This window comes from Propithecus coquereli, unplaced genomic scaffold (assembly GCF_000956105.1).
Source record: "Propithecus coquereli isolate 6110/MARCELLA unplaced genomic scaffold, Pcoq_1.0 Scaffold3, whole genome shotgun sequence".
NCBI classification, from domain to species: domain Eukaryota; kingdom Metazoa; phylum Chordata; class Mammalia; order Primates; family Indriidae; genus Propithecus; species Propithecus coquereli.
In genome coordinates this window covers 867,017-938,128 of record NW_012148618.1, presented here as the reverse complement: position 1 = coordinate 938,128, position 71,112 = coordinate 867,017, and the positions used below count along the sequence as shown (strand labels likewise).

The window sequence follows — 71,112 nt, the reverse complement described above, 5'->3', positions numbered from 1 at the left end:
CCTAGACTGTCGTCTCTCCCCCAGGCATCCTTCACATTCCTCTAACCCTCTGTATCCCAAATTTAGCTGTGGAATCTTAGACAATCTGCGACACATACAGCCACAGAAATCTTTTATTACTGGGAATATCCACCTATTAAAACTGAAAGATCCTTGAGAACAGAGATTCTTTTATATCCTGCCAAGGGTTTAATAGGGTCCTTTATAAAAAGTTAGTGCTTGAGAAATGCTTTCTTAATTGAAATTAAACACCCAAAGAAATCAAGTTTCCAGGCCAAAGGGAAGAGAATAAAGTACATGACACAGTACATTCAAGCGTGTGGTGGGAAGGGAGAAACGTTGGCTTGAGAATCAAACAGATCCATGCTTTAGTCTCTGCTACCAACTAGCGATATAACTTAGAGCAGATCTCTCGCCTCCAAGCCTCGGTTTCCTCATCTGTAAACGGGGAAGTGGGTCCAGATGACCCCTCTGGCCCCTTAGCACCAACAGTTTATGAATTTATCCCATTTGGGGTGAGGGGTACTTTTTTCTTATATGAATAAGTCTAATAGCTATATTAAATCTTGAGTATTTTCTAACTCATTAGGGTAAATGAAGAAAAGGGGTAAAGTGGCAGAGGGGAGTTTATTGTGAGGCGTTAGACACTGTGGGGCTCCTGGGGAGGAGGAAACAAACTCGCCTTTGGGTCCGGCACCCAGCTAAAAGTGGGGCTGAGTAAGTATGACATTCTGTGGTAGCTGCAAAATGTATTCTGGTGACAGTAAACAGAAGAAAAGGAGTTTTGTGGGTTTTTTTTGTCATTTTTGTCATTACACTTTAATTTTAATTAATCTAGAACTGAAAGATTCAGAATTGTGATACTCAGATAAATGAGTGAAAGTATTCAGAGAATATATGAGCATATTTTCTTTGGGGTGGAATGTAGCTAACCATTAAGACTTTTTCCAAGATATGAGACTGACAGAAACTCTGTTCAACATTAGTGTTCTTAACACTGGAGTTGAGCTAAGTGGAGCCAGTTAGAGGAAAAAATCTGGACAAGTAGAAAATTGCATGGCCATGCTCTAATAGACCTTTCTGCTTCTACTGCCATAGATTTAGAGGAGAACTCAGGGGAGGATATTCCAGGTCATTTTATCTGTGCTCCAAACAAGCACTCCAGAGATTATGTCGCCTCACACTAGACATTGTTCAACAAGAGTCAGTGAAGTACAGAGCCCGGAGCTTCTGATTTCTATCCAGAGTCCTAGATTTGGTTTGGCCCCAACTGGCTGTGTGATATTGAACAAGTGTGTGCCTCAGACTCCCCCAGCAGATAAGGGGTCGAAGCACTCAAAATCTGTAGTTCTGGGATCTCACTCCTATACCACCCTAGAGTTTATAAGACTCAAGGGTACGGAGTCTTGTGACCTTTGATAAACAAATTCTATAACCCTAAGGAAATTATCATGTTAATCAATAATCTAACTTGACATAGAAGTAATAACCACCATCCCAGCACCTTTGATGTGTGGGTACAATGCTAGGTGCATGACATATAGAACTGCTTATCCTCAAACAACTCTATGAGGGAGGAAGCAGTGTCCCTATTTTACAGAAGAAGAAACCGAGGCTCAGAGACGTAATTGCCCAAGATCCCAAGGCTAATGAGTAGAAGGGCCTAAATTCAAACCTAGTTCTGCCTGCCTGGTCTCAATGCCCTGCTCTTTCTACTACATGATGTCCCAGACCCTGTGCCAGGGTTTGCTTAGAAATGAAGATGATAGCAATCACAGTGAGTAAAGAAATACTTGAAATTTATCTTTTCTGTCCTTGGATATTGCCATGAGTTAGAGATGGAGTTTCAGGACATGTTGACCTATATGCCCCAAATGTCTAAAGGATTCCCTTCTTCGCTTCCCCTTTCAATGATGAAACAAAATGTGCAGGGCTTCTGGGAGCATTTACCCTGATGGGGAGAGGACAGAGGGGAGCCAGCAGCAGCCACTCCCTTGTTGACGGTCCCTTTCTTGTATTGTCCCCAGGCAGATCAACCACCAGTGTAACTGCTCTGTAAGTGCCTGACTCGTTTGTGAATTATAGAAAATGCAGCATGAGGGCACTTTGGACATTGCCAGATCACAGAACTTGGGCTCTGAGAGGGAGCTTAGAAACCAGCTAGTTCAGACCTCTTTATTTTCCAATAAGGAAATTAAGAGCCAGAGAAGTTGGTTGAATTGCCCAATGTCATAAAGTCAGTGAGAACTAGGGCTGGACTAGAACCTTGGGGTCCTGGTCCTGGAGCCGTATTCTATGACTGTTTGGTGAACTAACTTTCCGATAGGTAGGAGGTGTAAGATACGTGCACGAACAGAGGAAAATGAAATGGGTTTTACTAGGGGAGTAGGAAAAAGTGCATCTTAATATTAATGCCTCACTATAGGCTCTCTGGACCTGCTTCCCAGTTGTGGTATAAAAATGGAAGGAGAAGGAAATGGCTCATTTTGTCACAGTACAAATCACTGTGGGAAATACTGGAGGCTTCAAAGTTGTCTTTGGGACAGGAACAAAACTGTTTGTTGACCCAAGTAAGTTCCATGAAATAACCTGATTTATGTTACAGTTTAGGTATATCTGTTTTCATTGATTCTTCTTCTTTTTGGGGGGCAAGGGGCATGGTTTTATCTGCTATTTAAATAAGAAGATAGTTGGCAGTAATGATGTTGCATTATATAAGGTCCATAGGCATCATTCTTACAAGAAACATGGAACAAACACTTAGTAAGTGCGTATGGATAAAACTTTCCCAAGTCCTGTCAGGAACGGAAACTATACTTACATAAATGACTTTTCAACCTGAGTATTAGTGACATCTGTTATATAATCCACTATGTACAAAGCAAAATCTTCTGTTGAGTTCTGCCTTATTTGTTGCCGTCTTCCAATGGTCTTAGGAAAATGAAAGTTAAATAGTAAAATCTTAGGCCTCCTACCACTTTGGTGCATGCAGACACAGTAGCATCCTTAGTAACTAACTTGTGTGTGACTGAAGAATCCCAGGCTATGGCCCAGTTACAAGGTGCCATTTTGTATAGAGTTATGTCAAAGTGTGAACACAGGCTTTCAGAAACTCGTATTTGGAACTGGCACCCAACTTCTGGTCAGCCCAAGTAAGTCAGATCTCCAGAAATGAGTAGCCCCACCCTTAACATTGAGTTTCCATTTATATATTTGTATTTATAGCATTTACTTTGGTCTATAATAGATTATTATTATTATTACTATTTTGTTATTATTCATCGTAATAAGACTGCTAGCTTGGAGTATACATTTTCTGCCATGTTATTCTTTTTACCCTTTAAGGAGAATCTCTGTCAAGATATAAGGAGAAAAATGTTTGTGTTTCCTTTGAGTCAAGTTTCTTGTTCGTTTAGTTCCCATCTCTCTTCTGAAGGTCAATATGAATCTCACAATGCTTTGGATTTTATACTGCATCCTTATTACCTCTCTTAGAAATGCTTCTTTGATTTTTCCTTGCCTAAGCACTTAGATTTTGCAGCTCACATTCACCCAGAGTATACTTAGCTTTTAACCTCTCCCAAAACTGGCCTCCTTGTCCAAATAATTATGCACAGTAAAAGTCAGTTCAACTCAGCAAATGAGAATTGAGTATCATCAACAAGCCAGGGATCATAGTTGGTTTAAAAAGAAAGAAATGAAGAAAAGAAGAAAAAGAAGACTAAGATATGGCCCCTGATCTCAAGAACTTCCAGTCTTATCAGAGCACAGCACTTATAATGAAAAGCCTAACAATTTATATGTGCATGTGCCAAGATGGGGTTGGGAGCAGGGGGGAGGACAGGGATCCCTGATGGCTGGAGACAGGACAGGGATGACAACAACAGATCCCATTCCCTGGCAGAGGACAAGCGCGATTCCACCCCATATGTTTCTGAAAAAGGATTTGAGTCTGTTCTGTGCTGAAATGTTTGACTTTCTTGAGGACAAAAAGCCCCCTTGGCAGTTAGCATCCTTAGTGAGGTGAGAACAGAAACAGAAATGAGTCAGGCGTGAGTCACCCAGGACTCTGGCTCAGCCCCCAGAGGACGCAGTGACTCTGAGTCATGCCAAGGCATGTTGGTAGCATGTGCCCCAGAACAGTGTGCTGGAAATGCTCTCGCTCCTACTCTTTCTGGCAAAGTGAGAAATACGTTTTTGCATATGTCCCTATATGCAAAATGGTGCTTCTTCTCAAGCATGGCAGATGAAGTGGGAAAATGCCCACCCGCTCCCTGGTATCTTTAGAAATACTCACACCCACCCAGCCTACGTAGGAGGCAGTGTTTTTCACAAAGTTTTGTAAAGATTCTGTATTTCCCAAAGGAGTATACCCAGAGGCTACGCTTGTTGGCAGCCGTGATAAGGAAAATGAAGGCTGGGGGCAGCACTGGGGGCTGGTGCTGTGTGCACCCACTAAGGCTACTCCCCCAAGTCCTCACACCACACTACAGGGAAAAGTTTAGGATCAGCCTTGCAGGGTTTCCAGATCCTAGAGCTACTGTGAAGGGTGTGTGTCCTCCATGAGATGGTGGACAAAACCAGGACGTTTTTGTAATACGCTAACCCAGAGTGTGACTATGAGAACAGCAGACTCACTTTTGGGAAGGGGACCCAAGTGGTGGTCATACCAAGTAAGTGAACTGAAATCCTCCTGCACTAATGGTCCCCTCCACCCGACCGGGCCCTGTCCCCACCCTGGTGCTGGACAATCTCTTATCATATTTCCCTGGGAGTGGGAGAGGATGTACCATTCATCAATGCCACACCTAAGGATCTTAGATGGTCACTGCCCCAAATCCTTGCCTGCTCCTCGTTTGTTCCCTCCCCTTCTCCCAGCATCTCCACCGACCACGCTCCCATTCTCAGTGTAAAGCTATCCCTACCCTTCCCTGAGGCTGGATTTCGAGTTGGACAGAGGATCACAGAAGTGACACATCTTGCTCATGTGACAGGGGAGCCAGAGGCGGAGGGTCTAACATCTGTCCAAGGCCGTGTTGATGGTCAGTGCAGAGCGGTGTCAGGGCCCCAGCCCCTCACTCCGACCCCGAGTTCAGTGGAGCCATGCAGCTCTTTGCTAAGTGACCCTCAAACCCAGGGTGAAATAAGCTGAGTGTCAGCAGCGCTTGTGGGGCCTGGGCACCCAGGGCTGAGTTTCCACCTCAGCCCAGGTCTGCGGCCCAAGCTGTGACTTCCCTGCGCCTTGGCTTTCTCGCCTCTGAAGTAGGCAGCCTGGTCTCTGATTTCCTCTCTCTTTCAAAAATTTTATGGAAATTATTGTGACTTTTTTCTCTGCAGTCCTAGAGTTTCACACAGGCAGCTCCCTGTCTGAGTGAAGGTCATTAGAAATAAAGGAATCAAAGGGATTTGGATGTGTTGGCCTAATTCCAGGGAGTAAAGAGGAAAGGACAAAAGTGCAAATCTCAGGAAGGGCCTGAATCCTACCTGCTCGCATCCCTGCCCCTGGGCGCCGGGCCTCGGGGGCTCTGCAGACAGTGGTGCCACCCCGGGAGCATTGGCCCGTGTTTCCCAGGATTGTCACCCCAACACCACTAGTGCCATCGGTAGAGGATGGTCACATGAGACAGGTTTTACCAAAGGCTGTGTGCATCAGGAGGAAACCACCAACTTACATTTGGAAGAGGGACCAGCCACATTGTTCATCCATGTGAGTGTTGTAGAAATGATCAGGGAAATGTTGTCGACACACTGTGTTATGAAGGATATCGTGATAGTGAGTCTGTGGTGTGGTCTGCTCGGTCGTTAAAGAAGTCCTCTGTTGCCAGGGAGTAACTATCAGCGTGTCAGCAATATTGAAATGATTGAGGCTGTGCTGGATGAGGGTTTTGCATAATGTTTTCAGAGGACAAATCCCTAAGTTTTGAGAAAAGACTTCGCTCTTGGTTAGGTTTCTGAGACAGAACTTTCTTCTTGGTAGCCAGGGGTCTACCCTGCCCCCTAACCCCTACGGCTGAGACTCTGTTACCACCTCCCCTCAGATCCATGAGATATCTTCCCCCAGATTACAGCACACCCGCCAGAGTGCCAGCTGAGGCCCTCAGGGGTGCTGGAGTGGGTGGGGCAGGGATGGGCCCCCTCTGGCTACAAGAAGCTTCGTCCTTTCCCCCACCATAGAGCAAGGCTGGGAATCATCCTGTCCTGAGCTACTGTTTACTCAGTGCCTGCCATGTGCCAGTGACCATACTCTGTTCTTCATACAAGTTCTCATTCAGTGCTCATGTCCATCCTAATTATAGGTGGCTGTTATTATGCCCATTTTACAGATAAGGAAACAGAGGGTTGGAGTAAGTAACTTGCCCAAGATCATATAGCTAGGAATAACAGAGCTAAAGTTCAACACAAATCTATTTAATGCTAGGGCATTATTGAATGCTACCACCATGCCTCCTGCGCTTGGTGAAGGAAGACCCCACACCTAAGAGGCCACCTGTTTGGTCCTTTGTTTGCCTATCCTGAGCCTTCTTACCATAGTGGCCATGGCATGGGGACTCAGCGTTTCTGAAAAAATCAGTAAAGTCATTAGATTGGGTTGGCAGGATGCAGGTATGGCAGGGAGAAAAGGAGGACTTAGGGGGACTGCGTATTGGGCCTAAAGTTACATGGAAGGAGAAATTTATCATCAGAATCACGGAACAGGTTTAGAAGCTTTGTTCCCTAAGAGAGAAGGCCGTGAGTGTGTGAGGCATCGGGGGCAGCTGCCCCAGGTGGCAGAGGGCAGGTATTTGTACTGCATTGTAGCAGTGTGGACACAAGCAGCAGATCACTTACTTTTGGGAGTGGGACAAGACTCCAAGTACAGCCAAGTAAGTGCCTGAACTTAGGCTCTGGCCAAAGACACAGAAAGTCCCTACTCTGCTTTCTTAGTTGATGAATCTGTACTTCCTGAACTGATTTTTCATATTTCTTTATGAGGCTTGAATGTCTTGAAATTTGAATTCCCAGCCACTAGCTTAATAGTAGTTTGTTTTCTAATGGTTGTTATTGCCAGTGGCAATTGGCCTTTTCATCATTACAGACTCTTTTGAGACTGTAGAGACAGACTCTTTTGCTGTTTTTAGATTCCCTTGAGACAAAAGATCTTTATCAGAAAAGAAATTGTGACTGATTGTGCCAAAAGATTTATTCTTGTTACCATTTGGTTTCCATGAAAGGTGATGAATTGCACTTCCCAAAGACTCTGGGCATTGGACACATTCGCAAAACTCCGTGTCCAATTGAGAGATACGGGAAAAACTTGAAGCCTAAATAATGCCAAAAAAATAATAAAATTTCGAAAACAGAAGCATACAGAAGTTAAAGGAGAAATGAAATAGTCCTAAGAAAAGAAGGTAGTAGGACTGCATTAAAAATGAATTAAAATATTTAAAGGGTTGATGCATTCGACAAATATTTTTTGATCAACTATTTTATTCCAAGCACTATGCTAGCTGTAAGGAAGGAAAGGAAGCTGAGGGAAGGAGGGAAGGAAAAGGAGGGAGGGAAGGAAGGAAAGGAAGGAGGGAGGGAGGGAGGAAAGAGAGTAAAATGTAGAGTCTCTGCCATCCGGGAGCTCAGGATGTAAACAGACCCTTACAGCCCAGTGACACCATGTTACAGTGGAGGTACACACAAGTTGCAATGTGAGCATAATGGAAGGCATGCTTAACCTCCTATCCTAATCGCCTGGTACTTGTATGCATCCTCCAGCACCTTAAGCTTGGTGAGTGAGGGCAGGACCCTCTCTCCTTCAACCTCACATCACTATAACTCAGCACAATACTTGGCACATAGATGTCACCAAACAAATGATTGTGAAAAAGATGTCTTCTGTCTAGGAGAGTCAGGAAAGGCTTGGGTGGGGGCGTAATTACTGTATAAAACATATTGGTTTAGACATTAACAGGTATTCTTCAACAGAGAGAGTTATTAGACTCAAAACTGGGAAATTACAGAATCCATCCAAATGCACATGGGTGGGAGGAAGCCCATCTCTCCGGGGAAGAGCGCCTCTGTATTTATCCGTTCTTTGTGTGCTTCACCAAAGCCTCTTCCCTGCCACGGGTTCAGGCTGGATTTAGAAAGCCTGAAATCTCTCATACTTCTGAAGAACCAGAGTTCAGAAGCAAAAGGATTATAATATCTGTGATAGGGAAGCAGCACAAATGAGTTTTAGCAGCAAAAAGGAAAGAGATCTGATGATAAATATATGAAGTCTATGTCTCTGTTTGAGAGACCACCCAGGAAATAGTTGTTCTAAGGAAATTTTCCTTCATTAGGACCAGAATCATCTTTGAAATGTATAGCTTCAAGGTGTGTTAGGAAATGTGCAGAAAGAAGACCAAAAATTCACATTCGGGAAAGGCTTTCAAGTTGCCCTTGTCCATAGCAGGTAACCCTGCAAAGTGTTCGGGCAGTGTGGACCCTGCACCTCGCCTGCATCCACGTCTGCCCTGGAGATGTTCCCAGCGTGGCGGGAGCATTTGCTGCACAGCTGCCTGGGTGTCCAGCAATTGCTAAAATAAAATGAAGCTATTTTGTGACGATTAGAAAGAAGTAATCAGCATCAGTGAGGCTCCTGATTGTGCCTGCAGGGGTGGATAGGAGAAATTAAGACCTGGTGGTAAGAATTTTCCCTTTTGTCAGAGAAAGGTTGACTTGGGGGAGCCCAGAAATCAGAGACAGGCAGTGGAGAGCCCCAGCCAGGCTGCTCAGGCCCAGGTTAGAGTTCTTGTAAAGCACCCTCCTATTGTGTGTCGTCTGGTGGCTTCAATAAGCTGCTTTTTGGAGCAGGGACCAGGCTGGCCGTGTACCCATGTGAGTATGACCACACAAATGACCACGGCAGGAACAACCAACAACTTGTCTATTAGAAAACAGGCAGTGATTTATAGCAGACTTGGGGATATAGGAAGCACTCATTTTCCCTTTCTACAAGCTCTCTTGGTGACTTAAAATGTTCCCATTTCTCATATGAAAGACAGAAGTGCCAAGAGCAATTGAGTAAATGAAAATCTGACCAGAATAATTTACAGAAACATACAAAGAGTTCCAGATACTCGGTGCTTTCAAGGGAAGCCAATAATATCAGCACCAGATAATCTGAACACTCAGGAAATTAGCTAAGTGCCCTTGGGGGAAAGAGATGAGTTAATGGCAAACACAAATTCTCTCTTAGCAGCAGGTAGCTAAATTCCCTGGATTGTCCAATGAGCATGGCACGGGGACACCTGCTCAAAGAATCTTCCTCCCTGGAGTCTAGTAGTTTTGAACCCTCTCCCAAGGGTAAAAGTGACCCAGACCCCTATCTGAATGGCAAGTAAACCACATGAAATAAGGTGTGGAGGCAGCAATGTATAGGGAGGCCCACAGACCTGGGGAAAATTCTGGCTCTGCTCTCATCAGTTGTATTCAATAAAGCCTCCACTTTCTCGGCAGCCAAATGACAATAACATCATAACATCATAATCATATGAGATAATGCCCAGAATATAAAAAGTATTCAATAAGTAGTAGCTTTTCTAAAATACTACTATAATTATTATTATCGAGACTTTGCTATACTAAAGTTTACATTATCATAAAAAGAAAGGGGAGTAGTTTCCTTGGGAAATAGGAGATCTAAGAAACAAAGACCCAGTGAGCATTTTAGATTGGTGCTCTGAGACCCAAGTGGGTTCCAGCAGATTGGCATCAGGAAGGTTATTGCAAAGACCTTACCCACAGTGGGGGTACGGCAGTGGTTCCAAGCTAATCTTTGGATCAGGGACCAGACTGAGCATCTGGCCAAGTAAGTAGAGTGGGACAAGGGTGGACATTGACAACTATTTTTTCTTTGTCCAAGATGCTGACTTGAGCCCAGGTATTTTCCTCTGTTGGATCCCAAATGGTTCTTTCTACTCATTCCCAGAAAATCCTCCATCCAGCATTCAGTGCTCTGGAGACATTATCCTTAGGCTGGGACTTTAGGAGTCACAAGACAGGTGATGTGCAAGTCATCCTGCACCTTCCACGAGAGTATCCAAGATACTGCTGCCCTGAACAGAAGTTTTTGTTTTACTGGATTCTTGGTTTATTGAAATCACATGAAATCACAACCTCAGCCCAGGGCACCACAGCAGAATGGGGCAGGAGGAAAAAGACTGTACGTACCAGAGACAAAATTTCAATACGAAAGAACAGGTCTAACTCTTAGGAATGTGATTCTCCTGTCCTTAAATAGGAGAGAAGTGCTTCTCTTCTATAAGTAGTAGGTGGTAGGTAGGTCCCAGGAGTTTCTGTAATGGTATCACCTGCGGTGTGAATACTGGAGGAATGACCAGTAAACTCATATTTGGGAAAGGGACCCAAGTGTCCATCGTAACTGGTGAGTCATCCCAGGCGGCACCGTTTGCAACCCCATGGGCCAGTGTCTTTAATTCCTTCCCGAGGGATATGAGTTACTACTATGGGGAGGCTAACTGTGGATGTTATAACTAATTGTTTTACAGAGGACTGGGAAGGGAAAATGCATCACTATCAGTCTTGAATATTTGTGTTTCTCTAAGTCAAATGCATTAAAATTTGACTTTAATCATTCAACAGGTATTTTTAAATGCCCCCTATGTGGCTATCACTGTATAAACGTTACATTGAGTATGAAGCCTAAGATAGAAGCCTGACCTATCCCCAAATAGCCAAAGGTACAGAGCCATTGCAAATTAAGCAAACTGAAAGCTATTTTAGTATGAACCAATTGACAATGTCGATGAGCCCAATAAAGATTCAGAGGGATAGGGTCCTGGCTGGAAAGCTGGCCTAGACTGAGAAATTTTTATGTGGTGCAAAGGATTCTTTGAGTCCTGAAGGATGGGTAAGATCTGTAGGAGCACAGAAAGGGAAAAAGGGGGAGTTCCAGGCATAAGAACAACGAGAAGGAAGGTGTGATCTTGGGAATGAACAAGGCACATGCATTTTGGCCTAAGTAAACACATCTGGTAATAAAGTTGGATGGAGAGCATGGGAAAGTAGGTGTCTTCTTAGATAATGGAGAAAAGGAATATTAGCGCATTCAGGAGAATACAGCCACTGGGAAGCTGAGAATCCAGTTGAGAAATGCAGACCAGATGTGAAGGTGAGAGGAGCCAGCTGTGATGTAGGGGCCTCCCCTCTCCTTCCTGAGTGGGCTCAAAGAGGGGTTACCCCAAGCCTCAGAGGAGGAGAAACCGAGGGGTTTCTGTAATGGAGACTTTGGGAGTGGGACGCAGGTGTCGCCTCCCAGCTGCAACTTGGCAAAGGAACCGGAGTTGCCATTACTCCCGGTGAGTCTGCCCATGCTTGCTGTTTCCAGCGCCCAGCAGAGCCTCAGTGGGACTCAGAGTCAGTGTCACTCACTCTCATTTCTGTGTTCCTAATGCTTAACTACAGAGCACAGATTTATTGGTAAAGGAGTTTTCAATCACTGCTGCGCCCTTGGGGATCTAAAGTACTAGAGCATTCTGACATGTGCTTCTGCAGTTAGTTTTGAATTAAAATGACAGGTTAGGGTCTAGAATAGCTGAACTTCCACACTGAAAAATCAATCAGTCTTGCTGAGGCTAGCTTCTGATACCATCCGTGGTAGGATGTGTTTTTCTTAGTTGGGTGAAATAGGATGTCTCTCCCCACAGGGCTCTGGCAGATGGACCCCTGAAGACCTCCAAATTAAAAGTGGCTCATTTCTTATTTTTAGACAAGATAAGGTTGTGCTAAAGGTACACGGGGACGAAAGTAACAGGGGACTAAAAAATATTAAGTGTCTCTAACTCAGCTCCTGTTGCCATTCCTCAAAATCTCACGTTGTATGTATGGCACCGTGTTTTCTGGACCAACGCTGCCCAACAGAACTCTCTGTGACAATGGGATGTTCTGTCAACAGGCACTGTCCAATACAGTAGCCCCCAGCTGCATGTGGCTACTGAAATGAAGTTTTCATTTTTAATTGAATTCTAAGTTGCATTTAGTCTTGGTTAATTTTCAGTTAAATAGCCACGTGTAGCTAGAGACTATCATGTTGGGCAGGGTGATCTAGACCCACTGGCCCCAAGGCTTGAGTGGATGTATACCCAGGACTCAAAGCTGGGCTTCTGGCCCCCACAGCAACCCCTTTTCCCCTCCAAAGCCAAACTCCATCCTGCAGCACCTGATCCATGCCTTACCCTCAAGGCCACATTCTCTCAGCACTTCCACACTCTTTCATGTCCCCTCCGCAGTCCCACCCAAGACCCCCACCGATGACTGACAACCCACTGGGATGTGTCAGTGGAGCTAACCCTGTCTCTCCCCTCCCAGTAAAGAAATTATGCCTCAGGCCCTTAACCCACAGTGACGTCAGGCTGCACAGGTATGTGGAGACTGGAGGGGAGTAGGCAGAATCCTTCCCCGCCAGAGCTCTGGTGTCTCCCCCACCTGACCATGGAGCCTACCTCCTGCTCTGCAGCGCTGGGTCCAGCCCACACTGCAGGCAGCTCTACCTTCATCGGCATCCCAAGGACATGCCGATGCTGAGTTCTTTCGTTTTCATCCAGCTGGATGTCTGCATTGCCAAGGCCACCCTGGCTGGCTCAGCAAGTGGGGTGCACCGCCAGGGTCTGAGAAACCTTGTGCGTGTTAGGAGGAGCTCTGGGAGTAGAGAACCACAGGGGCAGGAAGTTCTAATCCCAACCCTGCTGGAAACTCTCTGGGTGGCCCCCCGATGTGCTAATCCTCTGCCAAACCTCTGCTTCCTCCTCTAGAGGCAGGAGGGTGGAAAGAATAAACAATGAGAGTCACATTAAAAACACAGAATCCTACGGAAATACTAAAGAATGAATCTCAGCACTAAGGAAATGCTTCCAGCAGCTCCTGCTTCCTGGGGCTGAAGAGTAGAAACTGTGACTCCGTGTTACTCAGCAGCACTTTTTCATGGCAACACCCTGGCAGCGTCAGGAGCTCTAACTACTGACCTTTGTTCAGTACTTTACAGATTATTAAATATATGTTTACATGAAGAAACCCTCATTTGTTCCTCAAGAGTAGCCTGGTTAGGAGGGTGGATGAGGCAACATCTTCATTTTACACATGAAGTTCCTGAGACTTCACAAGCTGATATATATCCAGTATTTACTAGATTACTATTTGGTAGAGCCGAGGCTTGCACACAGGTGTTCTGATTTGTAATCCAAAACTTATAACAATGAGAGAGAAATCGCCTGGCGATGTGATAGGTGTTCCACCTTAATGCCAGCATGTTATAAACCTCCAATTCCTGCCAATGCCCAGCCCAAGTAGAGGAGGCCACCCCAGGTTCTAAGACATGTGGTTGGCGTTGCTGGGCCTTTTTTCTACGCTTGCCTTTGCCCTACCAGAGCTATGTTGTTTACTAGGCTTGCTGAGGTTTTGAAGATGTTCCTATTAAGTATTATAGAAGAATAAGCAATATCGTTCCATAGCCCTGCATTTCTGGTTTCCTTGACTGGCAGGCAGGGCCTGGCAGAGAATGTTCACTGTGAGCCTGGCCTCTTGGCCGGGATCGATGGCTGGTGCCTGTCCCTGAGTCCCAGTCTGTCGTGAACAGCTGGTTTCTAAAATGTTATTTCCCACATAAAGCCTGAGCCCGTGACTTGCCAGCCCCACAGGGCCCCACTCTGTTCATCACTGGCAACTGGACTCTGGCCTGGGTTGGGGCAAAGAGGGAAACAAGAGCATCTCCTGACCTTGGTCCTCTTGGCCCACAGATATCCAGGACCCTGACCCCGCCGTGTACCAGCTGAAAGACTCTAAATTCGGGAACACCTCCCTCTGCCTATTCACTGATTTTGCTTCTGAAGCAAATATGTCCCAAGTCAAGGAATCTGAAGTGTTCGTCTCAGAAAAAACTGTGCTGGACATGAGGTCCATGGATTCCAAGAGCAATGGTGCCTTAGCCTGGAGCAACAAACCCGATTTTGCATGTGCAGACACCTTCAAGGAGGACAAAGTCTACTCCAACTCAGGTGAGTGCAGCCTTGATGCCTTTGCAAGCTATTTCTTTGCTGCAGGAGAGGCCTGGTTCTGCCCAGAGCTCAGGTCAATGGTGTTAAAAGCTGCTCTGATTGGCGGTTTCAGCCTCATCAGTTGTCAGCAAAGCCCCCACACTCTGTTTACTAAGGAGCAATGAGCCCTGCCCTGGAAGTTCACAGAATGTCCTGGGCAAAAAGCAGATGGATAGGTAATAGGAGAGGGCACTGGCCCAGCCTCAGTCTCCCTGCTCTGAGCTCTCACACTTCCCTTTCTTGTCTTGGGCTCTTTGCCCCTTCCTGCTCCACCAGGCCCTGTTCTAATGCCCTTCTCCAAGATGCCTCCCCTCATTTCTCTCTGTCTGCCAAAATATCTTCCCCTGCTCCTAACCTCACTCGGTCACTCATTCAGTCAACAACCATTGACTGTGCAGGTACGTGAATGTACCAGGTGCTGGAGTGGAGGAGTAAAACACCAGATGAGCTTCTGCAGGCAGACCTCTCTATTCTAGTTGGGGGAGCCCATCCATCCACAGGGGAAAATCAAAGAAACTTCAAATTGTAATGTTTGCATTAACTTGAGGTTGAGGAAACAGCCACGTTCAGGACAGAAGTCAGGAAAGGGCTCTCTGAGGAAAAGCTATATGAAGGTACCAGCCAAGCCAAGGACTGAGAGAAAACCCTGTGGAAGCCTGAGACAGGGGTGCAATGAGAATGGGGAGGAGCAGTAGGAATGAGCTGGGTGAAGTCAGCAGGGCAGGTCCCAGGGCCATGAAGGCCATGAGCGCAGATACTATTCTAAGTATACTGGGAAGCTGTTGATTGGCTTCAAGCAGAGGAGGGACACCTAATTTCCTTTTCTAAAGATCAGCCTGACTGCTGTGTGGAGAATGTGTTGTAGGCCAAGAGTGGAGGCGGAAAGGGAGTGATCGCAATAGAGATGATGGAGGCCCGGGCCAGGTGCTGGCAGGGAGCTGGCCAACACCATCAGGTTTCAAAGATAGAACCCCACAGGGATGAGAAGAAAAAGAGGGGATCGGAGACGGTGACTGGGTTTTATGCCTGAGTGGCTGAGTCAATGGTAGCACCATTTACTGAAATGGAACAAACTTGGGATGGAACAAAGGAACAAATTTGGGATGCAGGGATAAAAGCTTTTTGGAACACATGAAAATGTCTACACTTTTATGGCCCTTGTCACTGTGTGTATTTCACTGCCCCTATTGGACTCCAGACTGAAACTGCCCAAGAGCAGGGTCTATGTGTGATAGTTCCCCGTGGCCTGTGTCATGTAACATGTACTTTGCACAACCAGCCTGTGTTGAGTAAACAAAATGGTGCCCAGAAGCCAGAGGGCTGGTCCTGCCAAGGGCAGGGGCTCTACCCAGCAGGTGCCCACACGCTGTACGTTCCCACCAGATCTCTCCATGGGAAGCATGGAAAGGCTGTTCACCTGCCCAACAACGAGGAGGTCTGGGGTGGGAGAAGTGATGTGCTCTGGAAACTAAGAAAATTTCTTTTTTTCTCCTTTTAGAATTTCCCTGTGATGCCACGTTGGTACAGAAAAGCTTTGAAACAGGTAAGAGAGGGATCTAGCCTAGCTTTGAACAGAGCTGGGGAGGCAGTGAACCCACAATAACCCAAACAGGGTAGGGGAGGTGGGAGGAATTAGTGGATGTGGGAACAGAGTTAGGAGGAATAGGAACAGCAGGTGGAGATCTGCTCAGAACTGCTTGGGGTCTTGCTTGAATCCCTGTCAGCATCTCTAACCTTCTTTTCCATTCTAAGTACGTTGAGAATGAGTGTCAAGTTCTACTAGACCAGTGACTCACTGCTAGGCCTCTGTATTCCTGTCAATAGTTCCACAGTCAGGAGAGCAAGCGAGAGCTTCTGAGTGGCCCAGCTATGAAATTTCTGACTCCCTTAGGTGTAGCCCTAAACTAACCTCCTCCTGGGGACATATTCACTCCTTAGCGAAGAGGTTTTGCCTTCTTTTGAGAAAAGCAGAATTCACACAGGCTGTAGGCTGTGTCCTCTCAAGGACACCCCCCTCCCCTGACACCTACCCTGGGCCCACACTCATTTCCATTTGAGTTGTTCTTCCTGAGTCATCCCTCCTGTGGTTCAGCTGCTAGATGCTCATGGAAGGGGCCCAGACCCAAGGCATGATGGTGATAAGATCTGAGCACCTACCTCTATCCCATCCCCAGAAGAGCTCAGAAATAAAAGAAGGGGCAAGTCCAGTTGCTGTTTTTGTTTTGAAACACAATACCACTGAGCCTGGAGGAATGCACAAATGTGTTTGCAAGGAGATGTGCACCGAAGCTCAAAGGGAGAGGCAGGTCCAGGAGCTGAAGCCCACCCCACCCACCCCACTCTGCCTTGAGAAAGCCTCTGTTGCATCCTGCAGGGCTGTGCAGACCTCAGGCGTGCACACGCCTAACCACTGTGACCTCTTGCTTTTACAGATATGAACCTAAACTTTCAAAACCTGTCAGTGATTGGGCTCCGCATCCTCCTCCTGAAAGTGGCCGGATTTAATCTGCTCATGACGCTGCGGCTGTGGTCCAGCTGAGGTGAGAGGGCAGCAAAGCTGGCAGCGGGGGTTCGGGGTGCAGGTTTCGGGGTGGATCCCAAGATCTGAGGGCAAACCTCCCTGCAGGGTCTTGCTCTTAAGTCCTAAGCCTTCTACTTCTTCTGTTACAAGCTTCTCTTATTAATAACAGTGGCCTGAAACATTGTACGACAAAACACACTCATTTCAGCCACCTCGGCTGAGCCATGTCTCCCCTACGAGGAATGGAGAACAGCTATTACCCCTGTTTTAGAAATGAAGAAAGAGAGGCCAAGTAACATCGAGGGCCACACAGCTAATGCGGGGGAGAAAAGAGAAACTCGGGGCGCAGACTCGTTCACACCACATGCCCTTGCTCTCCCACAGTATAACCTAAAGGGTCCCCAAGTCCTTTCCTCAGGTCCTCTGTGCCACCATGGCTCTCTCAGAGCAGTAGAGAAATGCCATTATGCTCGTTCATATCACCCCTAATCCTGCTCGAGCCCCCGGGCCCCTTTCCCCCCATGAACCTGGTCATCTTGCTGGCAACTGCATCCCGTCCCACCGCCATCAAAAAGAACTCCAGGTCCGCTTGCTCCTGGAACTCTACGCCGCAGCCCCAAACAGAGCCGTCCCCTTCACGTCCCTATCAGTCCCACGTCCTCCTCCTCGGCATCCAGCCTGACTTCTGCTCTTCCTCCCCCCAGGTCTGCAAGACCATAGGAGCCCGTGCTCCCTCACTCCCTGCTCCGCATCGCCCTCCTCCCCCTCTTCCCGCAGAGGGAGTGCTCCCAGTCCAGGAGAAGAAGACTCCCACCTCCTCTCAGGGCCCCTGCAATGCCTCAGACAAGATCCTGCCTGAATTAGTGACGAAGGTTGCTGAGGAGCTGCCAAGCACTGCTGCCCTGTGCTCTGTCCCCTGTTGCTGCTTGTCACTGCCTGACACCCACGGCAGGGGCAGGGCTGCTGCAGCTCTCCCGGCTGTGCAGAAACCCCTCGCCCTCCCCAGGGACTGCCTCTGCTGTCCCACTGGAGGGGAGTTCTGGAGGGTTCTCTCAGACTCTAGCTCCTGGAGAGTTTGTGAAGAGTTTATTTTTTTAATAGTCTTCATAAAGAAATACATGTTGCTATTTTTCTCAAGATGTGGGGGAAATTATCTCATTATCGGGGCCCTGCTATGCTGTGTATCTGAGCCGCGCTGTATATATCCTGCTGCCCGAGGCTTCATTAAAAGTGATTGGAAGAGCAGAGACGGTGTTCCCATTTGACTGGGTTTGGTTGGGGTCATTTTCTGCTTGTTAGTGATTACTAGCTGAGCAGAGAGAGACCAAGGCATTTGTCCACGATGCTGTCCAGGGAGCCCAATTCAACAAGCTGCATAAGTCAACCTCTTCTTGGAATAACGTCTAAAAAACTCCACTTAGCAGGCTGTGCTGGGGGCCAGGAAAACCCACTTGAAAGCGTGGGCCCCCCCTCTTCTGTCCTCATGCCACACCACTGGACCACCCAAGCGGGGGGCCCACACATGGGTGGTACTGACCTGGAGTTGAAATCTGGAAGGCAGGGACCACACAGCAAGTGTCCCCAAAATGCCACCCACTGTCTCCTGCCCTCCAGGAATATTTCCTTTGCCTTTCCTCTCAGACTGGATCGACACTGAAACTGTGCATTGTCTCACAGATCCATGGCTGGGGACCACCCACCACTCTCCTGCCCTGCCCGGGTCCCAGCCCCATGCCCAGTGCCTTGAGGTACCCAGGCTAGGAGCAGGGTGGGGAGGAGGTTGTGAGCCCAGCAGGACCTCACACTTCCACCATCCTGGACGTGAGAATGAGGGAAGGGGAGATGAGCTCTCTCCTGTCAAGCCCAGAGACTTGGCCAAGGAGAGCAGATGTCTCAAGCTCTCACGTAGGAGATAAGGAGTGGGATTCCCTGGGGATCCACAGCACACTGCTCGCTCTCCTGGGACTCCTGCTGCCCAAGCACCTTTCCCCAGGGTCACAGACACTGATGGGAACATACCTCAGGGACCACGCAGCCACTTACCTAACAACAACTGCTACCAGGACCCAAAGCTGAGTGCCTACTAGTCCCAGGAGTGGAAGGGGGTTCAAGCCCCAGGTACCTTTATAGTTCACCTACAGGTTGAGAATCCCTTATCTGAAATGCCTGGGACCAGCAGTAGTTTGGATTTTGAATCTTTTCGTATTTTGGAATATTAGTGTAATACCAGCTCAGCATCCCTAATCTGAAAATCCGGAATCCAAAATGCCTCCAAGGAGCATTTCCTTTGAGTGTCATGTTGGCACTCAACAAATTTCAGATTTTGGAGCATTTGTAATTTCAGATTTTCCGATTAGGGATATTCAGCCTGTACCAGCTTTAATAGGTGACCTAGGGCATGTCCTCCCCTCTATGAGTTTAAGGGTCACCACCTATAAAATGTCAGGTCAGACTGGAAGCCACCCCAGCTCCGTGCGTCTCTGATTCCACGACCCCTGCAGAACCGAGAACCAGCGTCGCGTGTACCAAGGGTAGTCACAGAATCCCAGGTCCTTCTAAGCTGCCCCATCTCCAACCTAAACACAATCCCTTTAAAGGTCACCAAAGGGAAAGGTCTCAGAAGAACTCCCAGCACAAAAGGGTCCCCTCGCACACAGGAGGATGGGACTGGACTTGCCCGCTGCGGGGAACTCTGGGAGGCCTCCTGCCTCCAACTGCCTCCTCTCAGCCTGACACAACGCCAGAGATTCCTGCACTGCGGATTTCTGTTCATTAAAGCATTCTCTTCCCCTTTCTACATGAAAATGCCCCTGGGAGGGTTAATAGAACAAGACTTTAAAAACCGTTAAAAACTTAGGGCAAATTAGTTTGTCTTCTTTTTCCTAAAGTGGTAATTCACTTTGCTCTGTATAAAGAAGACCCAGGGAGGGAAGCGTGGGTGGCTGGGCGGGCGGGTTGAGTCAGCTGCAGTGAGGCTGAGACGGAAGGGACACCGGGCTTGGGGCAGGGGACAGGAGCCTGGAAGGCAGTGAAGACCCCTCCAAGAACCTCATAGGAGAGCCAGACTGAAGGAGGCCCCAGGAGTCTGTGGAGTCCTGCCAGCCCAGTGCCCTTGCATGGCAAGGCCCAGCAGTCACTGGTCCCCTAAGGCCACCTGAGGGAGATGCAGCAGGGGCTGGAGACCCACCCACACCCATGGAAGGAGTGAGGCCTCCTGCTTCCAGGCCCCACCTAAGCTGAGGTGCAGGTGACAAGGCCTGGGCAGGTAGGAGGCCATCTGCAGAGCAGGGTCAGCTTCGCCACCTGGGAAATTCCCATCTAAAACCAGGGGTGCCTCAATTCAGCAAGAACCATCCCTCATGAACGAGGCTGTGAAACTCAAAGGCAGTTAGGGCTGAGGTCAAGAGGGGACCAGGGGCAAGTGGGCTGAGGCTGAGCAAATGCTGGGGGTGGGGACAGAGACTCCATCCAACTTGACCGCCCTGTCCTCACATCTGGCTCTAGGCCCCGCCTGGGATGTCAGTGGGAATTAAAGTGGCCTTGCGGGGAGGCCCGGGGGAAGGGTTCCTCCCCACTAGGAAGGTCAGCACTGGGCCTAGGCTTGCCACAGTGGAGCCACCCAGTTCCCCCAGCCAAAACGAACTGGGCATTATTTAACCTGGAGGGAACAGGCGGCTGAGGACACCTGGAAACATGGTCATGAAGAGCCCAGCCCTGAAGCCCCCCAGCCCCAGTGGGCCAGGGCAGCGGCCAAGCTGCAGCTCTGCCAGCCTGGACCCAGCCTCACAGAAGGAAGGCCAGCGTCCCAGCAGCGAACGTGTCACCAAGGCCAGCTGTAGAATGGACTCTTCCGGACAGATGCCCTACTGTCCCAAAAGGCTTAAGTACAAGCCAGCCCTGGAGGTAGAAGAATGGACCAAATGACTTCTCATGACCCCAGGCCTAAGATTCTAGAGGATTCACTGCAACTTCACTCAGAGACCTGACCTCTGAGTGCAAGTGGAGTCGCAGTCTACTCAGGAGAAAGAGCAGGCTAAGCAGGAGCGCACTTCAGGGGTATCTGGAACGGGTCTTCAGCACCGACAGAGTGACCCCTCTGCCGTTACCCACCGCTGTAGGGGCAGCCATCTGAGTCTTAAAGGACTATTTATATTTTTTGTTCACCCATAAAATCCAACGCCCCTGGGGTCATATGTGAAGCCCTTATTATCAGGTAACATTTCAGCAAGGAAGTCCACTGGCCTGTGCACTGCTTGGGATGGGAATTGGACCCTGTTCATCTGTGTGTCCCCAACAGCTAGCACAGTGCCTGGCACACAGCAGATGCCATCGAATGAATGGATACAGGATTCCTGCAATTAGGCACTGGGGAGGGAGCTGAGCATGAGGGTGGGGAGTACAGGAGGAAGGAAAGTGTGGATTAATAGAGAAGGTAGCCAAATCAGCCACTATTTCACAGTTTTGCCAAGAGCTAAGAGTAACTTATCGAGAACTATGAGAAAAAGCAAAGCCAGAGCGGCAGCGCCTTGGCCAGGGCAGCCCCAGGCAGGCACTGCTCCGTCCAGTGAAGCCTGCAGAACATCCACTCCGTGAAAGCACGCAGGACACCCGGGAGTCCCATCACCACGTGACCCCATCAAGGTCCAGGGCCAAAGGTGACTTTCCAGTTCCATCCCAGTTTCTCCACGTGTCTCATCCTAAAACCCATCTCCAATCTACCTCCTCCAGCAATGTGTGGGAAGAAGAGCTTCTGACTGAGATGGGTGGGTCTGGGGAGCAAGCCACATGGAGACCCATTGCCGTCATTCTCACTAATAAAAACACTAAGTGCCGTGGAGGCTGCAGGACCACCAGTGCCTGCCTCTGTGTAAAGGCCACCCCAGCAGCAGGGGGGCCTCAGGCCTCCTTCCGCAGAGACACACATGCATGAGGTTGCCTCTGAGTGGCACACACAGAGCTACACTTTGAAATTAATAAACAGGTCAGACACTGAGTCAGTAGCCAGAAGTAGAACAGGAAGTGGAAAAAGTCGCCCACTTCCCTCCAGGTGTTCGGGGGCTGGGGCGGCCCCCTCCCATTTCCGTGACATCACGGCTGCCAAGAGGGGCAAATAGGCCACCCTTTGAAGCTCTCCCACAGAAGCCACATCCTCTGGAAAGAAGAGTTAAAAATACTGAGTTGGAGATAGCATCGCCCCAGGCCACGTGCCAAGGGGAGCAGGCCGGGCCGTTACACCACCTCCCAACCGCAGGTGTGACAAGAAGGCCAGGAAGCCAAGCTGGGAGGGGCTCTCCGTGACTAGCGCCCACACCCAGCAGCCGCTGGGGCGGCACCTCCGCTCCACTGCTGGGACGCCACCCCTCCAAACCAGGCCCCGAGGTCAAACCTTGATATCATCTGATGAAGCACTCCCTTAGCACAAGACAGACCCTCTAGGCTTGTGTCCAGCCCACCCGCCCCTGGGACGTAGCGATGGGGGAGCGGGGGCTACCTCTGCCCCACACACGGCTGGGGCTGGTTCTCGCGGAGGGAGCCTCCCAGGCAGCCCCACCCTCACCCTCACTCCAGGCAGAGGCCGAAGTGCTAGTGACGGCCCTGATGGACATCTGCCTCTCGGTGACCTGGAGCCCAGGATTCCGCAGGAGAGGAGCTGCAGAGCCTGAAACCCAAAAAAACGCCAGGCTTGATGTCCTGCCTGTGGTAGTGTCCCTGGACACCCACCGGGGGGCAGCAGCGCTCCACCAAAAAGGCTGCTTCTCCCTTGGTCTGTTTATTCTGGGAAAAGAAAGCTGCCATGCTTAGGAAAACCTCTTTTCAGAGGAAAATAAAAGGGCAGATGACTTTCATTGCACAAGTCTTTGCCCGTGCTGGTCACTGCGCTGGGCTCCCAGCCTGTGTGATCTTGTCACATCCCCACAGAGGCAGGTCTAGGGTCAGCCTGGCAGGCAGCAGGGGGCACCACCTGCCCAGGATCATCAGACTCCTGCCACTAGAGCACTAGAGGAAGCCCAGGGGGAGGTGCTGGGGGTGGGGACCTAGCCAGGGGCCAGGAGGGAGCTTTGGATTCGGAATCAAGGAGCCTGGGCTGGCGTCCAGGATCCACCGCTTCATAGCCCCGGGCAGGTCACTAACCACCCACAGCCTCGGTTTCCCCATGGGACCAACTTTCTCTCCTAGGTAAAGACTCAAGGCTTTCTTTCACATTGTGTACCCGCCGTGTGTCAGACGCTGTGCCAGGCTCCAGGGAGTCAGTCTCTGTACAAACTGTATGCCCCTGTGTAGATGAAGCTCCAGAACAGGCAAAGGACAAAGGGAATTACTGGTGCTAGAAATCAGAACACTGTTTGCTTACATAACTATTATGTGCCCATAATAGTTAAAAATTGTTTTAATTTTTTTAAAAAGAATACTTTTTTTCTGGGGTAGAAGGATTGATTGGAAAGGGGCATGAGAGAACCTTCAGGGGTGGCGAAAATGTTTTTATATCTTGATCTTGGGTGATGGCTACACGGGTGTAGCCCATGTCAAAATACATCAATCCGTACACCTAAGAGTAGTACATTTTAGTATCCGTAAATTATATCTCCGTAAAGTACTGATCCCATTAAATACACACACACCCCCTTTCTGTCTCCAAGAACAGTCCAGCGAGTATGTGGGTAAGAAAGAGATGTGTCAATGGCTGTAATTGCATGACAGAGGCTTTAGTTGTATTTTTGGGGTGAGTCCTCAAGCAGGAGCCAAGAGAACCAGTTGTTTCTCTGCCCCTCACTAGCCTTCTTCCTAGGGCTTTTAACTTTTCCGAGTCCCAATTTCTTATTATCATATGGAGATAAAATACCTGCCCACATACTTCTCAGTGTTGATGAAGGGACGGAAAGAGATAATGGGTGCGAAAATGCTTAGTAAACTGAGATCCCAATGCAAATGTAAAGTGGGGGTGCATGAGAATGCCCGGAAGGATGAACCATGATTGCAAGTGTGAGATTGGCTGGGCTGGGTCAGACTGGACCGCACGCTAAGAGAAAAGTGGGGCTGCTGCTTAACTAAGCCAGCACCCAGGACAGCTTAGGACTCCCCGGGCCGCAGGTGTGTCGGCCTCTCCCACAGTGGATGGCCACTTCTCTCATCACTGTGGCCCCAGGAGCTTCTTGTCATACCATCATGTACATTTTGTTGCTCCCTCCCAGCTTCCCGCCTCCTGCTTCCTGCTTCCGCTTCCCAGAGAGCTTGATGGAGGTGAAAGTACAGGACCAGGAGGCACGGGCAAGGCTGTGGCCGAGCCTCTGACAAAAGCCAACACTCCTGGCCCCACAGCACTCACAGCCTCCCTGACTCCCCTCGCTGCATCCCTCCTGAACAGTCCCATTTCTTATCTCCTCTCTTACCCTCTGGGGCTTCCCTGCTTTCCAAAGGACCGACCCCCTTCACCCCCTGGAGGACACAAAGCCTGAAAGCATGGAGCCAGACCTCTGCTGCACCCTTTAACAGGCAGGCCCTCTGGGCAGCTTTCTCCTCTCAGGCCAGAACACCCTAAATCATTCTAGGAGGGTTTCGCCACCTTTGAGAAGAGACGGGCCCAGTGTCTCTGCTTGCTCTGGGAATGTGGGCCTGTTCCCATTCCAGAGGCAATAGGATCTAGGGGAGAGATCCCTCCCATTTTCAAAGCCTTTCTAAGAGCCCACTGAGAAGCAGGGAAGAATGCCAGTCCACCCTTTCCCTGAACCACCCATATAAAATTTAGCAACCAAAAGTAAAAGGAAAATATTAGCAGAAGAGCATATAAATGTAAGAAGACAAGGCTGGCAGGACTTAAGAGAGTTTAAGTAGATGAAGGAATGTGATTTAGATAGTGGTGAGCACCTGGTCTGCATTTCATGCTTCCAGCCTTGATGGGAGAAAAGTAGGTTAGCCTTAAAAGGGACTTCTTTCCAGTGGAGACTGCAAGACACTATTTTTGTCAACCTCTAGGGTGTCCACCCTTCTCCTCGCTGACCCAAGTCATTCCAATAATTTACCAGCGGACATGGGTGGGATGACATCCTTATCCAGACTCTTTACTGACCATATCCTGCATCTATATGTAGACCAAAGCAAACATTACCTCCTTTGATCTCCACAATTAACCTACGCAGTAGGCAGAGTATTATCTCCCCTATTACCAATGAGAAAACAGGTGACATGGCTTGCGTAGGATCACCCTGAACTAGGCCCTGATCCACACCAGACTCAGACCCCCTGGCTTTCCACCAAGCACTGTGGACACAAAAGTCCCCGGTGGTTCTAGATTCAGCCACCGTAGAAGGAGCATGAACTGTCATTCTGAGGACCCCCTCCAAGACCAGTGTCATGTATTCAATGTCCCTCTTCTGTGACTGTTTGCACCTACTTAATCCCTCTTCAGGATTAGATAAGAATGACACAACAGAGCTCTGTAGAGTTAGGAGGTGCTCCCTCGGTAAATAATTGTTGATGGTGGTGGTCTCATGAGGCAATACTTTTCTCACATAGCAACTCCACTACTCAGTCCTATGGCAATGAGGATTGCTAAAGTGGTATCTAGGCACACTCCCCGAGGCTGGTCCCATGGCTGGCTTTCTCAGCTGTCAGATCTCAGCCTAAATGTCACCTGCTCAAAGAGGTCTTTCCTGACCTCTCTCCCCATCCCCATTCACCATCACATCATATGGCTTATTTCCTTCACCTCACTTACACGAAAGTATTCCATCTATGTGCTAATTTGGCTCTCTTCCTTTCCAGAATTTAAGGCTCAGAAAGGCAGGCACTTTGTCTGTTCTGATCTCTGCTGTATCTCTAGCACCTGGCACATGGTAGGCACTCAAATATTTATTAGCTAAAGGAAGGAGTAATAGCAGACAGAATGAGCTCTCCCCACCAGATGTCTCTTATCAATACCCTGCAACTAGATTGGGACAAAATGTTGATAATCATTGAAGCCAAGTGTTAGGTATATGGAAGTTTATTTTACTAGTCTCTTGGGGGGTGTGTGTGTGTGTGTGTGTGTGTGTGTGTGTGTGTGTGTGTGTGTCTGTCTGTCTGAAAATTTCAATAATAAAAAGAAAGTTAAAAACAAAGTTGTTCACTCCTGGGATTTAAAAAAGCAGAGTGGGCCTGAATAGCAAAACTTAACAGGTGCTCCTAGGGAAGTCTCTCTCCTTCTCCCAGGAGAGAGTGAGGCTTGCCATTGGCCACTACTGTCCTTTAGCTGAAAGTCAGTAAAACCGGATGTGCAGCTAAGGGAGAAGAGCAATATGTTCTAGGACAGTTCTCAGAGTTTCTGATGAGTGCTGCGAGTATTGATACATTTGTAGAGAACTTACATTAACAAGGTATTTTCACTGATGTTTTGTTGGGACACTAGGCAGTATTATCCCCATGTTTACTTTATTAATCTCATTCAAAGCCTAATCCAAATGCTTTGAGTTAGAAGATTCAAACCCTAACAGTGGCAAGATGAGTCTCCATTTCCTTATCTGGAAAATGAGAATACCACCCACCTACCTCATGGGATGATAGGGAAACAAATAACAGGAGGGCCATTAACAGCATGGCAAACATATGGCAAATGCTCAGTGTTGGCTTGCTCGCTCCTGGACAGCAAGGGCCGTGTCTTATCTTCTATAATCCCACACACTATCTAGCACAGAGCCCAGGTGACTAATTATTTGCTACATTTTAAAGACAAAAGGTCCACAAAAGGTCAACAGACAATACGTGCATGGCAGGACATGTCCTTGAATCAACACTTTCAGATCAAAATGTTTTCTGCAACAATAGGCTGCTTCTCTGGTGGTTTGAAAATACTTATTTTTTATCCCATTGACAAAAGTTTTGCGTGAGCTTGGACCCACCTATAAATTCGACGCAAGCTGATAAAATACTGTTTCGTTTAGTCCTTCACAAGCTCCCTCCCTCCCATTTTCTTCTGACTCCCTCATCTAAGATTCTTATTCTAGAAAGTGTTTTCTCCCACAGGAGAAACCCACTTTTTATATGTGTTAAAAATTTTTTTAATTAACTGTAGGTAAGTCATTTAGCACTCAAACTTTTAGTCTAGACTTCCAGAGCCCAGAGCCACAACCCACCAAGATAGGAGGGCGGCAGGGTCACGATGAGTTTGTAAGCTCCCCAGCCTCTGGTAACCAGCCAGTGCTAGCTTGCTGAGCCTCCAACACCAGGGAACAGGCCTCCGTGACTTCCCAAGTATTTTCCAGCCATCACAACAAAAGTGTTTTAAAGCCCAAGATGAAAAGATATGATCAAAGAGGCCAAAGGTATAGGCTGCTAAGAGAAGAAAACATGAGAGATGGTTTCCATGTGATAGGGGACAGGAAATGTGTGGGCAGGAGGTGCTCAGGGCTGGGCTTCCCACCACTGCAAAGAATGGCAGGGAACAGACTATGCACAGTGATTGTGGTAAATGGCTTCCGGCCCTACAAAAGAGCACAGGAAATAAAAATAAACTACCCCATAAAGGCGTAGAGCTAGAAGCAGCAGGAAATGCTAGGATATACTTCACTCTCCCATACAGTAGTACTCAAAATCAACTTGCTCAACACACTTCAACTAAAACAAAACACCTAAGAATCAGAAACCCAGCAGGGGGCAGAGGGAGGGTATCCATTTCTTTAAACTTGAAGGATTAGCTTCACAGCTAATTCATATTTTTTAGAGAGGCGGTCTTGTTATGTTGCCTAGGCTGGAGTATAGTGGCTATTCACAGGTCCAGCTAATTCTTGTGTACATATGAGTTGAGAACCATAAAGCAAGTCCACAGAAGCCTAAAAACAAATGAGTCATCTATAATGACTTTAACTAAATCTAAACCCAAGACATCAAAAGCAGTCTGTAGGTTTTACCCCTATTGCAAATGCTGAAAAGACACAGCAAAGATGAATGTTTCCTGTTGATGCTAACTGAGTTGGTAAATCACAACCTCTGAGACAATAGCTAATCTGATAAATAGGAATTTAATATCTGTCCCATGCATCTCAAGATCACTGTGAAAAATTAAACAAAACCTGTATATAGAGGGCTCTGAAATTGTAATGTCTTCCTTGATAAAATTATTGCTGTTAATCCCAGTTTTCAGCCCATTTGTCTTAAAGTTCAGATGCTTTTCTTATTCAAAATACCCATTTCTGGCCAGGCACAATGGCTCCCACCTGTAATCCTAGCAATTTAGAAGGCCAAGGTGGGCGGATTGCTCCCACCTGTAATCCTAGCAATTTAGAAGGCCAAGGCGGGTGGGTTGCTTGAGGCCAGTAGTTCTAGACCAGCCTAAGCAACATAGCAAGACCATCTCTACAAAATTAGCCAAACATGGTGGTATGTGCCTGTAGTCCCTGCTACTTGGGAGGCTAGGCAAAAGGATTGCTTGAGCCCAGGAGTTTGAGGTTGCAATAAGCTATGATGATGCCACTGAACTCTAGCCCAGGCAACTGAGTGAGATCCTGTATCTAAAAAAAAAAAAGCACCAAAATACCCATTTCTCCAATCTAGACTAAAAATCCAGAACCCTCCTGATAAAGCTCTATGACATCTGTATATTTTTTAAAGCAAATTAAACTGATCGGTCATAATCTTGATGAACTAGTACCCCTTAGGAGTGGCAAACCATGACCCATGTACCCACAACCAGTTTTTGTAAATAAAGTAATATTGGAACATAGCTATGCCCATTTGTTTAAGAAAAAGGTTACTGACTCCTGAGCTAAAACTGTCCTCAAATTTTAGTATCAGTTAGGCAGAGAGCTAATAAAGAACAAAGGCCCAAGCTTTTCACCAGGTGCCCAGGTAATTGTGAGCTACACCATAATTTGAGAACCCCTGCTCCAGCTCACAGCTTCTCAAACTTTAATGTGCACACAAATCACCTGGGGACCTTGTTAAAATATTCTGTTTCTGTAGGTTTGGGGTGGGGCCTGGAGTCTTCTTTTCAAATAGCTCCTTGGTGATGTCAATACCGCTAGTCAGTGACTACATTTTGAGTAGTAAGAATCCAGGGCCATGCTTCTTCAATTTGGCTGCACATTGAAATCATCCAGTAGCTTTAACACTACAGATGCCACCCTCAAGGATTTTTATTTAATTGGTGTGGGGTATGACCTGGCATTGGGAGTTTGTTTTAAAGTTCCCCAGGTGATGCTAATGTGCAGCCAAGTTGGAGAACCTCACAACTCATCATCTCAGTAGTCAGCTAAATTTAAATAGTGGAATTCTCAACAGACCTTGTTCCCAAATATGGCAACTCTATAGCACCCGAGATGGAAATAGGGCTGCTAGCATGGTACACATAAATATGCCTAACAGACCTATGTCCTACCCAAGCTTTGTCATGAGCTCTGATCTAAGGAAGTCACAAATCTGAGCTTCGATTTCCTCACCTATCTAATGAGAACTGGAATCCCTGAGATAATTGCCAAGAATAAGAGTATTTGTGAAGGTGCTTTGGAGAATACTGTATTTTATAAATCAACATATACATACAACCCCCTTTTTTTGCACTCCGCTTACATTGCCTAAGAGATACATATTTTACTTTTTACCATTAAAGCATGTTAAAACAGATATAAATGTGGAAGTACGCAGTTCAATTTCTAACAAAGTGCTTAATGATGCAGTTCCAGGAATGCATTGCGGCATAAGAGCGGAAGCACCTGTAACAATCAAAGGATTAGTAAAGGATTACCTGCTCCAGGGAAAAGACAAAGGACTGCCATTTCCCAGGATTGTCTGCACTGCCTTTTGTCATGGATTTCAAACACACTTAATGAAAACAAGAAGGTAGGTTCACAGTTGCAAGTTACCCACCCAAAAAGAGCTTAGCACAGAGGACTGAAGGGGTAAAAAGGATTTTGATACCGATAAATAATAAAAACAAAAAACAGAGCCAGAGGTATAGAGAGGAGTGGCATGGAGTTTTTTAATTTGGGAGGCAAAAGGTTACACTTAATAGAACGCAGAGGTCAGGTTAATAAACATTCATTACAAAGTAGTTCTGACACAGAGCAAGGGAACTTCTCTTGGCTTTCCACTTGCATACCAAAACAGAGTCGGTTGTAAGCACAAATCTGAAGAAAATCCACACGTCCAACGAGCTGCCATCTCAACAACTCTTATCCACGAAAATCAAAAGTGAACCTAAAAGAAAGAAGCAGAAAGGTAAAATGTCTTATGATACTACAGATGGGGCCTCAAATCCTTCGATCTAAATTCTAACCCACAAGACAGTTCAGGGGCTCCTAAACTCAGGACAGTATTTAAACCAGGCTAGTATAACCAGAATGAAGCAAATATATTTCACAGAACATTTTATGGGCATAGTATCCAGAAAAATTAATGTTCAAACATGAATTCCAAGCACACCAAGGCAAAACTGACCAGGAACTGGGAGACAAGGGTTTTAACTGCAGCTCTATCGTTCATTAGCTGCATGGCTTTTACATAAGTCACTCTGACCTCCCTAGACCACAAATTCTTCGAGGTGAGAAGGTTGCAGTTTACCATAAAGAGCTCTTCTGGATTTAAGATGCTTACAAAGCATGGATTTCCAGTTTAGGGGAAGAGGAGGCTAGGGGAAGGAAAGATTCAAGAAAGAAAGTAGCTTCATGACCAGCCTGGGCAATACAGTGAAACCCTGTCTCTACAAAAAATTTAAAAAAAAAAAAAAATCAGCTGGACATAGTGGCCCCAGCTACTCAGGGAGGCTGAGGCAGGAGGATCATTTGAGCCCAGGAGTTGGAGGTTATAGTGAGCTATGATTGCACCGCTGAACTCCAGCCTAGATGACAGAGTGAGATACTATGTCTTAAAAAAAAAAGTAGAGAAAAATTCCTAATCTCAGATTTCACAAAGGACCAAAATAAAAGAAAAAATTTAGTTTTTATTTAAAAATAAAGTTGGCCATGCTCACACTTATAATCCCAGCACTTTGGAAGACCAAGGTGGCAGAATTGCTTGAGATCAGGAGTTCAAGACCAGCCTGGGCAACATTGTGAGATCCCATCTCTACATAAAAATTTAAAAATTAGCCAGCCCAGTGGTGCAAGCCTGTAGTCCCAGCTACTCAGGAGGATTGCTTAAGCCCACAAATTCAAGTGTATAATGAGTTATGATTGCACCACTGCACTATAGCCTAGGCAACAAAGCAAGACTCACTCACTCTCTCTCTCTTGTCTATACATATATATACATATACACATACACACACACACACACACACACACACACACACACACACAAGAAAAGGTTATTTTTAGCAAGCAGAAAATGAAGAATAACTCCAAAAGAAGTGGGTACATTGCTGCTAGAGCCAGATGGAATTGGCTTCCCAAAAGATACAGGCTTCCTTTCTAGTCCCTCAGAGTGGAGCTTCCTACCTAGCAGACTCTAACATGGGTGTGGCCAGAAATTGACCTCTTGGCCCTAGGGGCTCCCAAGTCTCTAGCCATGAGCAGCCAATTTTCCCATAGGGTGCCTAAAAATACTGTAATCTTCTATGTGTGCCATGACTTCAAAAAGGTTGAGAAATACTACCTTTCAAAAGAACTAGACTACCCCAGTAGGTAAAAAGTTGGTTCAAATGACCTGGAGATTCTAGCATCCGAGCTTAAAAGCAAGGTTTTAGACTTTTAGCCAGAATGCTTTTATTTTACTAATGATGGTATTGAGAGAAATGCTACATAATTGCAGAACATTCCTCTATCAGTGGAATTGTACAAAATGTATAATATAAAAGAGCAATAACAGCAAAAAGTGCTCACAGTGCCAAACACGACCAGACCTATTAAAACTCACCTATTCGTTCCATCAACTTTCGTAAAGCAAACTGTCTAGTAATAGACTATGCATTGATATAACATATCAGTTCTAACGGCCAACATGAGAGAGGACTACAGCACAAGGCCATTTTCAGTGAACAAAGCCTTGACACTTACAGAATTATAAAAGAAATTCTAGTTTAGTACAAAAGTTAAGTTTTGAGATTTTATGATATAAAAACATTTAAATCTAAGATGTCGAGGCTAGTCCTTGTTGAAGGCAAAAATGACCCATGAGAGTTAAGACTCTTTGACAGTTGTTTTCAGAAAATCCTATTTACAAAGATCTACTCCCTTCTTCTAAGGCAGATATATTTACTAGACATTGTTATAAAAGCAGAGATTCTAAGATTCTTTGAAATATTTGCTCACAAAATTGGACTATTCAACAGCTCAGTAGAATGATTTTAACTGTTAACCAGGGCATAAAGGTTTCCGGAAACAGACTAATAAATCTCCTCCCCTGATATCAAGACATGCAAAATGGAAGACACCTACTGAGAAAAGTTAGCATGACTTCTTCAGTCTATTTTATCCATGCAGAAAAGATAGCTCCATTTGATCAGTCAGTTCTAATAATCTTAAAAGAAAACAAGGCACAACACAAAAAAACTGTTAAAAATAATTACTCTCTGCATAGATAGAAAAGATAATGCCAGACAGGGTCATTTCTATTTGGAATCTGTATTCTTCTCCAGCATCGTCTCTATTTAGATAGTAGCACTAGGCAGATATGCTCAAATACTGACTTTCCTTTGAATCCATCTCATCCTGGATCCTGGTTGCCCAATTAAAACTGAAATTAGAAATAATGTGAATCATAGTCCATTCTGCATAAATTCTAGATTCAGAGCTCAATTTGAATCACTATAATTTTAAAAGGCACAGATCATATAAAATTCTAAAAAAATGAATGGAACTTTAAAGATCAGCTAGTGTAATCCTCTCATTATAGAGATGAGAAAACTGTAACCTGATAGTTTTGACAAATTTGTCCAGAGCTGCGCTGTCCAACAACATAGGCACTAGCCACAGGTGACTATTTAAACTTAGTTAAAATCAAATAAAATTAAAAATTCAGTTCCTTGGTCACTTAGCCACATTTCAAATGTTCAATAACCACATGTGGCCAGTGGTTACCATAGTGGACAGTGCAGACCCAGAATATTTCCATTTTACGGAAAGTTCTACTGGACAGCACTGGTCCACGGTCACCCTCAATAAAGTCAGGTCTCCTAACCTGCATTCTCCATTTCTCCTGGACCACATTATGGATGGCCAACTTTGCAGAAACATTTGAGATAGCCTGTCTTCATCCTTTCTTATCAACCTCTCCTAAATTATTCCCATTTAAAAAAGAAAAGCAAGTTTAATATTTTTAATGAAAACCTTCTAACAGGAAGATGTATATTTCATCACCTGAAAGTCCTAAACATAATATAGAGGAAGAAATATAAAAGTTTGGAGTTCAAATGTCTGTTATCAAGTTCTCACCTGGTCACTTATTAGTTCCCAGGACTGGACAAGCCAACTTGGTAATTTCAGCAAGGTTTAATGACCTCAGGTGCAAAATGGGAATACTAATATTTGTCTATCTCCATCACAGGGTAGGTGGTAAGGATCACTTGAGTTAATGTATATACAAGTAAACGTGGAATGTATGTGAATCCTGTAAGCCTGGTAATGTGATAACTGTAAAACATTTTACAAATGTTGTTTAATTTTGTAATAGGCCTTATACAAATATTGTACATTTTGTTATAAATAGTCACATTTGTAACTTTCTACCTCCTGTGAATGGATAATGGGAATCTGAGAATATGCATAAAAAGGAACAACTGAAGAGAAAAAAAAAGGCCAAATGAGGATCCACAGAAACTCCAAGTGGGGGATGACTCCTACTTGGAGTAGGAGTCGCCTGAGCTGGAAGGATGGAGAAAATAAGGCAGGGAGTTAAGGCAGCAATGAAATTCATAAACATGAATCTACCTGACACTTTTTTTTTTTGATAGCCTTAAATGGACCAAATACAAAACAGAGTTCTGTCACCAATTGCACAGTCATCAATTAGTGGTTTTTTAGCAAAGAGAATAAGCACATTTAAGGTTTTAAGAATAATAGGTAAAGAATTAATCTTGCCTTCCAATTAGGGAGAAATGAGTTGAAAAAAGTTATGTTGTGCCTACCTCAGGAGATTTTCTACAAATTTAGGACAGTTCCCTTTTGAAGAACTTATTTGGTGACTGGACCTAATTCAATATAAGGTGGAAATGTAAAAGAGAAAATGAAATAAAACAAAATGGGCCCCCAACCAACAAAAAACTTAAAGATAATTGCTGGTGGAAGGTCAGTGTTAAGAGTAATAAAAGGTCTAGAACAAATCAAAAAGGGAGCTCTCGAACTGACAAGATAAACAAAAAGAAACAGAGGGGAAATCTGAGGGTCTACGAGTACACAGTTGATCTTCCCCTATGTAACAAAACCTTTGGCTTTAGGGTCCCATGCCCTTTTGTTCCTAACTCAACAATGCCCACTTCTGGCCAGAATGTAAAGCTCCCCCCAATCCAGCATCTAAACCCACTCGGACCTCTGCTGCCCTCCTATGACTGGAAAGAAACTAGGTTGTATCATAAAGATATCAGTGGTTTCTTCCCCCAAAACCAACTTCTCTGGTATGTTGTAGTACATTCTCCCAGCATATGAAATGTATTATACAATCCAATAGGTGGCAGCAGAGCCCAAAGAATAACATTTAGATCCCCTTCCAGAGGTAATTTTCTCTATATTTTAACTGATGAATTCAAGAAGCCAACCCAATAGCATGTTTGCAAACAGTATTGCTACTCAGAGTCTAAGATGTTCTTCCCAGCCCTCTAGCCCTCTTGCTTCAGCTAGGATTAAACACTATAAATTTTTAAAGATCTGTGGGAGAATGGTCCCCATTATAAAAACAACACAACACTAACAAGCCTTTAGCACAAGCATTGGGCAAATAATCTCCCTGGGAGCTGAGTACACTTCCAAGCTTGAGTTGGTCTCTTCGTGCCCAGTTCATCAGGAACTTTGATTCTCAAACTGTGACCCAGTGTAGCTCTGTCCCTCTTTTTCTCATTACCCTTCAGAACACCTGAGAGGATGATATTTTTTGTAAAGAATTTCACAAAGAAACATGGAAAAACAAAACAGGAAATAATTATAGAAAGTATATAAAATTTTAAATACTCAAATCCACTGAGCTTCTGTGTCATGCATGCATTTAAAATTTACTTCCAATAACCAAAAATTAATCATTTCAGGCATGCATAGATTCTTGGGGCTCAGAAGCTCACTAGGAGCATTTTTACTTTTATATTTTCATTTTTATAATATGAATATTGAGTCTTTCTTGATGACCTGGATAGCTACTCATAACTAGTATTGCCAACTGATAGAGCAGCTAACTTTTTCACAGGGTTTCTCAAACTGCCATCTTTGTTTGGACATGTTTGCTGGAGACCACAAAGTCTGAAGTTAGAAAAGGTTGTAATAATAGATCTAGGTCTTATATTAGTCTTGGCTGAACTAAATTGCCTTGAAAAAGTTCCAGCATTATAGGACAGGAAAGGAATTAGGACTAGAAAGGATTCAAAGCGAACTTCAACTGAACCTATAATGTTTAATCCTTTCAAAATCTATTAATTCCAGACGGTGGATACATGGGTGTTTGTTACATTATTAGTTGTACTTTCTTGTCATTTATTGTCATAATAAAAGCAAAGAAAGGAAAGCAGTAAGGTGAGGACAGTGGATAAAACACTTGTGGTATCTTTTTAAATTTGTTTGTTTAACTCTACAAATTGATAAATATTATATAATAAACACCTGTGAGCAAAAAGGGGTTATAAAAATAGTTGTTTTCTGAAATCAGACAAGATTATCAGATTTATTAGTTATAAGATTTCTAGCAAGGCTCTCACAACCGCAGTTCCTCATCTGTAAATGGGAATAGCAAGCCTATCCTCATGAAGTTTTGTTTGTTTTATGAGATGGGGTCTCACTCTGATGCCCAGGATGGAGCACAGCGGTTATTTACAGGCACCACCACAGTGCACTGCAGCCTCTAACTCCTGCCTCAAACTACCTTCCTACAGCTGGGATTACAGGCACACCACCACACCCAGCCCAACATGAAAGTTATTTTGAAAATAAAATGAGATACAGAATGAAAAGCACTTAAAGCATGGCACATAGTGAGCACCCAATATTTGTTAATTTCCTTACTTCCCTACGAATATATTGATTTTTTAATTCAATGCCATTTTCTTTTCATCTGCCTTTTTCAGAGTAGCTGCTGGTTTCAAATGTCACCCACAAATTCATGCAAGATCAGTTACATTATAAACGTTTATTTTTTTAATACCAAACTCTCAGTTGGAAAATATGAAAAATGTTCAATCTGTTTTGTTCCTCTTTCTGAGTTGGCATAAATACTGAGAACTCATTTGGAAGCATTTTTAAAGTGCTTTGGCACACGGTACATATAGCTGAGTTAGAAGCACATAAAAGGGGCAAATAAAATGTATTATTTTAAAAAAAAGAAAACCTGAGAGCAGGACAGTGTAGTATATGTCAAATGAAGGATTGCTCAGAAAAATGCTCTGGGCAATTCCACCAGAGAGAAGGATTTTTCTATAAACATATTCTCTATAGAATGATTTAACATTGCAATCTGGGATTGAAGATTTTGCTGTACCTGGTGCCCATAATTCCCAGCTTAACGGGTGGTCCTAGGTTATTAATATGGTCTACAGTACACAGTTTCTGCTGAGCCTGCTTTTTTCTCTCTGTTTTTGTCATAATTTTGAAATACTAAGCTCTCTGCAGCAGAGTCCTCCTCCAATCATGACAGCCCTAGGAAATAATTTTCCATGATTTGGTATCTCCCTGAGCCTAGAAAACATCCTTGAAATGTTTGCTCTGTTCCCTTCCTAAGTATACTCATGATTCATCTAGGAAAAAAGATCTTCAGAAATCTAGAGAAAGGCAATCAGAAGATTTATGACCTTTCCAGAAGTCTCTGTCAAAAAGTCCAAGAGTTACTCTTATTTGCAAGTGTAAGGTCAATGTTGATAGGTCAGTTTTCTCGCTGCACTCAAGAAGGGAGAGTCCAGTCCCTTCTCTGGACTCTCACAGTATTTGGTTCTGATCTTCAGTGACGCTCTAACTATACTGTATTTTTTTTTTTTTATTTCAGCATATTATGGGGGTACAGATGTTTAGGTTACATATGTTGCCTTTACCACCCTCCCCCCCCAAGTCAGAGCTTCAAGCATGTCCATCCCCCGGATGGTGTGTGTTGCACTCATTATGTATGTATACACCCATCTCCTCCTCCCTGCTCCCACCTGCCTGACACCCAGCAAATGTTATTCTTATATGTGCACTTAGGTGTTGATCAGTGAAACCAATTTGATGGTGAGTATATGTGGTGCTTGTTTTTCCATTCTTCGGATACTTTACTTAGTAGAATGGGTTCCGGCTCTATCCAGGAGAATACAAGAGGTGCTATATCACCATTGTTTCTTATAGCTGAATAGTACTCCATGGTATACATATACCACATTTTATTAATCCACTCATGTATTGATGGACACTTGGGTTGTTTCCACATCTTTGCAATTGTGAATTGTGCTGCTATGAACATTCAAGTGCAGATGTCTTTTTTATAGAGTGACTTTTGTTCTTTTGGGTAGATGCCCAGTAATGGGATTGCTGGATCAAATGGTAATTCTACTTGTATCTCTTTAAGGTATCTCCATATTGCTTTCCACAGAGGTTGCATTAGTTTGCAGTCCCATGTACTGTATTTTAACTGTTATGATTATATGTCATCTCCCCTACTAGATTGTTCACTTCTGTAAGGCAGGGGCCACATTTTACTTTTATTTATATTCCCAGTAACAAGACACTGACTGGCACATAGGGAAGACAACTCAAGTCTTAATCAGGTGATAAAGTGTATTAAAATACTAGAATAAAGTAGTTCCCAAACTTTTTTACTGAAAGAAACCACTCTGTCAACTTACCATTACCAAAAATGAAATCTTACCCAAACTAACAGAACTCTTTTTGAGGCAGTATCAAAGAAAAAGATTTATGTAACATATTACAAGTAAATGACTAATTCAGGTCAGAAAATGAAGTATAGTCATTGTCACACTGTCGCATGCACATTACACATACTGCTCCAACTTTTGTATTAGATCTCTACTGATTAGTACCCAAAATGATAGCTTTCCATGTGGTGACAGGAAGAGGTTGGTCCTAGGATATTCTTCCCCCAAGAAGGATAACATTTCCTAAGGTTCTCTTTTCTCTATGACCCAGTAACAGCAACATAAATTTTGTGAAGCAAAAGCAAACAAAAGAGCGCATGCATTCATCAGTAAGCTACATGGGGTATTAGAAAGAGTACTGGGCCAAGAGCACCACCAGACTAAGGCACTACCCTGCAAACACTTAACTATGTGGCCAGGGAAGGCCACTGGATTGTTCTGGGCCTCTGTTTTCTCATATATAAAGTAACAGTGTTGACACACAGTTTGGAAAACACCCATGTACTTATTAGAGCTTTAGCTGTACTCAAGAAAGTACAGCTAACTCAAGAAGGGAGAGTCTGCGGGGGAGGGACAGATGGAGGGGAGGGCATACCACACATGAAGGAGAGGCCAAGCTGAACGTGCTTTCTGACTTCTGTCAATCAAAACAACTCCAACTCTACTTCTGTTTTATATACCAAGATTCTATATAGGAGTTTGGGAAAAAAAGAGCTCTACCGCTAATAAAAGACAAAATGGCATTCCAAGTCACTACAAAGATCTAAATAATTTTTTAAAAAAGAAACAAACAAATGGCAAATGAATCAAACAGCATCTCATCTTATATTTTGAAGTCTTCTCCCAAGTTAATCTAATTCCCCCACTTACTTATACTCTAGGACACTTATTAGCAAATGGCCATCGTCATTCATTCAAAATACCCTGGATGCCTATCAGGTGTAAGTGTTCTATAGTGGGTACTATGAGGACAATGGCATTTAAAGTCACCTAAAATCAAAATCAGAAAAAAATTAAAGAACAAATCTAAAGGCAATATCTACAATTTATGTCTCTTCCAAAATCTGAGTTATTTTCATGGAGTTATTGGTGCAGAAATTATTGTACTAGCTACATGCAGTGGTTTTCTGTTACCTTAATGATTTGCAGAACAGCACGAAGAAAAGGCAACGACCATTAGCAGTAGCACTGATGAATCATGATGATATTAATGCACACTTTGCCGACCAACAGAAAAATTCTGCAAACGTCTTATCAGCAAGGGAGCCTTGCCAACCACGATCAAAACCAGCCCTAACCAATTTCTCTTCCTAAAATCAACATTATCGGACAAGGGCTATGATCATCACTTACATTCTTCCAGTCTCCCACTCCTCAAGTAAATGGAAATGATTCAGCCAACAAAGTTCATGACAACAAGGTGCAGGATGGTGTTGGCAAAGAGAAAATCAGCAAAGGCTCGCTCCGGGGAGATGCCTTGGAAATCTGCTTTGTTCTGTGGGTTGATCTGTATTCTCAGGCAAACTGTATAAGAAACAAAACACAAAAATGATTATCTAGAAGTATAAAACAAATGACTGCTAATGACTGTTAATGAATTACCCTATTACCCAACAATTCTACTCTAACAGAAATGAATGCACACACATTGAAAGGCATGTACAGGAATGATATCCACAATCTAAAAGTCTACCAAAAGTAAAATGGATAAATTATAGTATATGCAAATGATAGAATACTATACAGCTATGAAAAAGAACTCCTATACATAAAATGAATGAATTCCACAAATAAGTTGGGCGACACAACCAAGATATTAAAAGTACATGCTGGGCCGGGCGCGGTGGCTCACGCCTGTAATCCTAGCACTCTGGGAGGCCGAGGCGGGTAGATTGTTTGAGCTCAGGAGTTCGAGACCAGCCTGAGCAAGAGTGAGACCCCGTCTCTACTAAAAATAGAAAGAAATTAATTGGACAACTAAAAATATATAGAAAAAACTAGCCGGGCATGGTGGTGCATGCCTGTAGTCCCAGCTACTCGGGAGGCTGAGGCAGGAGGATAGCTTGAGCCCAGGAGTGTGAGGTTGCTGTGAGCTAGGCTGATGCCACGGCACTCACTCTAGCCCGGGCAAAAGAGTGAGACACTGTCTCAAAAAAAAAAAAAAAAAAAGTACATGCTGTATGATTCCATGTATGTAAAGCTTAAAACAAGGCAAAACAAAGCTATGGTAAATCAAGTCAGGATAATGGTTTTTATCCTTCATGGGGGGAGGGGTGACTGGTAAGATGCAACAAGGTTTCTATGGTACTGATAATGTTCTATATCTTTTTTTTTTTAAGAGACAAGGTCTCGCTTTGTCACCCAGGATGGAGTGCAGTGGTGCAATCATAGCTCACTATAACCTCAAACTCCTGGGCTCCAGCGATTCTACCACCTCGGCCTCCCAAAGTGCTGGAATCACAGGCGTGAGCCACTGTCTGGCGATGTTGTATATCTTGATCTGGGTGGTGATTAGATGAGTTAATTTAAAAATTCATCAAACTGTACACTTAAATTTTGTACTCTTAACTGTTTAGTTAAAGGAAAATTAAAGCAAAAATATGACTTCTCAGAGTTATGCTAAAAACTAGAAGCCTACTCAGACAAAAAATACATATAACCAAAAACCCACAAAGCTTTCATATCTCCTGAATTGGAGGTTTCTAATTATACCTAGATGGGGATGTAGCTGAGGCAGTAACAAAGGGACTAAGCTGAATGACAAGTTATAAAAATGTGAATTATTTTCTAATAGAATATATATAATGGATAACAGAGATTATAAACACAATATGTTCACCCACGAGGATCTCATAGCTGTAGATAAACTACCTTTGATCTCAAAGTTCTAGCAGCTGCTTATTTGTCACAAAAAAGGCAGGAGACCAAAACTGTAAAACTCTCGACAGAGAACTCTCCACCGCCACGTTCTATAGTCTTGAAGAGTCTACCAGGTGGGGAACCTGCAGCCTTCTGATTTCAAGATTGTTCTTTTTTAAGTACCAAAATCGGCAAGAAAAGCTTCATCTTTCTCTGCTGCACCCCTTTTAATAAAAGGATCTGCTCTGTAAAATTTGGATTCAGTCAAAAGGCCAGGATCCAGAAGGCCACACACTAACCTGGTATCTTAGCAACAGTCATCACTGACAAGAAATGGAAGATCCAGGAGCACACTCTTCCAAAATATCTCTATGTGTGTGATAAATTATTACACTACTTAAAAAACCTAAATTTGCTTCAGGCTAGTGTAATTCCATCACTAACCAAGAAAAATCAACGAACTGAGATCTAATCCAAAGGTCAGAAAACTAACAGACTATTTCTCCAACGCCCATCACCATGGCAACAGTTTTCATTATGCTTAAACATATAAACACTGTGGAAGCACCACTGATCTTTTTAGGCACCCAGATCCTTCGAAATATGAAGCACACTTACTGAAGCAAGGGCAACCAATTAAAATCCTGCTGTAGAAGGCAGAGTGGTTCATCTATGTCGAGAGCAACCGGCAATATCCATTAATATTTAAAATGTTTTTACCTTTGACAAAGGAATTTATCTTATAGAACAAAGACATTCTAACAGCATGTTTGTAAAGTTGAAAAAAATTAAAACAGTCCACACGTCATCAAGGGGATTAAACAACACTACTGACATACAAGGAAATCCCACACAATTATTCAAAAGAGTAAGGTAAATTCTGTACACACTGACAGTAAAGACATTCGAGCTATATTAACTGAAAAAAAGCCAAAAAATTATCCCATTCCATATTTCTCTTTAAAAATGTATGTATGTATATATGTATGTGTGTGTGTATGTATATATATATATAAAGATATATATAATTATTTTGTCATTTGTTTTACTTGGAATCTAGAAAAAAAATCTAGAGAAATAGATACCAAACTATTTCTGGTTACTGGGGTGGTAAACAAGTGGTAGTTTTTGGGAAATATGAAGGTACAAAAGAAAAACTCTCCATGACAGTGGATAAGATAATGAATTGATGTTATCGTTACCAAGTTATTTCAATGATAACACAAGAATCAGAGTCCCACACAGATGGAAAGGACCTCCAAGGTCCAGATCAACACTCCATTTGATGCATAAAATGCCCAAAGGGTGGTAGGGGGTGGGCAAGCTCAACAAGGCTGCATGAACCACCTGGGAAGCTTTCCAGAGTATCCTCACCACTTACAGAAACTGGTAAGCCACCCCAGATGGAGAATTACAAACTTTCCAGAGCATGTGTTACTGATAAGGGTGTCACATCTCTCAGATGCACTGGAACAAAAAAGGCAAAGAATGCCTGTTCAAAAAGCTCCTCCACAAATGGTCCCTAAGTCTCTCTCTGAGCACGTCCAAAGATGGAAATTCACTACCTCCTCAGGCAGCCTGTTCCATTTTAGCAATTCTAATTTAATCTATCCCCTTAAATGTTCATTCATTCAGCAAAATATTTACTGAGCACCTACTACATGAGACGCATTGTTCCAGGTGTTGGGAATATGGCACAGACCAAGACAGACAAGAGTGTGGCTCTCAAGGAACTTCCACTCCAATGGAGAGAAATATATAACAAACAAACAAGGAACTATCAGGTAGTACCATATGCTATGAAGAAAATAAAACAAAACAATAAAGAGTGACTGGGAAGCTTTTTTTTATTCAATCATCACAGAAGATGCTATTTAAGACCAGTATTTGAAAGATAAGGAACCGATCATGTAAAGATCTGTGGGCAAAGCATTCTACATAGAAAGAACAATCTTGACATGTTCTAGGTATAACAAGGTCAGACTAACAAGACTGTAGTGATTCTGAAGAAGGAGACAAGGGCCAAACCCTGTGGGGGCTTTGTAAACCTCAGGAAAAAGTTTGGATTTAGTTCTAAGTGCAATGGAACAGTATTTCAGAGTTCTGAGGTGAGTAAAATAATCTGATTTACATTTTTTTAGGCTGCTAGAACTGCAACGTGGGGAATGGTTTGCAGTGTTGAAGAAGAAGCAAAGGAATCACTTACGAGCCAAAGAGCTAGGGTAATGGTAGTAAAAATGGAGAGAAGTGAAGAGATACAGGCTCTATTTTGGAGAAAACAGAGCTTGCTGATGAAATGGATGTGGGAGATAAGAGAAATCAACGGACCAGGGAAACCTAAATTTTTGCGTTCAACAACTCAACCAACATTCACACCACGTACTGACTAGTTAAGAGGCAGATGGCTGTGCAAGAAGGGTCAATTTGGGACATGTTAAGTTCAAGGTATATATCAGACATCGAGTGAAGACATCAAGTTGGCAATTGGATTTACTAATTTAGAATTCAGAGGACAGGTCAAAACTAAAAATATAAATGTGGTAGTTATAAGTATACAGATGTTATTTAAATCCACCTATGGAAAGAAATACCAAAATGAAGAGATCTAGAAGCAAGCTCTCAGTGAGAGATGCACCCAGCACAAATAGTAGGAAGGAAAAGCCAGTCAGGCTAGAAGGAACAAGCAGGAGACTGTCATACTACAAAAAGCTTTGAGAAGAAAGCTTTTCTTTTACCCACAAGGAAGCAGCCAACTATGTTAAATGCTAATGATACAACATGGCAAGAGTAGTTTCAGTAAAGTGGTGAGGACAGACCACCACCACCAAGCATGGGTTAAATAAAGAATGGAAGGAGAAACAGTAACAGACAATTCTTTCAAGAAATTCTATGATGATGGAGAAGAAATGGAATGGTAGCTAGAGGAGTATCTGGGGTCAAAAGGAATTTTTTTAATTGGACAATATTACAGCATGTTTGTATGATGGGAATGACTCAGTAGAGAGAGAGAAATTAATGATGCAGAACGGAGGGATAATTGCAGAAGCTGAGCAGCCGAGGGAGCAAGAGAAGACTGGGTCCTCTGCACGAGTGAAGGAGCTCTGACAGGAAAGGGACACATCACCCACCACAATGACAAGTCAGTCAGAGAATACGGGTACAGAGGTAGGTGAGCTGCTATGAATCAGAGATGGGAAGATGAAGAGAATCCTATCTACCTCTTTTTTTTTTTAGTGAAAAAATAAAAGATCATCAACTGAGAATAAAGGAAAAGAAGAAAAGTATAAAGAAGAGAATGAGAAGTTAGTAAGCATATTTTGAAAAAGCAAACATATTAGGGAAGTATTATCACAGGACCACTGGGCAGGGTTGGGTGATCATTTTGTTTCTATTCTCACCAATAATTCTCCGATCAGCACTATATCTAAGTTTACTTGTATTTGTCTCCCACTAGATTATAAACCGTGAGAGTAGAAACCATGTCTGTGTGCTTCACAGTTGAATGCCCAGCACCTTGGCAGAGAACCGAACACATAATTGTTCAGTATTCCTTAAATTATTATATGCATGCTCACAATTTAATACATACAGTGGTAAGCACTGAGGATGCAAAGATGAAAAAGACAGCCCCTGCCCTCAATGGCTTACCTTCCAGAAAGAAGACTAACACACAAACAAACACAGAACAGTGCCACATCTCTGTATCTTTCTCTCTGTCTCTCTCCCTCCCTCTCTCTCTCTCTCTCTCTCTCTCTCTGTCACACACACACACACACACACACACGCACACGCACACACGTCATAATATAGGAGAGAGACCTAGATCTGCTGGGAGAGTCAGAGAAGAGTTCCAAAGGGAAATAGTACTTGAACTGAGAAGTCTAAGAAATGAAGGAATTTTGAAGCCAGTCAAGCAGAAGCAAAACAGCTTCAGACATTACAGAGTGTTCAAAGAATGACAACTAGCTCAATAATGCTAGAGCATAAAGTACAGAGGAGGCAGAGGCAAGAGAAACTGAAGATAGCAACAAAGCCAGACCTTAAAAGAGCCCATATGCCATGAAAAAAAATTTGAATTTTACTTTGGGAACCACAGACAAATTTTGTGTGGGAGTGACACAGTCAGATTTGCAAGTCAAATCAAGCCTGCATATACAGAAGATGACTGGAAGCAGACCCACAGGCTGGAAGGCCAGTAAGGAGGATTGCAGTAGTCTAGACAAGAGACATTAACACCCTGAGACATTGAGAATGAAGAGGCTGCAACGGACATGTGAAAGGTATTTAGAAACAGAACTATCAGACACAAGACTGGCAAACTTCCAATCTCTTGTATAGCAGTGCTGGGAGATAATATCAGGACCCACAAATCTGATGGAAACTTCCAAAAGAAATGCTGGATCCCAGTCTACACAGCCCAATAGTTTCCATGAGATAGAAAATACTCTGGATTAGGCCTCCTTGCCTTTCAAATTCAAACTGGTTTTAGATGTGTAAACTAGGGAGAACTATGGAGGAAAAAAAGCCAAAATTGTTTCGTATAAATTAGAAAACAGAATAGACCAAAGTTATACAATGACTTAAAATCTGATTTGAAGGACAAAGACTTACGTTAAGGACAGTTTTAATGTTTTCCACTTATCCCTCCTAAATAACATCTTAAATAAGCACAGATTTTAGTTGGGTGAAAAAAAGGAAGCTAAAAGGGTTGCCAACATCGAAATGTTACTCAAAAAAGGTACAGGTGTCCTCCTCTACAGATATCTAACCTCAAGATCAGCAGTCAGCTGCTGAGAATGTCGGAAATCTGAAAGAAGAAAAGTATTCTATCTCTGAGGTCCTTTTAAAGCCCATAAACTACTCTCTGTTAATTCAAAAAAAGATAGCTCAATGATGATTTTCTACCTCTGGCTCCTTGAATCTATGGGTAAGTCTCCCAGCTATGAGAGTATAGAAGAAAATACTTTCAAGAGCATATGCTAAGTTAATACATGCAGAAGGAATGAAAGAGAATAAACTGCCAAAAAGAAATTAGAGAAAATTAAAGAATTTTCCCCTCCAATTCATCCTACATACCAATACCAATTTTAAGTCTCTTCCTTTCTTTCTGGGTTTGTTTTTTTTTTTTTGAGACAGGGTCTCACTCTATCACCCAGGCTGGAGTGTAGCAACACTATCATAGCTCACTGTAACCTCAAACTCCTAGGCTCAAGCAATCCTCCTGCCTCAGTCTTCCAAGTAGCTAGAACTACAGGCACATGCCACCATGCCCAGCTAATTTTGTTTATGTTTATTTTTTAGAGACAGGTCTCACTATGTTGCCCACACTGGTCTGGAATTTCTAGTCTCAAGGGATCCTCCGACCTCAGCCTCCCAAAGGCTAGAATTATAAGAGTGAGCAACCATGCCCAGTCCTCTTCCTTTCTTAAAAAAAGAAGAAAAATTTAAGGAATGAAGAGTTGTTGAAAATTAAAAAATAATACAGAAAAACCCTCAGATGCTTTCCTATTACCTACAGAATAACGTCCAAATTCCTTGGCATTCAAAGCTCTAGCACCTAGCACCACCTAATCCTTCAACATTATCTCCTACAATTCCTCTTCTCCGGCCAAACTGGCCTCCTCCATCTCTTCCAACAGCAAACACACCACAGGGAAATCAGAAAGCCCAGCACCACAGGTACAAGGCTTCCTTTCCCAACAATCAAAACAAATGATAAGTATCCAAATTTCCCATTAAAACCAGTCTCCAGGCCTGCTGCAATGGCTCACGCCTGTAATCCTAGCACTCTGGGAGGCCAAGGAGAGAGGACTGCTTGAGGTCAGAAGTTCGAAACCAGCATGAGCAAGAGCAAGACCCCATCTCTACAAAAAACAGGAAAATTAGCCGGGTGTGGTGGCATACACCTGTAGTAGTCCCAGCTACTCAGGAGGCTGAGGCAGGAGAATCATTTGAGCCCAGGAGTTACAGGCTGCAGTGAGCTGTGATGACGCCACTGCACTCTAGCCGGAGTGACGGAGGTAGACCCTGTCTCAAAAAAAAACCAGTCTCTAGTTGATAACCTAAAACTAACAAGTGGCAGAGGAGGCAGGATTTAGTAAGGTCAATGCTGTCAAAAGAAATTCAAATCATACCCTTCTCTGACAACTATGAATTATCACGAATCCCCTCTGGTCCTGAAACCATTTCATTTCTCTAGCCCCATTATCTGTTATCTAATAGGTTTGGAAATCCCAATCCCCTATGTTGACCCCACTATTAATATGCCCTTGTAATAGGCATATTGAATGACAAGCCATCGAGTTCCCACTGGAGACGAGGGAAGGGAGTCTGCCAATTCAATTTTAGCCACAACAGGCTCAAAAACAGCACTTGGCATAAGCAAAAGTCATCTCCTCAAAAACCTTCTGGCTTTATCACACTAATTATCTATAACTCTAGTCCATGCCCACTCTTCAGCAAACCACAATCTTCCATGCCACCCTGAAGTCATTCTTAACCCTGAAAAGTCACAGTGACTTTGCCATGGAAAAGGCTTCTTTCTTTAAAATCAGTTTTCAGGGCCTGTCCTGTTCCTATTCTTCCATACTTAGAGACAAAAACATCAAACAAAATTAATCAGAAGTTCCTTCTGAACAGAGTTTCTTCTCTTGGCCAGTTAATAAAATTCTTAGCCATGTACTAGGGCATAGGATAAGGGGCTGGGAGGCTGGAGAGTATGTAGAGCAAAGAGTGTAGTGTATTTGGTCTGATGATGGTAACACATCCTGAAGGCCAGGATGCTGCTACAGAGAACAAGGTCTTGATCATCTCGGACAAAACTCAAAGATGATAATTAAATATCCAATCAACAGGCTAAATCTCTAACTCCAATTCAGAATCATACACAAATCATTAGGTCCTTAGGCCTATTTTAAATTCTGAGAAGTAGAAGTATCTCTAGTGTGTCTGAACTAGCAATGTGAATGTGTAAAAAGCAGTCTATAGATCTGTAACTTTAAGCAGAGCACCACTGTAAATGAAGCCTCCAGACAACTCTAATTCTGTTTTGTCTGTACTTCAACTAGACTGTAAACCTTTGAAGACAAGAAACAAACATATGCCTAATGTACTCCCAAAGTTTTTACCATAATACCTTGTATTCAACCCAAAATGCAATAGATGGCCTGACGATGATGATCACGCTGAGAAGAAAACATGAATCCTGGCATGTTTTCAAAGTCAAGCAGCAGGCAATAACAGAAATGGCCCATGTGGTGGCCACCTAAAAACCATATTAGCTAACATTCATGGGCCAAGGCTTTCTCCGTATTCATTGAATTCCCACTGGGCAAGAAAAGTCAGAATTTGGCAAAAATTTACAAAGAGAGTGCTCATTAAATATGACAGTCTATAAGGTTATCAAATCCTGGAATCAGAAGGAAAAATAGAGCTGAAACAGAATTATATGAATAAAAATTGAGTTCAGGATAGCGAAATAACAGCGTTATCCACAAGAAATAAGTAGGAGCAGCTAAAAACAAAAATCAAGTAAAGGAGGATTCAACAAGCAAAGCACTTACATTTAAATTCTTTACACTTTCATTGAAACACTTCACCGGAATTTGGTAGTGATTAGGCCAAGGTGAGAGAGATGATTCAAGGTTGGGTTTTTCATCTTAAAAGTCTACCAACTTTAAAGTTGTGTTAAAGCTAAGTGAAAGCTGGAATGGGGTTTTCCCGGGACCAGTATTAAGTGAAATGGCTCACCAGGTTGAGCAGCAGCAGAAGGTGGTTTCTTTAGACATTTAATTCCAGCTGCTAGACAACTGTTTGGTATTAGGCATATGACCTAACCTTTCTGAGCCTCAATTTCCCCATTTACAAAAAGCAGGCAATGCAGGCTCTTCTCATAACCTCACGGGGCGGTAGTCTGATACAAAAGAATACTACGGGAACAAAAGCAGCACACCCAAAACATTATTATTGCGATTACTTATAGAATCATTACCCGCTAGGATGAAACTCCCCACACAAGAGATGAAGCCCGAGAGAAAAGAGTTGAAGGGGAAGGTCCCCACCAGGAGACAGTAACCGAATTGCAGCGCCCCCGTCAGCAGTATATACAGGAGGTACGCATCCAGCAACTTCAGACGCTGCGGAGTGGAGCTCAAATACTCTTCTAAGAACCGGGAGATGACCGACACTACCGACGCCGACATGACTACACGCAGTCTACTCCAACCAGCGTTCTCCAAACTCCTGGAAGACCCGACCACCACACCGGATGTAGCGTTTGCGCATGCGCGCCGTCGCCCCTCTGCGCCGACTTCCCCGGTGTGCCAATTTGCGCAGGCGTATAAGCAGGCCAAGGCGCGTGGGACAACGAATGCGCAGGCGCAGACTGCCTCGCCTGAACAAACTTAACGCCAGAAAAACTTAATGCGTCTGCGCAATGGCTCAATCAATGAGCTGGACACGTGTACTCTTTTTGTTCTGTTTCCGTGGTCTGATTGGTGACGCTCACAGTTGCTCTGGCAACAAGATACGGCGCGAAGAAGAGGGGAAGAAGTTTTACGGCGGACAGCGCAGCTAACCAGAAGGTTCCGCCTCTCTTTGGTCCTTCCGTGTCCTCAAAGATCTAACTTTTTGGATCTGCTTTGAGGCAGCGGTTGGCGTTCCCAGGGTTTGGTACCAGCCCGTCCCTAAATCTGTTAACGGCGCTGTCTGCAGATGTCTGTCAGAAATCATTAGAGCAAGTCAAGTTCCTCCGCAGTGAGAATCACCGCGGCCAATCACTGCGCAGGCACCAGTTCAGACTTGGTTAGTCGGAGGAGTGGGTGTGATGTGGGGCTAGAGGGGAAGCTTGACCTCTCTACCGGGTCCTGACCTGGAACTCGAGATACGGCCCTGCGGTGCAAACATTTATGGGGAACTTACTCGTGCCCGATGATGTGCTAAGTTGTAGGGCCACTCAGGTGAATCAGATGCTGTCGCCGCCATTGAAGAGAATAACGGTCGAATATCATGCATAGAGTATATGATCAAGTTTAGCAGCTCTCTCCCCCAAAGCCGGCATCTTGAACCTAGTGTAATATCCCAGGATATCAGCGCTGAAAGGCCCGCAAGAGCATGCCTGATTCAACTCTATCCTCTCCAACTCATTTTGCAGAAGAAACTGAAATGAAGGTTTGAGCTTTTGTGTTTTAAAAATTGGAATTAGTTATTTATGTTTAGTGGTTTAACTTTTTTTTAAAGCTCTGCCTTCTAGCTTTAGTTGCCCTTTTAATTTCACATGAATCTGACCTAGACCTAGTTCACCTCACTTTCCAGCTGTCTTTACGCACATAACCAGGTACTTCATTTTCAGCTTCTTAATAACTTTGCATACTGTCCTAGCAAAATTCCTAAAATAGCAAGTGAACAACAATGTTCCTTCATTTTCTCTTTTTATTTCTGTCTAGACTGGAAACGCCTTCAGCATTAATAAATGTATCGATTATCAGTGGTGAGCAAAGCCTTCCTTAGGTTCTAGAAAGAAGAGAAATAACCAATGTCCTCAGAAAGCTTTACAGTCTATTTGAAGATATAGATTCACAGGCATACGCATGGAGATTTGTGCCTGTACATGAACTTAAATTCAGCTTAAACCCTCTTATGTTGCTGAGAAGGAAGGAAAAGAAAGAAAGGAAAGACAGTGAAACTTTCTCCCCGCCTCATCAACAAATAGGAGGGTAGCTTCCTCACAAATATTCAACTTCAAACTTTGCAAGCTAGGCTGATGCTTTTTAATCACTCAGAAGTGGATTCTGCATAGGGTTTCTATTCCATCAGCCAGTCTCCTTCCAGCAGTTTCTCCCTCATGTTTTGTCTGCCTTTGATCCGTGTCAACTATCATCATTAACATCTCCATAGGAACTCTCACAGGAGGGAAACAGAAGAGATGAAAAACATCAAATTCACTTATTGACTGCATCCCTTTCTGAGACCTGCAAAGTCACACCAATATAATGAACTAAAGCTTTTCTGAACTACTTAAAACAGCAAGAAAAGATCTTGTTCTGTGTTTGGCTTATGATTCTATAATCATTAACACGTTTTAAACTGATGTCAATAGGAAATTGCTAATACTAGTATTGATTTCAATTAGTTTAAATTACAGTATTAATATATGTAAAAAGTCATGTCCAGAATAGTGTCATGCTCTAGAGTCAGGCAAACCTGGGTTTGAACCTTGATTCTGCTGTTTACTATAATAGTTGTCTAATCTCGGATAAGTTATTCAATGTGACAGTCTCATTTTCTTTTTTTGTAAAATGAAAATAACAATAGTTATTGTTCATTGATCATTGGAATGTTGTAAGGATTCAATGAGATAATGTTAAGCATTAAGCACTGAGCATAGTGCTTGGCACACAATAAATGTTCAATAAATGTTTGCTTTTATTGACTACCATTAATCCTGATAGTCAACTATGCTTCCCCTATTTCTCTGAATAATTAAAAGTTGGCCGAACTACAGATCCCCAGTATTTGGAGCATGCAAATGATGGTGCTGGAAGGACTGCAACTAAGATGGCTCTCAAAAGGCAAATGTAATTTATATGTTGAAGCTGAAGTCAGAACATACCTTAGGAGTTTCATTACTAAAACACTCAACATCATAAAATAATGGGAGAGTAGAGGGGCAAGAAGGTTCCCTTAGGGGCAAAGTCCATGATTTTACACCATGTTTCTCTACAATAAGAAATCACATTCTTTACCAAAAGAAACAAATTCTCCAAAATTTGAATACAAAAGGGCTCTTCTAAAGAAAATCTCTGCATGGAAAAGAAGAGTAGTCTCTTTTCCAATTCTTTTCCCTCATATTTTCCCTTTTGCCTTAAGATTTCCCTCTTTTGCTTCTCTTTGCTGCTATTGCCTGTCGCAGCTCTACCTTTTAAACTTTGGCCCCAGTGTTACCAAAACCCCTTTTCCTTGTTTTCTAATAGAACAAATAAAATGGGTTATTATTTTCAAAGGGAAAATTTTAAGGGGAATCAAATTGCAAACAGCACAAAGTCAAATTTCTAAAGTATAAAATTTCTGATCCCAGTCCTAGTAAAGCAGCATATATCTTCAGGGAACCCATATCCCTTTATCCATCCAGTTCCTGATAAAGTGGAACAACTTTGCAGTCTCCTTTGGCTGATTTCCCTTCCTCCTAGCTCTTTGGGGAGTCCCATAAAAGCCTCAGTCTTGCCCCCTCCCTGGCACCCAAAAGAGAATCTACCATATTGTCCTTTCTGAGGGCACAACACTCCCCACAACATGTGGCTGAAATCATCAATGCCCGAGCAACTGTCCAATGGAATCTTCTGTGATAATGAAAATCTCTCTGCACTAGTAGCCACTAGACATATGTGGCTATTAAGCATTGAAAATATAGCTAGTGTGACTAAGGGAATTTTATTTGGTTTTTATTAATTTAAATCTTAAGTAGCCACTTGTGGTTGGTGACTATTATTGGACAGAGCAACTTTAGACCTCTTCCACTCAATTCCTGTGTTTAGTCTAAGCATCACACTTTGTTCATAGTTCATTCAAAAGGTAATGACAGGCCAGGTGTGGTGGCTCACACCTGTAATCCTAGTACTTTGGGAGGCCAAGAAGGGAGGATTGCTTGAAGCCAGTAGTTTGAGACCAGGCTGAGTAAGAGCTATACCCCATCTCTACAAAAAATAGAAAAATTAGCTGGGCATGGTGGCATGCACCTGTAGTCCCAGCTACTTGGGAAGCTGAGGCAGGAGGATCATTTGAGCCCAGGAGTTTGAGGTTGCAGTGAGCTATGATGATGCCACTGCACTCTAGCCAGGGCGAAACAATGAGACCCTGTCTCAAAAAAAAAAAAAAAAAAGTCTGTGACACCCATTTGAAACAAAAGAATGATCTATCTCTGCCACGCCTGAACTATCGGTTTATCAGCTTCACTTACTTTTGGAATATTTAGTGATGACTTACAGGCACAGGAAAAAGGGTTTGTCAAATTAGTTTCCTCCCATAAAGACCATATTAATACTTAAGTCATACATAAAATCACACATATTTGAGGTAAAGAAGGATGCATTCTTTCATACTTGCACTTAGTGTGTCTTGTCTTGAAGATAAGGGGAAAAAAGTACCTTACCTTTTCTCCCCAGAGGCCTGTGTAGAGTAGGCACTGAGACTCCTTTCCACTCTGTATAATTCTAGCAGATCCAGCTCAGTCCTGAGATAACCCAGTGTTGGGGACAACTTAAAGGCTTTATTAACTGTGGTTTAAAAGGCACTCTCCATACATTCAAGTTCCCTGCTTCCAAGCAATCTCTACTTTAAAGCTGGTTTGGCACATGAAAACAAAATATAAAAGCTTGTCTGTGCTTCCTTTTGAGAAAGAATCTAGAGAGATGTAAAACCAGTTCCAGCCCAGTCATTCTTGCCTCAAAAAGTTCTACATCTTACATTTTTCATCTTACATCTTACACATTTTTAGAGAAGTCAGAGATTCTGTTGTCCTGTCTTGGAGCACTGAATTTCCTATATGGTATAATTTAGAATATAGCTACCAAAGCCTTTGGCACTTAGCACACTGTTTTATGGGTAATTGTTTTTGCTTCTGCCTCCTCACTAGACTTTTCATCCTTTCATTTATCCAGCAAATACTGAGCACCTACTCTGTGCCACACCCTGTTCTAGATGTTGGGAACAAAGCAGAGAACAGGACAGACAAGGTCCCCCATGAAACTTAGTCTCTAGTAGGGGAGGCTGATAATAAACGTGTAAAAAATATGCAAGATAATTTCAGATAGTGATAAGTGTTACGAAGAAAATAAAAATAGGGTAATGTTACTTTGGGAGGCCAAGGCTGGAGGGTTGCTTGAGCCCAAGAGTTTGAGGTTGCAGTGAGCTATGATGATGCCGCTGCACTCTAGTCCAGGTGACAGAGCGAGACCCTGTCTCAAAAAAAAAAAAAAAAAATAGGGTAATATGATCAACTGATGAGGAATCTCTTTAGACCTTATGGTCAAGAAAGGCCTCAGAAGAAAAGTTTGAGCTGACTTCTGAATACAAAGTTGCCAGCTGGGCAAAGCCAAGAACAGCCTAGGGTGGCAGCAGATAGAAAGTCTCTGTTTACCACTAGAGCAGGTTCTTTCTTTCCTTTTGATAATGGTATTCTTAGTGCTTAACATAATACTTGGCTTTGAAGAATAATAACAACACTATCAACAAGTAACATTTTTTAGCACAAATAAATATACTAAACGTTTAGTTGAATTATCTTGGTTAATTCTCACAAGACACAAGCCAGAGGAAGAAATTAAGAGATACTAAATAACTTGCCCAAGGGCATACAATGTATAAGAGGCAAAGCAAAGACTGACCTTAACACAAATTTCTGACTCCAGAATGTATGCTTCTAATTAACCAGTGAGTCTCACTGAGCGCCAGCATCTGCATTGCTTCCTAAAAATGCAGCTTTCTAGCATCAAGCCAAACCAGCTGAATTAGCATCTCAGAGGGTAGGGATTGGAAATCTGATTTTTTTTTTTTTGGAGACAGAATCACGTTCTCTCACCCCAGCTAGAATGCAGTGGCAACATCATAGCTCACTGCAATCTCAAACTCCTGGGCTCAAGCAATCCTCCTGCCTCAGCCTCCTGAGTAGCTGGGACTATAGCTGCAAGCCATCACACCTGCCTAATTTTTTCTATTTTTAGTAGAGACGGGGTCTCACTCTTGCTTAGGCTGGTCTCAAACTCCTGAGCTCAAGTGATCCTCCCTCCGTGGCCTCCCAGAGTGCTAGAATTACAGGCATGAGCCACTGCACGCCCCCGCCGGGAAACTGAATTTTTAACAAGCCCTCCAGATGATTCTTATGCACACTGAAGTTTGGGACCACTGTGCTTTGTTGAAAGAATAAACGGAACAGACAAGTCCTCTGCTATTTGTACCACTTTGCCCCACATCTTGCAAATTCCTAAGCCCCTAAACTATAAATACCAGTTCTCTTAAACTAAGTCTTTATAATGACCAGCTTAATACTGTGTTACAAACAGGAAGAAATCTCAGAATATTTTGGGTCCAGCAGGAAGGCTAAAAAGATAAACCCCTCTGCACCGGCATTCTCCCATCCATCCTCCACCACCCCCTAGCCTGGTTTTAACTTAACCGAGGGGATGATCTAAAATCAGAGAGCTCCAGGGACATGAGGCACCATTTACCAGTTCAAGTAAATTCTACAGCCAGACTCAAGATTTGACTCCTCTGCAGAGCAAGCCTGAAGTGCACTCAGGAACTCTGAGCTCTGAGCCAGCCACTTTACCTCCTGTGTCCCCACACCCACCTATCTAAAGCAGACCCAGCCAGGTTCAGGTGCAATCCTCCACACTGAAGGAGATCTGGGGTTAAGCTACATTTTCCCTGGAAACTAGGTTGGGGCCAGACTCAACCTCAAAGTAGAGGAATGCCCTTTTTGGCATATGTTGCATAGGTTTAGGGTTGCCAGATAAAATACAGGATACCCAGTTATGCCTCAAATATTGCATGGCACATACTTATTCAGAAAAATTATTTGTTATTTATCTGAAATTTAAATTTAACTAGGCATCCTGTTTTTTATTTTTGATATCTGGCGACTAGGCTCTTTGTAGGAGCATTCAACCAAAGGTATTGTCTCCACAAACATCTTAAGCATCCAATTAGAAGGAACACCAACAAGGGGAGATTTCAGCGGGAGAGAGCTGTAACAGGAAACCCAAAGAGTGTGTGTGAGCATGTGCAGGGGTAGTTCTGCCACTTTTTAATTATGAGAGAACGGAGTGCTGATGGAGCTCTTGTGAAGAAACTGGGGTTTTTAGCACTACTCACCTCCTTCACTGTCCCCCCAAATGTGTGACCAGGATTACTGTCCTATTTTATAAGACCCCCAGAGACATCTCCGGTTGGACATGACATGCCAATACTCGAAAACCTAGCAAGAAGGGCCCCACTAGCTCAAACCAATTTGTCGAGTTCCATCTGCCAGCGGCCACCCTGCAGCCAGGCCCCACTCAGAGCGACCCGGCGCCTGGAGCCCCGCCTCCCCGCCCAGAGGCGGCGCTGGCCACGCCCCTTTTGTTATCCGATACTTTTCTGGGTCAGCTGGTGCTGGCGTCAAGCGGAGGGATGGGCTGGCTCTGCTTGACCCGGCAGGGCTTGTTTACTATGGCTGATGATCTGGAGCAGCAGTGAGTTAATTCTGTCTCTCTCTTTTCTCTCTCCCTCTCTCTGGGCCATGATCCTGGGACTGTCTGTGGCAGAGGAACTGTTTTAGACACCTTCCCGCCTTTCCTTTTTCAGGTCGGCTTCCGGGGAGGACTGGGGGTTGCGTTTGCTTGCTTTGCTTTTTGCTCAGAAGAGGCGGCCGCAGAGCCTGGGGAACGATGGTAGATGAGCTTGCCTGCAGCTCAGTCATTCTGACTTTGCACGTTAGTCTTCGCGATTGCCCCTCGCTCTCCTCTAGTCGCTGTGCTCAGAGATTAGATTTAGTGGTAATGTGTGAGATCCCCCGAAAGCAAGCTTGTGGGACGCGGGTGCGGGAGTAGCAGCCAGGTGGGCTCGTCTCGACCTGCCCGGGTCGGTAGTCGTGGGTGTGGAAAGAGCCTCTTCCCTCAGCCCGGCAAAGAGAAGGCGCAGGCAGAAGGCAGAGGTCTCCACCGCGTTAGGATTGGCGTGGAGTGATGGGCTTTCAAGTTTCTTTAGCTCTTGCCCACCGAGACACATAACCGCTTGTGGTCCTAGTTGATAATGGTTTTAATCATTATAACAACATCCTTAATGCAGTGGTTTCGGAATTAGAGCTATTGAGATTTGTTACCCCTGTCTCAAGGGCATCGGGTTTGGGATGCCACCTGTAGGTGGTGTAACTAGCAGTTCGAAATCTGATAGGAGCAAGGAAAAGTTGTTTCTAGAAGAATGACTCAGCTCCCAGCCAAGCCCTGGTTTCACCAGAAGGGGCCTTTCCTGGACCTGGTACCCCCCCTTTCAGACCTGCAGAACTGACATCCTGCAAAACTGATTATGACAATAATAAATAACTTCCTAGGCTTGAAAGAACTGCCCAGAAGAATGTTGCCTTCTAAGATAACTTTTCCAAGGGGAAATTTGCAATGCCTAAAATGACTTAATGAAGCAGAATATTAGAGCTGGAAGAGATGCAGGCAGTTCAGCTCCTTTTTACAAATGAAGAAGCTGATATCCATAGCAATTAGGAGATTTGCCCAAGATCACAGAGGTCTAGAACAGGATCCTCTCCCAGTACAAAACCCCCTCTGTTTCACCCCCATCCGGATGGAAGAGAACACCCTAGCCAAGCTAAGTTCATGGCTAAGTGGCCTCTCTGCTCCTTGCCTCAGTTTCCCACCCCATCCCCTCCTCCCCAATAGTATTGCGCATACACAGTGTGCCAGGCGCCATTTCCAGTGCTTTACCTGTAACGTTTTTGCAGAAGAATGGCGAAGTACACCCCCTGCCCAAGGAATATCTGCTGAGCAGCCCATGATACTATTCCATGAGACAGCATTTCTCCTCCAATGCATTGGGCAGTTACAGAGCAATGTGGTATCCAGATGTTATGATCCGACTTGTCACAGTATCTATGATTCAGAGAGAAAGTTTGTCTCTTAACACTGGCAAAATTCCAACCCCAGGTCTTGGTCCCCATACTTCAAGCCTATGAGGAATCCCAGTAGAGTATTAAAAGGGTTCTGAGTCTCTCTGGAATTAGATTGATTGAGACTCGTTTAGCTAAAGCCATCAATGTATCACTCCCAGCTGCAATCCCAGTTTTTCTTTCAGATTTCAAATATTCACTGAGAGTTGCTACTTGCAAAACACTGGGAATGTAGACAGCTTATAATTTAGCTGGGGGGAAATAAAGTTTATTGGAAGTTTATCTTATGCTAGGCATCATTCTATGTGCTTTAGATGCACTAACTTGTTTAATCCTTATAACAACCCTATGAGGACCTCCCTTTTAAAGATGAGGAAGCTCTGACACAGAAAGGCTAAATAATGTGCCCACAGTCACATTGCTGGTAACAGGCAGTGCTAAAATTAGAACTCTGGCTTTAGATCACACCTCCCTTCAGAAAAAAGAGATAAGTATGAAAATGTGGTTAAATACTGTGCATATTTATGTATGGCCTTGAAAGGCTGAGGCTGGAAGGTCCATGGAGGAGATGCTGAGAAATCTGGATTTGAGAGCTGGGTTCGCATTCTGGTTTTTTTTCTAACTTGCTGTATTACCTCTCTGGGCATTAGTTTGCTCATCTGTAAAATGAAGAGCTGGACTGGATGATTTCTAAGGAAACTTCCTAATCTAAAATTCTGTACTTCAAATGATGTAGTAGGATGCCCAGTATGTGCTAAGGGGGTTTGGCAATGGTTCCCCTCATTTCCCCACAAAATGCCCCTGCCTTGACTATGCTGGTGTTCACAGGTCCTTCCTATAGCTGTTGATGTCTGTCCTGTAACCCCTTTCACCCAGGCAGAGTTCAAGAAAAGAGAAATATCATATAGGATGGAAAAGAAATAATAAAAACTGTCATTTATTGAGCATGTAAGTAGTTCTGGGCACCTTACAGGGTCCCTTAAATATCCACATGCTCGAAGACAGGTTTTTTAATGGGCCAAAGCTCGTCAATGATAGTACTGTGATTCAGATCCAGGAGGTTTTTTTATTCCAAAGCTGGTGCTTTTAATCTCTGTCTTGCAATGACTTAAAGTCACTGGGTATGAAGGAGAAAGCAGTATGGGTTATCCTATCTGTTTTACTGCATGGTATGGGAAGTGAGGACATGGGTGAACTTTCTACTACTCATTTTACAATCTGGAAAACAAGGGCAGAGGCAACCTGCATCCTATCAGTGAGTCATAGCAGGACTTGAACCCAGGTCTGCCACCTCCTGCTCCCTGCCTACCCATCTCCATGTTAAGGGCTGGATGGATTGATTACCTGAGAGCTCAGGTAATCTGGGCACTGACACAATGCTCCATATTTCTAGGGGCTTGGAAGAGGGTACACACAAACACCAGTGCCCTGCCAGGAGGGAAGGTGGTATGGGAATTTGTCTGTCCTACCCTAAAGGAACAGCTAGTCCTGGGGATGGCAAACTAACTGAAACATTAATTTCTTGTCCTCCCCTTTTAATCTCCTTGAACATAAATTATGATAACCAGTAACAAAGCGAAGTTGTAAAGCTCAAGTGAGATAATAAATGTAAAAGAGCTTTGTAAACTGTAAAGTATTTGTACACATGATGCTCTGACTATCCTTTGCAACAAGGGTCATGTTGTTAATAACCACGTACAAGAGAAGAATAACATTCTATCTAAGGCAGCTAGGGAATTGCTGACTGCCATAGTGGGCAGGTCTCCTGAGGCTGGGAAACATCCTGCCTCCTGATAACTCTTGTAACTGTCAGCAAGGCTGAGAGCATCAATGTTTCCTTGTCAATGTTGCCAATGAGTGTCTCTGTGTCTCCTCATCCCAGGCCTCAAGGCTGGCTGAGTAGCTGGCTGCCTACTTGGCGCCCCACTTCCATGTCTCAGCTGAAGAATGTGGAATCCAGGATCCTCCAGTGTAAGTAGAAGGGACAGCTTGTCCCACCTCCCTCAGGGGCCCAAGAAGGGTGCAGGATCTTCCCAGAGCCAGGTACACTGAACCCACTGATTCCTGATTAACTGTGCTTTGGGTGGGGGGAAACGATGTCAGTGATTTGAGGGAAGAGATTCACACAGAGGGCACGATATTCTGTGATAGTGGTTTCTTACCTTCTCCCCAGCCATATGCTAGTTCCTGCCACATCCTACAGCTTCACCTCAAACTCTATACCAATGTGGGTTAACACACACAGACATACACGTTCTCCTCCTCCCTCCTTCTCTCCCATTTCTCTCTCTTTCCTTCTCTCCCTCTCTGTTCTAAACACACAAACACTTCTTAGATTTACCACCTGCCTACCCAAGGGCCAGCAATCCTACATTCTCTAATGTGCCCTATGTTCCACCTCGTTTTAGCCCACCACCTGTCTGGTCACCACAGTAGTTTGGGATTTGCAGACCAATTCCCATGGGCACTGTTGCTTTGGGGCAGGGCGTCCCATGAACAGTAACAGCTCAAACAAGACCCATGGGCCACGCCTCCCCATATTTCCCATATGATCTTCCCCAACTGCCCCAGCCACGGCCACCCTTGCTCTTATAGGCCTGAGTCAGAGCAGACGCAGAACAGCCATAGCTTTCAAGCCTCTGCCCAGCATCTAAGGTAGCTCTGCCACGTGACTGCCGTGGCACCAGCAGAGCAAGCGCTGTCCACCTCAGTCTCTAAGAGGAATAAGCCCGAGGCCCAGCACATACCCATTACGTTCTCCACCTGGCTGGACCCCAGTTCTGTCCATCTGTCAAGCTCCAAGCACAAACAAGTTCAAGAGCATTGGACATAAGAGTTCTGTGGAGTGTCACTGCCACCGTGGGCCCAAAGGGAGCTGGACAAACAGCCTCCAGGAATAAGATGGCCTTCATTACCTACAGACTAATCTACAAATTGTGCTTGGAGTTGAATTCTCTAGGATGTGTAGTGTCAAAGAAAAAATTCTTTTGACACATTAAGTTGGTCCTTACCAAGACTATTCAAGACTATTGTAGTAGGGGAGAGAGATGGGGCTCAACTCCAAATACAAGGACAAGTGGGGACTTATAACCAAGGAGCAGGGTGAGAGGGTCAGTGGATAGGGAAGTACTGAGAGGAGACATCAAGGATAAGGGGGTTCTTGCTAAATGGACTTAACAGGATTCTTGCTGAAGAAAGGTCAAGGACTTACACATCAAAGGTGGGGGAGGAGCTGCTTGCTCAGAAATGAAGGGTGAGGGGATTCTTGCTAAGGTTGGGCTAGGCATGCCGGAGGCAGGATGGGGACAGGGGCCAGGCCTTGTCAAGAAGAGGGCTCAGAAGAGCTCACCTAAAGTGTGGTCAAGGAGAGAGTGTTGTCAGTGGTCAGAGTTGTGGCAGGAAAGAGCCAAGGGAGTGTGAGAAGGGTCTTGGAATGGAGAGAGACATCAGAAGCATGTAGTCCAGGCAGAATGACGGCCATCGGGAAGCAGTCTTGTTGATTCACCCTGGGATTCTCCCCATCCCAGGTCTCCAGAACAAGTTCCTGGCCAGATACATTTCCCTCCCAAACCAGAACAAGATCTGGACGGTGACCGTGAGCCCCGAGCAAAAGGATCGCACGCCCCTGGTGATGGTGCATGGCTTCGGGGGTGGCGTGGGCCTCTGGATCCTCAACATGGATTCGCTGAGTGCCCGCCGCACGCTTCACACCTTCGACCTGCTTGGCTTCGGGCGAAGCTCAAGGCCGACGTTCCCGAGGGACCCAGAGGGGGCTGAGGACGAGTTTGTGACCTCGATAGAGACATGGCGGGAGACCATGGGGATCCCCAACATGATACTCCTGGGGCACAGTTTGGGAGGATTCTTGGCCACTTCTTACTCTATCAAGTACCCTGAAAGGTAATGAGCCACCTGCCCTTGTGACCTAACTCCTTGCCTTACCGGGAACTTTCCAGTATTCTTGTCTAATAATTCTCTCCTTCCTAGGTGATTGAAAGGCTCTGATACTTCCAAGAGAATACAATGTATCTTCTCTTCTTTCCTCCTTTAATGCAGGGTAAAACACCTCATCCTGGTGGACCCATGGGGCTTTCCCCTTCGACCGACCGACCCCAATGAGGTCCGTGCTCTCCCAACGTGGGTCAAGGCCGTGGCATCTGTCCTAGGGCGTTCCAATCCTTTGGCTGTTCTTCGAGTAGCTGGGCCCTGGGGTGAGTAGCCTGCAGATGAGGAAACTATTCCCTTAAATTAAGTCTGTCCCATTCTGGAAGCCCCACTGTGTCTGCCCCACTTATTCATAGAAAGTGAGAGTGGGCCTAGCATTATTATTTAAAGCTATTCATCTGAACCAGATCTCTTTGTTTGAGGTTTCAGAAGGTTCTTTTCCCCCCTTCAACTGCATGGAAAAAACTTTCCTATGCAAGGAACAGATGGAGCAGGACAGCTACCCCATGCCTTGGCTAGACCCCCAGAGAGAGGAGGAGGCTGCGAGGGGGGCTGTGAAGCGATGCTTCCCTGCTACATATGTGAGTCTTTATGACAACCTGTTGGTGATTCAGGCACAGTAACCACCACTGGATCCCATCCTCGTGGGTCACCCAGCGCCTGCAGCAGGCAGGGGCAGGACCAGAGCCTCCAACATAGCCCACCATGGCAGGGAAGCCCCTCTGAATCATGCCCTGCTCCAGGCAAGCACCACATCTTCACCTGCTCTGTTTTGCCTAGCACTTAGTAGCCTTCTGCAAATTCTGGGGGTAAAAGGGGAAGGAAAAAGGGTAGGGGCAGGAGGAGCCAGCCATAATGAACAGTGTCAGTAGCTCTGGCTTTCTGGCCTCACACTGCCAGCACCCCTCCCTTCTGGGGAGCTTATAACTCTGATGCAGTGAGAAGTAGATTCCCTTCATGGAAAATCTTGGTGACCCCCATCTTATACTGATGGCTTATATTTACATAGTAATGTTCAATAGCCAATTATTATGAGTTAATTGCTCATAGCGAAAGAAGAGTTCTCTCTCTCTAGGCCCTTGAATTAAAACAGAATGGCTCCAGATAAAGAAAAAAAAATTGAGCATTTGAGTAGAAGGTAGGTGTTCAGGAGTTCTGAGAGAAAGGAAGGCTCACAAGAGACAAAGGTGGAAAGGACAGAAAGTGAGCAGAGGGCTGACCTTCTCAGGTTCCCAGCACTGTGGACTCCAACAGAGCCTCTACAGTCCTTTTCCAAGGAGAAGCCCTGCTCAAGCCACTCTCATTTTCTGGCCGTGCATCTGGCCAGGTTCCTGCATGGGCATCAGAGGTATTATGGCAGGCAACCATGGGGGACTGTACCAGGAGGGAGGGCCAGCACCCATAGAGATCTTTGCTGCACCTCGCTCTCACCCCTTTACTGCTTACACAGAGAATACCAGAAGAGAGACATCAGAAGTTGACCAGTAGGCCTAATTTTTACAGTCTGTTTTTGCTTGTATATATACCATAAAGAAAGGTGAAAGGAACAGATTGTTCTAAAAGAGTGCTCTGAGTCTGAGACCCCAGTGTTGTTGAGTTCACCTTTCCATGTATTCTATTACAGGCTTGAACATGAGAGGGCTCGTGGGAGGTGGTCTAGTTTCATCCGCTACCATCAGAAGATTAGAAGGCTACAGGGTTTCAGGGAGGAAAAGGACACAGGCTGTGAAAGAAGAGCATCTCAACTATGCACTCAGGAAGGCTTGTGATCCTTGCAGGGAAAGATCTTGGGACTTCATTGAGCCGAAAATAACCTGGTTCCTCAGTGATGTTAGACTGTCTCTAAATTCTTTGGCAACCAACTGCCATTTGAAGTCTTCCCCGTAGACTCCCGTACTCTTTCTGCCACTGTAATATTAAATGTATAAGGCAAACAAACCCTTAGGAGAAATACCGTTTGGTTAAAGTTGTTAAAACATACACGGGCAGGAGTCTTGTTGCCCCTGATCCCCACCCAAATTGGCCACTCTGGGTTTTTCTATTCCCTCCCAGGGCCTGGCCTGGTGCAGCGATTCCGGCCGGACTTCAAGCGCAAGTTTGCGGACTTCTTTGAAGATGACACCATATCAGAGTATATCTACCACTGCAATGCACAGAATCCCAGGTGAGGGAAGCTCCAAGGCTAGCTTGGGGTGGATGGTTTGGAGATAAACTCGCTACTGGAGTTCTGTGTTTTATTTTTTCTTTCACAAAGCTCTGGCTCAGGGGAACACAGGCACTAATAGGCTAGATCATTTCCAGAGAGTTCCCCAGGGATAGACACAAAGGAATATAGAAGATAGTAGATTAATTAAACATGTTGTCCATCTCTAGAGGAAGGTCCTCCCTCTTCCCTACAGATAGGCAGTAGCCTGATGGGTAAAAGTCTGGAAAACATTTTAAAAGATCTTTTTTGAAAACTGAAAAAGTGACAAAAACATGGTATTTTTTTAAGGGAAAAGAAAGAAAGAAGTCTTCCGTCCCAAACCTGCAGTCCCCAAATTTCCTTATAATTTCCAGTCTAGGATACCATGAGCCATTGCTTCAGAAGGCCTCCTTGCACTTCCTGCTTTGCACACACATGTGACTGTATCTGCAGAACACGTTCCTGCAAAGAGAATTGCTCAGTGCAGGAGCACACATTTTAAAATTAATCGTGCACTTTGAAATGACTTATCATTGGGACAGAAATTCTTTTGTATCTTTTGGAGATTTGAAGGTGTCCCTGGAACATTGCGAAGTTCTTGTCTGTGGCTTCTCACTTACACAGCAGGCCCCACAGCCTGTCAATCTTCAGTCTTGGCAACACTGAAGGCCAGGGCAGAGCCAGGGAGGTAATCTTCCCCTACGGCAGTGCCCTGTGAGTGACTGATAGCATGAGGTTGCATTGGTGGAACCGCCTCTGTGAAGGCCTCACCTCGAGCTGCTGGGAGGAATCTCAGGGAGCCAAAGTCATTGCCCCACCTCTTTCCAGCCTTGTCTGAGTCACCTGTTGTGGGCCAAAGCCATGAGGAAAGTGGGATTTGCATTCCAGCAGCACTGTTTGAGCATTAGTCTCAAACCCAGACAGCTTTGGGGCAGCGTGGCACCTGTGTGTCCAGCATTGCGCACGAGCTAGCTAATGGAAGGGCCCAAGTTAGGCAGTAGTATAGAAACTCTGCTCAACAGTCAAACTGGTTACCCCCAGCTTCCTACTCTCAGCTCCTCTCTCAGCCCCCATGGGCTCAGTGTTAGCCTCGTACCCACTCGGGGCCTCACAGGCCTAACCCCAGAACTTTCCTCATCCCTGACCTAGTTCTGTACAGCGGCCTCCCAATCTAAGCCACAGAGTGTATAATCCTGCAACTCGTTCATGTCCAGGAGGAAGCAAAGATGACATCAATGGTCACCAGCTCTCTCACCCCCAACACCATCACTCAATTTTGTGACCACCTGTGTTTTTAGAGTTGTAACCCTGACAAGCTCATAGGAAATTTTATCATTCTCTTGGAAAACATGAAATTTGGCAAAAGGGAAAAATGTTTGAGGGTTACCTACTTCTCTTCACCTAAACTTAGGGGCTTTGTGTATATTTTCATTTTTCTAATCATGATTTAATGAAATGGGTATAATATTCCAATTTGCAAGTGAGAAAATTAAGGTATATTCTGGTTACGTGGCTTGCTAAGAAAACATGGCCAAGGATTTGAATTTGTGTGTATCTGACTCCAAATTCCATGATTTTTCTACCATGCTGCAGTATCTTAAGGAAAAATTATCCATTTTTGGTGGCCTGGGCAGAACTCAGGCTCCCCTTCATCCCTGGGGTGCAAAGGAGAGTGTAGATATAACTCCCCCAGACAGGCCCAGCCTAGGAGGCTGCAGTGTCCCCAGCTTCCCCCGTCTCCCACAGAAGCTACAGACCAGCCAGAGAGCTGGCTCCTGTGCCAGCCTTGCAGACACCTCATGATACAGCCTCAATTAGTCCTACCTGAGGAAATGACCAGAGAGTAAGGTAGATTAAATCAGCATTTGTTGCTTTTTACTTAACAGAAACTACTGCTCCCCCGGTCCTTGTAAGACTGATTTTTAATACCAGCGTCTTCTTTTTTTTTTGAGACAGAGTCTCTCACTGTGTTGCCCGGGCTAGAGTGCCGTGGCGTCAGCCTAGCTCACAGCAACCTCAAACTCCTGGGCTCAAGCGATCCTTCTGCCTCAGCCTCCCAGGTAGCTGGGACTACAGGCATGCGCCACCATGCCCAGCTGATTTTTTCTATGTATTTTTAGTTGTCCGATTAATTTCTTTCTATTTTTAGTAGAGACGGGGTCTCGCTCTTGCTCAGGCTGGTTTCGAACTCCTGAGCTCAAACAATCCGCCCGCTTCGGCCTCCCAGAGAGCTAGGATTATAGGCGTGAGCCACCGCGCCCGGCCTATACCAGCGTCTTCTTAGGAAGCCTTTTTACTACTCTGGCATCCCCTTCAGAGTTCACCTCAAATGGACTCCTTGACGCTCTCCCTCAGCCCAGCAGGCCAAGTCCCCAGTCTGTGTTCCTGTAGCACTCAACCACCTTTTCATCCTTCTTGGGAAATTTTAAGTTAAATAATTAATCATATGATTAGCTATTTAATGCCTACTTACCTAAAATTGGGGCTCCAGGAGGGCCAGCACCCCATCTGTCTCATTCACATGTCCCCTCACTCAGCCCAGTGTGTGACACATAAATATTTGTTGAATAAATAATAATTCACTCCATTTCTGGATGATTCTTAGTGCCTTGGACTTTTTCACAAGTGTGTCCCTCCTAAGCCTTCTGTGCTAGGAGACCTCTGGTGTTACGGTCCTCTCCTAATCTTACCAATATTTAATGAGCCCAGTGCCGGGCTTTGAGAGGAATGCAAAGATGACTGAGATACTGCCCAGCCTCTGGAGAGACCAACAAGTTGCCATGTTCTACTGCATGTTTATTCTGTTAATCACCTTACCTGGTTCTGCTTCCGGCAGTGGTGAGACGGCATTCAAAGCCATGATGGAGTCCTTCGGCTGGGCCCGGCGCCCCATGCTGGAGCGTATTCACTTGATTCGGAAGGATGTGCCCATCACCATGATCTATGGGGCCAACACCTGGATAGATACCAGCACAGGAAAAAAGGTGAAGTTGCAGCGACCGGATTCCTACGTCCGAGACCTGGTAGGTTGGTCACCCAAGGAGCGGGAGTTGAGGAAGTGCTGGGAATTGAATGCCACACATGTTGGTTGCCTCTCCGTCAGTCAGCTCTCAGCCTTGGGGTAGAGAAGGGGGATCAGAGAGTCAGGGGAAAGAGAAATGGACACAGATAGGGCAGTGGGTTGGGAAAGTTTGACTGTCTTTGTAATATCCTAATTCTTCGTAGCCCAGTTCAGCTGAAAGGCAGATTCTTGTCCAGAAGCTGCCCTCCAGCACCTCTGTAATTCCTACCCAAGGCCAGAGCCTCGAGGCCTTCCTGCCACACTCTGCCTGCCTTTTTTTCTTATGCTCCCCACCCCTTATTTGCCAGTGAGCATGCTTAATTACACTAGGTGTCCCCCGGGGGCCCCCGTTTACTGGGCCTTTGGATGAAATGAGCAGATCAGTGGTGCTAACGTGGAAGGAGAGATCCGGTGAATGTCCACAGAAGTAGAATGGGATATTGGGATTCATTGGCTCCCAAAGGAAGGTACTGAGATTCACAAAGAAAGGTGGAGCATTGTTTTTGATAAGAGCTTGTGGGTGGCAGCAAGCGGTGTAAGGAGAAAAGAAATGGTGAGTGAAGGGCCGTCTCACCCCTGGCGGGTCCTCTCTCCACAGGAGATTGAGGGTGCGTCGCACCACGTCTATGCCGACCAGCCACACATCTTCAATGCCGTGGTGGAGGAGATCTGCAGCTCGGTGGATTGAACTGCTCTCTCTAGAGGAAGAGGAGAAAGCCAGAGAGTCACTCTCGCCTCCCTGTCTGCTTACTCGCCCTTCTGTCCTTTCCTCACCAACTAATACGTGCCAGCCTGGCAGAGCCTTGGGCTGTCCCCGGGACAGGACCACAGTGACAAAGAGCACCCCTGACCCCATGCTAAGGGCTGGAGGTGGAGCCACAAGAGGCCTTGAGTGCCCCACCCTGGGGAAGAACATAAAGGGTTGCACAGTGTCACCCATTCTCTCCATGCCAAGTGTTGCCTAGATAGTGGTTGTGAAGGATTGTACTGAGCTACATTCCCTCCCTGTGCGGCCTTTTCTTTCTCTGGGTAAAGGAGGACTCCCAGCCACCTTTCCTGGCTCTAGAGTGTTTGTGGGGGTAGGTTCCGTGCAAGAACATCTTCCGCCTCCATCATTCCATTACCCCCATCCCATGCCAGTTCCATCCAGGGTCTGGCTGGGACTGGTTCCCACTTAACTACCAAGAGCAGGTGCTAGGCCGGGTGCAGTGGCTCACGCCTGTAATCCTAGCACTCTGGGAGGCCGAGGCGGGCAGATCGTTCTGAGCTCAGGAGTTTGAGACCAGCCTGAGCAAGAGCGAGACCCCGTCTCTACCAAAAATAGAAAGAAATTAATTGGACAGCTAAAAATACATATAGAAAAAGTTAGCCGGGCATGGTGGCGCATGCCTGTGGTCCCAGCTACTCAGGAGGCTGAGACAGTAGGATTGCTTGAGCCCAGGAGTTTGAGGTTGCTGTGAGCTAGGCTGACGCCACAGCACTCGCCCCAGGCAAGAGAGTGAGACTCTGTCTCAAAAAAAAAAGAGCAGGTGCTGGAGCTCCTTTCACCTGCAGGGTCCCTTCCACAACCTAAGCGGTCATATCCAAAGCCCTCATTGACAGATGAGGAAACAGGACGTGGCTGGTCCATGGTGACACAGCTCTGTATGATATGACTTCCAGCAGAGCTAAGGTTAGAACCCAGGTCTGCTGACACCGAGTGCTTATTACACACTTGATTTGCTACAGTTCAAAGGAGGCACCATTGCCGTGGGGATGGTCCTGGTCACTGGCCAAGGATAAGCCCATCCCTGCCACACGTTCTAGCCCCATTTTGCAGAGGTGCTGTTGTCCTGCCCTGTGTCTCGGCCCTAGCTGCCTAACCTGAGGACACTCAATGCTTCCTTCCTTGCCGCATCCTCCAACTGGAGGCCTCTGAGCCTCCCTCTGTGCCTTGGGCCCTGAAGCCCCACATGTAATATAGAGCAAAGGTGGCCCCTGGTGGAGAGGGGAGGGAAAGGCCCTTCGCCTCAGGGCCATGTCTGGGTTCTCCATGCCCACCAGTATCTGCAACATTTTTCTACCTGCCCTAGAGCCAAGGCCCACTGTGAGCCCCTGCCCATGATCCAGTTCCCTGTCCTCATCAGCCACAGGGTGGCTCCCACTGCCTGACCCTCTGTCCTTGCCATCTGTCCACATGGTCTCCAGCTTATCCCAACCCTGACCTATATGTCAGCCGTCTCCCAGGGGCAGGCTCCAGGTGCTGCTCTGAGGTTAGGGGCAGTGGGCTGGGCCTGGCCCCAGAACCAGGGCAGCTCCTGCCTGCTCCTTCACTTTTGTAAAGCCAACCCTTTCACCAGAATAGCATTAACTCCTGGTGCTTTGTACTACTGGTCCAGCTGCCTTGGGCTCCTTTTCTATATTAATAAAGAAATGAGTAAAAACCACCAACAGTGATGATGTTTAATATTGCTCTGAGCAGAGTGCTGGGTGGCACTGAATTCACAACAGCCATGTGATGCCTGAGTCAGAGATGGGCACCCTGAGAGGTGCCTGCTTACCCACCACTCCCTTTCCTGTCAGTGTAGTATTTGCCCTCCAGACCCAGCCCAGAGTCCAGGTCAGCACAGGCCCTCTCAACCAACCCGCTCTTGACAGACGAGGAGCCCAGATCCAGAGTGATGGGGAAAGCCCCAGTTCACAGAACAATTGGGCAGAACTGGGTGCTCCCTGCTGCCCATTAAACACCCTATCTTCCTAAGTGTAGGTGGGCCTGCACATGTACTGCTCCCTACAGCCTGCCCTCAGAACTCCTACTCATCCTCTGGATCCCAGCTCAAACTTTCCTTGTGCGGGAGGGCTTTCCCTGACTCCCCCAACTAGAATTGGACCCCCTGTTCTGTGTCTCCATGGTATGCTCAGCTGCCCCTTTTGTAAAGCTCATAAACTTGTGGCTCTTTATTTAATATCTTTCCTCCCCAGACCATTAGCCACGTAAGGACAAGGGGCATGTCTGACGCATAGTTCATGTCCAATGAATGTTTATTTTGATAAAACCAAAGGAAGTGAGATGTGCTAAGTGCTCATAAAAGTGTTCAAAGCATCACCAACACTGCCTGCTCTGTGCTGGCTGAGTCCAGCTCGGCCCAGAATTCCATAGCTCTAAATGGCACATAATACTCCATACGTCCCAGTGTATGAATGAGTGAATGAATGGGCAGACAGATGGACGGGACTCCTCCTGGGTATAATTACAAAGGTCTGATCCATCCTAGGACCTGTGTCTCCTCTGAGGACTGCTGTATGGAGGGGAGGGCAGGCATTTAGAGCCTACTACATGCCAAGCACTAGGGCTACAATAGTGAAGAAACACATAGTCCCTGCCTTTATGGGAAATTAAAGTCTACTTGGAGAGACATGCCTCCCGTGAGAGTTGGGAAAGTCTCCTGCAGAAGTGATGACAGCTGACACTGAAGGCAGGGCCGGGGAAGGGGAGGAAGGAGTGTCTTTGGAGAGAAGGGTAGGGAGGGTGGCTGGGAGATGAGTCTGGGGAGGTCAGTAGGGACCAGCTCAGCAGACCCTCTGGCCACATGAAGAATGTTGTGTTCACCCTAAAAAGCAATGGAAAGAAATAAGTGAGGGTCAGGGCAGGGTGGGGAGTGTGATAGAATCAGACTGAGATTGGAACAGCCACTCTGGATGCTCTGTGGAGTACAGACTGCAGGGAGATGAGTCCCTACCCACAGGAGAATTTTGAGGCTGCTATAGTGGTCCATGCCAGAGATGCTGGGAGTTTGGACTTGGCTAGTGGCTAGTTGACACAGAGAGGAGAAAGATGCAAGAGATGTTTAGGAGGTAAAATCTAAAAAACTTAATGTTGACATTGAGTGACACTACCACCCTCTTGAATGAGCTGAGTGAGGCAGTGGATACCAAACCTCCTCACGTAACAAAACAACCTGGAGGTATGTTTTTAAAATATAGATTCCCTATGCTGTATTCCCCAGAGTGTGATTCAGTAAATATGGATGGAATCTGACCAGGAAATCGTCATTTAAACACATTCCTAGCCGATTCTGATGCCCCATGACTGCAGGTACTGGTCTAAGGGACTCCGTGTCTCTGACACTTGACCTAGAAAGCCCATGTGGAGTAGGGCCCATGCCCCCAAAAGTTCATTCTGCTTGCTCCAAAATCACTTCTCTGGGAGGCTGCACGACATCTTGGCCTTATTTTCCCAAACTCGACACGAGGCAAATGCATTCCTCAGGAACAGGTGCAAAAAGAGTCTGAGAAAGGTCACCCAGAGTGCCTTGTTTATACTACCAGGCCCACGTGGATGGACACATGCCAGCACACACATTCCAGTACGGACAAGCACACGCACACACTGCATCTGACGGGGCCGTTCCTAACATTCCCAGGGCTGAGACTAAGAAATAACAATGAACATACCATCTAGTTGGCATCATTCCTGGTGAGCTCTAAGGACTTGGTGACAATTCAAGCCATAAACTTGGGCTCCTCAAAAGCCTAGCAATTTAAAAGGAGAGATTCCACAGATAGACATACAGGACTGTGACTCAGCTTAAGGCCCAAGAGGTGCTGCACTGTTTAGTGACTAGCAGGAAATGCGCTAAATTTAACTTTCCTCTCCGGATAGACACCAAAATACGTGTGCTAAAAAGGCAATCTGGTTTCATTACCAAAGGTTGGTGAGATCTTGGTGAATATTTCTCTTTACTCTGACACATCACCCTGTAAGCCCACAATTGCAGGTACAGTTCATAGTCAGATAGAAAATAATTCCACTATTAGCTGATAACAAACAAACAACGTCCAATGAATGGTGCAAAACATTATGTTTCTTATCACACGACCTTTCAATTCATATGGCCGCCTCCTTGGAT

At 45.1% G+C, this 71,112-nt stretch overlaps 2 protein-coding genes and 1 gene segment (V, D, J or C); 2 read left to right on the top strand and 1 right to left on the bottom strand.

The window, feature by feature from the left end:
* Positions 1-17,553, top strand: part of LOC105814408 — a 254,908-nt gene extending 237,355 nt beyond the window's left edge. The window contains 4 exon segments of the C gene segment in view: positions 13,770-14,027; positions 15,565-15,609; positions 16,499-16,606; positions 17,292-17,553. Of these exon segments, the coding sequence occupies positions 13,770-14,027; positions 15,565-15,609; positions 16,499-16,605 (410 nt within the window).
* An 11,960-nt stretch (positions 17,554-29,513) lies between these two features.
* Positions 29,514-48,669, bottom strand: DAD1 (defender against cell death 1). Its single transcript, XM_012649171.1, has 3 exons — positions 48,375-48,669; positions 38,879-39,049; positions 29,514-29,751 (listed from the first exon to the last, which is right to left on the bottom strand). Exons 1-2 carry the CDS (start codon positions 48,583-48,585, stop codon positions 38,919-38,921), a joined length of 342 nt encoding a protein of 113 aa, XP_012504625.1. The 5' UTR covers positions 48,586-48,669; the 3' UTR covers positions 29,514-29,751; positions 38,879-38,918.
* Positions 48,670-55,521: 6,852 nt separating this feature from the next.
* Positions 55,522-67,466, top strand: ABHD4 (abhydrolase domain containing 4). Of its 3 annotated transcripts, none has more exons than XM_012649183.1 (7): positions 55,522-55,608; positions 58,915-59,003; positions 60,560-60,932; positions 61,089-61,243; positions 63,030-63,141; positions 65,999-66,185; positions 66,822-67,466. In XM_012649183.1, exons 1-7 carry the CDS (start codon positions 55,547-55,549, stop codon positions 66,909-66,911), a joined length of 1,068 nt encoding a protein of 355 aa, XP_012504637.1. In that variant the 5' UTR covers positions 55,522-55,546; the 3' UTR covers positions 66,912-67,466. The 3 variants fall into 3 exon arrangements, with proteins under 3 accessions (XP_012504637.1, XP_012504638.1, XP_012504639.1); XM_012649184.1 differs by having other exon boundaries at positions 55,577-55,720; positions 66,822-67,379; XM_012649185.1 differs by lacking the exon at positions 55,522-55,608 and adding an exon at positions 55,688-55,720 and having other exon boundaries at positions 60,607-60,932; positions 66,822-67,379.
* The last annotated feature ends 3,646 nt before the right edge of the window (positions 67,467-71,112 follow it).

What these genes read in the sequence shown, in the direction of transcription:
- DAD1 (XM_012649171.1), bottom strand. Translation starts at nt 48,585, where the DNA reads ATGTCGGCGTCGGTAGTGTCGGTCATCTCCCGGTTCTTAGAAGAGTAT. An exon ending in GGGGAGTTTCATCCTAGCGG is followed by an intron (nt 39,050 to 48,374) that starts GTAATGATTCTA and finishes TTTCTTATACAG; the next exon opens with TTTGCCTGAGAATACAGATC.
- ABHD4 (XM_012649183.1), top strand. Translation starts at nt 55,547, where the DNA reads ATGGGCTGGCTCTGCTTGACCCGGCAGGGCTTGTTTACTATGGCTGAT. An exon ending in GGAATCCAGGATCCTCCAGT is followed by an intron (nt 59,004 to 60,559) that starts GTAAGTAGAAGG and finishes TCCCCATCCCAG; the next exon opens with GTCTCCAGAACAAGTTCCTG. An exon ending in TGCAATGCACAGAATCCCAG is followed by an intron (nt 63,142 to 65,998) that starts GTGAGGGAAGCT and finishes TGCTTCCGGCAG; the next exon opens with TGGTGAGACGGCATTCAAAG.